The sequence below is a fragment of the Pungitius pungitius genome, chromosome 2 (assembly GCF_949316345.1).
Source record: "Pungitius pungitius chromosome 2, fPunPun2.1, whole genome shotgun sequence".
In the NCBI taxonomy this organism is placed as follows: Eukaryota; Metazoa; Chordata; class Actinopteri; order Perciformes; family Gasterosteidae; genus Pungitius; species Pungitius pungitius.
Window position 1 is genome coordinate 6,128,792 of NC_084901.1, and position 72,089 is coordinate 6,200,880.

Genomic DNA, 72,089 nt, shown 5'->3' on the forward strand with positions numbered 1-72,089 from the left:
CACCTTCGGAAAAGTGGGGGTTTTCTTTGGCTTCCCATCTATCAAAATTGAGCTTTCGTCAGATTGGAAACTAATGAGTGGCCTTAGGCGAGCCTCCAGCAGAGGCTCATCGCATCGACATTATTCACAAATGATAACCTTTTCAATCGCTTTTACATGAATCACCGTGACGCAGTCATTCAAAAACGATCGGGTCCGTATGAATGCAAATCTAAACCAGCTGCACTCTAATGTGTTTTCCTTGCAGGTGTTTTCTTAAAGAAGGCTGTCTGTATGAATAATCAGGACTACACGCCTCTAATGTTACCGTGCCCAAAAGAACTAACGTTTACGCTTTCTGCTGCTCCTCCTGCTTCTGCATTGCTGCTGAACGTTTCAAACACATGCTGCACGCTCTTGTTGTGTTTCCATACGTTTTGTATGTAGGCGGCGGTCACTTAAATGAATGTACTCTTAGTGAATACATCATATTTAAATGTTATGAAATGGGTTGGGTTGGTATTGAAGGTTAATTTGTTGTTGATGTTAGAGGTCTGTAGAAAAAGGACCAAAACATTTGGAAAATATGTTTGAATATCTGGAAGTTTTCAGATTAAAATCTACTTAATTTATTTTATTTTCTGTATGACAACGCAGGTTATTTTACAGAAATGACACAATTGTGTTTTTGTGGTGCAGGGGTCAAAAAAATACAAATTAATCTTATTAACTGTTTTTATGGTTTCCTGCATGGGTCCAGTTCAAATTAAGCTGAAGCAGATCAACTATTCAAACCATCTGTGGGTTGTGTGTTAAACCATTACTTCTCACTACACAAAATGTATACAAGTGGAAAAAGATGAACAGAAAAGACGCACAATTTCCTCACCAGTGTCATTGGAACTTTATCTAGCTGTGGTGGTTGGGAGACTAGCTGGAGGCTACGCGTTGGTAATCTGCATCTGTTTTCCACAAATCAGTATCTTGTAATGCTCTTATTCCCAAAAGAAGGTTTTCTCATTAATGAGATGAACCATGTGATGAAGACTTAGGCGGCAGAATGCACAGAGATAAAAAAGGATTTTGACTTGAATTATTGTATGAAGTCACCTCAATGGCTTCATTAATCAGGAAACCAATGAGATTAGCAGATTGCCGTGTACTCAGCTCCCACCTGTTTGTATATGAAAAGGTGACCAACATTACAGCTTTAAATATCAAACCAAAGTGTCTGTATTGGGGATTTAATGGATCCTAACAACCGGTAAAAAGTGTCTGGCTCATCACAACCGACCCACAGATGCTTGACTTGTGTTTTTATGCACATAAGCTAATAATTCATGAAACAATGTCATGCTGCAATATTCAAAGTGGTTGGATGCCTCGGTCTGCATAACAATTGTAATCATTGATTGTGGGCGAGTGAAAAGCTGCAGTACGCAAAAAACCAAGAGGAGATTCTCGCAGGAGAAAAGTTGAACATGATACAGTCGAACTGTGGCGTGACACTTTTGGACGGAGGAATTCCTTCATTGTTGCTTTGGTCGCTGTTCAACCTTCTGAGAAAACCGCCAGTATTGAAGATGGTGAATCACCACGACAGAAGCCTGATGGCCTGGATACATGTTCAGGCACAAAAACTCAAACTCAGACCTTCTCTCGGCTTTGTTACGGTTTTTGCTTCTCTGCCTCTGATAGGGGGGAGAGGCACTCGGGGGGGGGGGTATGCTAAGTGGTCGATTGGCCCGCAGGGTGGATGCTGGCCGGTCCCAATCAAGGTCACCCAGATGCTTTCTGATCCCAATCAGCTAGGATCACTCAGCAGCTTGTTGCACGGCGGGCGTCGCTGCCCTTAGGGAATGACGCGTCCGTGCCAGAGAATAACCCCGTGTAATACCACATTCACATTATTAAACGATGGTCCTTCAGTTCATCGGAATACGCCTTAATAGGAAAACCCATCAACCCACTCAGTCATTACTCCCCAGCAGAGAGCCCTTGCATGTGCAAAAAGCTTCTGAACCCTGAGGAGGAGAGAGTTTTTTTTTTTTTTGGTGACATGAATTATTTGAAAAATTCCTCTTTTTCATGAGCCAATCAACCGCATACGTAGGAGAACTGGGGCGGAGGGGGCTTCATTATCATCGTTATCTTCATCATCGTTATCGTCATCATCGTTATCGTCATGATCTGTATCGGGCATCAGTCTGTCAGCCTTTAAAGAAGCGGCACCGAGGTCAGGAAGTGCGCTGGGGGTATGACCACCCTTTCAGTCTGCTTCAGTATCTACTGTCTTGCACTAATGCTCACGGTTGGCAAGCGCCATATGCATATATAAATACATGCATACATGCAGGGACTGATGCACACACATACAGTATACTATATACATATACTGTATATATATATATATATATATATATATATATATTATATATATATATATATATATATATATATATATATATATATATATAATATATATACACAACATAAAGGCACGCTAACACACCCAAAGTTCCACACTCTACACTACAGTGTCAGTGACTAACTGGGTTAAGGGCGGGGCGGGGCTTTTTCTCTTTGTACCACTGACCCGTATCAAGTTACATTGTATTCCCTAGAGACAGAATATGATCCCCTGTGTCACCGGACAACGAAGGGTAAGCGGAAGTAGTGGGGGAGGAGAAGCGGCAACGAAATTGGAGGAGGTTGGAGAGATGGAGGGGGACGGAGAAAAAAAAAGCGGCATGCAAATGGGAGGGAAATGTAGGGTGACGGGCTACAGCCACATCACATGGGTGAATCCAGGACAGGATGAAGGGAAGACCGATGCGCACACAAATCGTTAATCTATATCTTAGTCAAGTGAAAACAACAAAATAGTTAATGTGTAGTTTTAGCCAACATCCTATACATGAAATCAATTGCTGAAATCACAATCATGGGAATAATTCTGATGGGGCTAGAAACAGCCAGAGAATTGTACAGGTCCGAATGATGAACTCTGTATAAAAGATGGTAGTAGTTTTCTCTATAGTGGAGAGAAAATAGCGATTTGGGCTAAAATGGGTCTTGGGTATTTTGCAATCATCACTGATGATATTGCACACTACCATCGCATAATGGTTCTTGTCTGTCTGGGGTGAAAGTAAATCACACTTGCAAACAAATAGAAATTGCTCTTTGACAATCAAAACCTAAAATTGAAATCGAGCCACGGTAGAAATCAATCAGAGGCCTGGAACTTGACATGAGCGGGCTTGCTAATGGCGACGCTGATGATGGCGGCGGATGGTTCCAAAGCTGCCACTCGGAGAGCATTATTTAATGTTTCCCCTCCCCCACCATCCCAGCTTCTCTCTCTACTTTCCTTGACTTCTGTGCCGCACCTTTGCTCTTTTAGTTCTTTCTCATGTTGCCCTCCGTCTGTATTTCTCCCTCCCTCACCCTGTCGTCGTCGCCATCTCAGCCAACTTTATCTCATCTTTCTTTCTCTCCCTCGCACCACCCACACTCACTGCTGTCTCTCTGTTAAGGCCCAGTGAGCACACACACACACACACACACACACACACACACACACACACACAAACACATACTTTGCAGCTGAAGCCCTTTTACAAGGAAATGTCAGGAGAACGCTGAGCTAATGCCAACCATTACATTCTACTAGCACTGAAAATCTGGCAAGGATGTGCGAGCAAATGTGTATGATTGTGTAAATGAGAGTTTTATCGAATTAGAACTCCTGGGAATGTATCCCTGTGTGTATATGAATATGTGTCATTTGTGATCGCTCATCCGTCACAGAGGTCAGGCTGAAGGATGGTATCTTGGATGAAAAGATGGACAGAAATGATGTTTTCCTGTTTAACCTCTCTCTCTATTCTTTTGTATTTTTCTAAAGCTTTCCGCCTCTCTTACTCTTATTTCCCATTTCTGACATTTTGAGCTTGGCACATATATCACACATATAAGTGTCAAGGAATAAAACATACATTTAAACCTGGAGTCATTGTACAATTTCATGGTTTTCCACACGGAGGCTGGAAAAACATTCATTTAAGTCCCTGTATGGCATTGTGCTGCCTCGTTAAAAAGGTGTGTTTCTTGTACCAATAAATAAATGGACTTCTCCTTTGCTGGACTCTTGCAGTCACAGCTGCAGAAACCAGTGGCCTCTGCAGACATGTGACCACGTCTGTGTTTGTCAGTGTCTGGTGATTTAGGATGCAGCACTAATGACCAAATTCGAATTCAGCTCATGCACAGAGGCAGGAGGGGCAAGTGCACACACACACACACACACACACACACACACACGTGAATACTGTATGCTGATCTGCGTCTGTACGCCCGTCCCCTTCCTGTGTTTGATGACGAGGTCACTGGGCCGAGCCTCTTAACGTCACAGTTCAATTTGGATTTGCATAATCCTGGCGCTAATTTCCGCGGGGTGCATCCATCCAGCGTATCTCGACAGGTGATGGGGGGGGGTTACACAGCCATCCCATGTTCCGCTGCTGCAACAGACCAAAATGAAACAACACGGGGGAGAAAAAGAGTGAGAGATGTACAGGACGAAGAATGGCTGTGGATTTATTCTTGGGGTCGCACACACAGTGTAGAAGGAGGAGTTGAGCTGAAAAGTCAATGATTGAAAATAAATGAAATGAGAAGGAATACAACGGCATTTGTAAAACAGAAAGAGCCTATGCTTCTGGATTGGTAAGCAATAAGACTGCAGTGTTCATGTCCGTTTACTCCGAATACTACAATCCAATCAGAAGAGACTTCGGAACTTTTAACAATGAGTTATTAAGACAAGCATACGTTTTAAAAGTCCAAAGTTGGTTGGGGCTTGTCCTCCATCCAGCCGTAGGATGACACTGGTGGTGGTGGTGGAAGAAAACACGTTGCTCCAATCTTGTGATATGCCAGATTTTCCTGCTGATTGGAGTTGTCAAGTGTGATGGAGGGTTGCTTTTGATGCGTGCTCAAATGACAACTGACGGCAACAGAGAGGAGAACAGCTTTTAATGTGCCCCTGGGGCAGGCACAGCCGTCTCCGGCCTTCTTGACCGAATTCATGCCTAAGCTTCATATTTAATTAGTCCGACCTTCAAAATATTTGTTTAACAAAAAAGGGGTTGAGGCAACATGCCACTCAATAACCGAGCTAAGTTTTTAAAATAAAACATGCAAAAATCGAGTAGAGATGCTGTTAGTCACTTTGGTGCATGCTTCCTTCTTGCTTTAAATCCCTACTCAAAGCACAGACATAGGAGCCATATTCAACATCTTAGATTTTTTATCACATCGGCAGACAAGAGTGTAACACGCTGGACAGCCTCGACTGGAAGTCATTTGTCTCCATAAACAGAAAAAACAGACTCAAACCTTCCTCCGAGGCCAAACCGAGGCAAGATGGCCGCCGCTGTCTAAGTTTGACCCAGTGACACATTTCCCGTCCCACCTGCCTGTGGGACCCGAAGGAGACGAGATTCTCCCTGAACACCGGAGGAGAAGGAGTGTGTGTGTGTGTGTGTGTGTGCGTGTGTGCGTGTGTGGGAGGCGGCATCTATGTGTCGACTTAATGTTTACTCAGTCAGACTCAGCTTGTTTCTGAATTATTCAGGCTTGCTCATGCACACCACACACACACACACACACACAAACACACACACACACACACACACTTTTCCATCCCAGTGGTACCGGCGGTGTGCTGTCAACCCCTGCTGTTCATTTGTACGAGACACGCAGGGAGAAAATCCAAATCTCTCTTGTCTTCATTTTGATCTCTCGTTGTCGTCCCCCTCTCTCTCTTTGACCCTTTTCCCTCTTCGCACTGTCTCTCCTCATTTGTCTGCTGTTTTCTTTAAATCTTTCATCCCCTCTTTCTCTGTCTGCTTGTCTTCTTACTCTTCCGCCCTTTCCGTCTCTCTCTCTCATGCATAAGTAAATGAGAAGCGTAGTAGCACATTTTTCGACTCCCAAAGTTTGACCAAGGAGCTTTTTAGAGCTGCACGATGAAGGAGTCTGGAAAGTGAGAAACAAAGAACACAGCCCTGGACACACCAGCTAGCGGTACAATGAAATAAACACATGCAGCTTGGCTGCAAAACAATTGGTTCTGGAACTCTGGTGATGAATGTATTTTTAATAAAGGATTTTGAATGCATTGAAGCACAAAACAACGTAAACACATTCGCTTTAAAATCCTTTTGAGGCTTGTTTTGATGACTCAAATTAAGGTGTAACTATGGTGTCTTTTGAATCATTCATATAATCAGAAAATAATTCAATGTAAATATGGATTTACTGAACAAGCCTTATTTCAACAAGCTTATAATAAAAAAAAATGGACTAAATTGATTCATCAGAGATGTTGAATCCAGATGAAAAGAGAAGAAGGAAACGTTGAAAAGAAATAAGTGCAAGATGCGGAAGAGGGGTCATAGGACATGTAAAAAGGGAGACACAAACAACGAAAAAGGCGAGAACAACGACGCGTCACTTTCAGCGATCGCCGTCTCAGAGTATCATTAGCCTCCAATCCCCCGAAATCTGATCGATCAAAGTACCCCTCCATCAAACCTTGGTGCTATTCAGCATCAAAGCTCAAGTGGCATTCTACGTGCATGTGTGTGTTCTCCCTCCCTTTCCTCCCTTCCTTCCTCAACCCCCCCCCCCTCCCCCTGCTCCCAATTCATCCTCTCTAATGAGTAGCATGATACAGCGGAATGCAAAATATCTTATTAGTGGAAACGGCAGGTATTTGTATGTCTCAGGGACTATTTTCTTTCCCTCTTTGAAGCTCGTACACGTCACGTCGGGCGAAGCAACGGACTTTCCTTTCCCTCTTCTCCTCATCTCCACACCTTTTTTTTCTTTTCTTTCTTCATCTTTTGCTCCCTTGGTCTCCTTCCCTCCACATTTCTCCATTCATCTCCTTCACTCCACTCCCCCCCGAAGCCCCACCACACTTTATTCTGCCCCGCAACAGAAGAACCCGGGGCTGAACAATCCTCCTGAAATTATTCAGACTCCTGATAGAGCGTGCTGAACATTACGCAGAGCCACCCTCACTTACTGTACTGTGAGAGTATATAGAAATTCCATCCATGCATGTTCTTGCATGCGCATTTTGCATTTGAGCTATGAGGTCATAATCAATGTGATTAACGGTGTATAGTGTGTGTCTGATGCGTGATGAAAAGCCTTGCGTCTTCTCTCGGCCACTGGGATGCAATTGATTAAGTGGCCATTAAACACTAATCTACCATTATGGCCTCTGTATGGCCCCTGTTCACGCAGGTCTGAATGTGCCAGTGCGCCCAGCAGTGTGTATGTGCCAGTGTGTGTATCCCCACGAGGCGGGTTGATGTATTTCTGTCCAATTAGCCAGTGACCCAATTCTCTGTGGCTGTCTCCGAGTCACTACGTGGTTGTAATGGGTTCACTCCATCATCGTATCAAATCTCCCCGTCTGCGTTACAGTGGAACACCACTCGATTGAACTCGCACGTTGCTTTTTCTCCAACCAAGACGAGTTCGATCGATATATGTGGACATGACCCTCGTCCCCACACACACACACACACACACACACACACATAGAAGTGGGAGTTCTTCCAGTCACACCGATATGTTTTGTGGATGCATAGAACTTATATATCTAATGTCCAGATGCTTTTCATCACTTAATCATTCATTTTTCTCTCTCAAATCCACACGGAGCAGATTTTACATGTGAATATTCTCCTATTTGTTTCCTTGTTGCTCTATTGGTTGGTCAATTTGGGAATGCAGGGACAAAGAGAAATATATTTATTACATTGTTACCGTTGGACAAAATTAAGCTCTTGCCCTTTTCTCTGTATTTTGTGCTAAATTAAGCCAAACAAAACAACTGCTGGTGGGAGCCTTATTTTAGATACCTTGGAGACATGAAAATGTCTCATCTGTTTGTTGGTCAAGTTTATTTTTTATTTTTTCCAGAGTGGGCAAGGAAAAGCAATTTGTGAATTATTTTTATTGAGTGATTTAAGCAGTTTAAGTGGATTTAGTGCTGAAACAATCTTACTGGACTTTTAGGTTCCACACTGCATAATACATTTTTTTTACAATTGTGGTTAGAACAAAGATAGTGTTTCTATTTAAGTATACATTTCACTTGAAATAGATTTAAAAAAAAAAATACTTCCTTCAAAACACATGCATCCCACAAGATTTATGAGTCCTTACTGCATCCTTATCTGCCTGCAAGGAGCAAGCGACTCAGCCAAAAGGAAGCTGCAGTCAGCATCATGTAAAGTGTAATTCTCACACTACTTTACACTGTAACACAATATTCCCGACACACACATTTAAAAAGGAATGAACACATTTTTTTCTTTTCTTGATTTTCTTTCATCAGTGGTCTGTACTCGCAGGAGACAGGGAAGATCTCAACGATTAGGACAGCTGTCCACAAGCCGAGTAGAAATAAATCAATCACCCTAATCACGCCACTCTGAATTCCCCTTCAGTCCTCGCCGCTCTGTCCCTCTCACACAGGACGGGCGGATCTCCGGGAAAACGGCCCTCGTTCGTTTAGAGCGATACAAGATGCCAATCGGTCCCGGCTGACTTTGGGTGCGAGCCCACGTGTTGCAAGAGTCCCAAGAATAGGCGCTGATGTCTTCCAGGTTCTATGGTCTCTGTGGCTGCACACACTGAGGCACTTAATGCACACTCGTCATCACATGCACGCACACACACACACACACACACACAGATGGAAAAGGAGAGCCGGGCGCCCAGTGTTCTGATGCTGCCTTTTGCCTTCATTGCCCCCTTTTTGGCTTCTGTGTGTGCATATGCGTGAGTGTGTTATACGTTCACCTGTGTCAGCCGTTCTCCTGTTGCCATGGTGAACTCCCATTGGCCTACAGCGAGTGCATGGCTGTGTGTGGGTGTACAACTTGTGTTGTGTGTGTGTGTGTGTCATTAGCTGCAGGTAGAGCACTGTTACGAGCGCTTCGGCGACCATTTGCCCGTGTGTTTTTTTACATGAAGAGGGTCAGGCCGTGTTTTATTGTGCGAGTGTCGGGTGTGGGAGGAGGGGCGGGATGACTCAGAGCTGGTGGCAGGGAGAGGTCCCTTGTCCTCTTTCAGTCTGGTGGCTGTCTGCTATCCAGAATCCTCTCTCTCTCTCTCTCTCCTTCTTCTTCTTCTTCTTTTCAACTCCCCTCAAATTGAATTCTCTTTGGGCTCTCGGCACAAACGACGGAATTGATCACCGCTAAAGCCAGACGCTGTTGATACAGGCAACAAAAGAAGCAGGTGCTTCAGCGACGTCTCGCTAATCCGTCACGCGATCGATAGACAATTATGTCGGACAAACCTGTCATTTGTTTTCAATCGTTTTGCAGAACGCCGCCGCTCTGAAAGAGCGAGTCGTTGTCGGAGGCCAACAAAGAGCTGGTGAGGCCGCTGAAAAGGGGGCCGCTGGCTTCAAGGACTGACGGGCGACTCAGCCCCATGTCCTGGATCTTGGGAACACGTGTCCCGACACTTGTGCTGATCACGGGTCCCCCGCGCTGCAAATAGAATGGGACACGTCCACTCAGGGTGCTTCGCCGTCAAAGTTTGACTTGCTATACAGAACAGCCCTTAACCATTTCATGCAGACCTGATGGTGCTCTACTTCCTTTAGTACTATAACACTACTAAGCTTCGAGCAGTTATATTGTTCTGCACGGATTCAGCCTTTTTTCTGGGATGTGAATGAGTTCTTCCTCACACTAACTGCCTTCATTGCTGCTTCTTTTTTTCCCCTGCTCCTTTTTCTTAATACCTTATTTTAGGTCTCACCTCTTCTGCTTTTACTACTTATTCCTCTTTCACTACTCCTGCCCCTTGTATATTCAGCTCATCCGTTTCAACGATCCTTGTCAGTTTTTCCTTGTCTCCTCCCATGCTCTCGTCTGATTAGCTATCTTTTTCCAATTCCCCCCCCACTTTATCTACCTCACCGTCTTCTCCCTATCTCCTTTTATTAATGTCTCCCACCATTTTATCGGCTCCTTTTGTTATTCCGTCTTTGACTTTTTCCTATTTTTTGTTCTAACCTCCTCTTACTGGCTGTCTCCTCCTGTGTGAGTCACAGAGCCACAGTGTGTGTGTGTGTGTGTGCACGGGATCGCATGGGCGCTCTGTATGATAGTGATGATGCGTTCATAGATAGGCTCGCCATCCTATTTGTCTCTGTCACTGTGTGCACATTTTAAGCCTTTTGAAAGAGAGAAATTGTTGGTTTGTGCGGTTACAAATAACTCTGCTTCAAAGCATCAGCACTGCTCCACCTAGCAACCGTCTGCACACTGCACGCTCTCCCTTTTCTCTCCCCACTCCCCTCCCCATCCCCATCCCTATCCCATGCTGTGACTGGGAATGCTGGAGGTTCATTTTACATGCTCACATGCAGGTACACTTGCACAGGCACACGCACACACACACTTCCTCTCGGTTGCTGGTCTTTAAGCAGATCTGATGACGTCGGTCTCGGCTGTGCGAAAGCCTCTGAAATGTAATATTCAAAAGAGAGACCTTTTGGTTACTATGGTAATGGCAATGCTATGAATGTGACAGGTTCCTCATAAATGCAGCCAGATTGAGCACATCTCCATGTAATTATACCTAGGTTGAGAGCTCACTTCACAAATCCATGCGCAGCACACGCGCGCACACTTCTCCATGCTCTCTCTGTCTCTCTCTCTCTCTCTCTCTCTCTCGCTGCACACGTCTTTGCAGCACACATACACATACGCACGCGCACAGACACACCGCTTCCTCGGCTGTATTCACATGAGTTAATATTATAAGTGTAATGAAGACATCTCTGAAAATGGAGAGCTATGACCATTCGTTTTATTAGGTTGTATTAGTTTAGACTTCCTCTCGCTCTCTTTCAAACACACACACACAAACACATGTGTACACACATCTATCAGAATATGTCGTTTTTTTCCACGTAACCTTTGCATTAACAGTGGATGGCAGGCATTCAAGTGATGTTTTTAACTCAAATGATGAGGCAGTTGTGCACTCAGCGTTACATGGTCACTGAGTGGATGAATGAACATCTGTCAGCCGGTGGTGTCCTTCTGAAAGCACAAAGTGACAGTGTGGCAGGAACTAGATGACCGTTTCAAATCATTGAGGTCCCCCCTGATTTCATCGAGGTGGTTCTTTTCCTTTTGCGGGACATATTGAAGATGAGAGTCGGCTCTTGTGTTGCGTCCCCCAGGTGGTATCTGTTAGAAAGAGGCCACATACCAGACAGTGAGAACTGCCTCAGACGTTCCCTCCTGGACACTTCAAGCACACGACCCATATTCGGGAACGCTAGTGTTCCAGGTCGAAGGTTTTAGGACATGAAAACTCTTTGTTGATTTTTTTGTGGAATAACTCTTTCCTGCCTTTTCTCCTTTCCTGTCTGGATTTGTTTAAGACGAGTCACGAAATCAACGGCCTTTTATGTTTTAAGAAATCTTTGTGTACCTTGAGGAGCTTCTCTGTAGAACAAAACCAGTTCTCCCTGGGGCTGATTGCTGGGATGTCATCCTCCTTGACAAGACACCCCTGCAATTAACTTCAGAACGAGATCAACTTGAGGCAGCATTCCTTTCGTTAAGTACCTGAAATATGTGGCGCTGAAATTTAGGAAATGAAGCCTGGATATGATCAATCCAGCAGCAAAGTGATGGAATTGATCTTTTGATTATAAAAAAACAACTCATTTTATCCCAACAACCTTAACCCCTTAATAGTTTGTGGCTCTTGAACATCTGAAAACATCCCCCAAAAAATCAAGAAATTGCTTTTTGTACCTTAATTTTTATCTGACCTGATAGAATTTAAGGCCAAATAGAACTAATCCCAAAACGTACCATTGATCATCATGGACACCTAAACGTCAAAGGGGCGTTCACCTTCAGGTTTTGTGAGGTACCATCTGGGGAGACCATATGGACTTCCACCTCCATTAGTCCGACGAGAGAGGAATACACAAGTGGTATAGTCTACCAAGCACGCTGGGCTACATCTGGGTGCAAAGGAACATCTGCAGTGTCTTTCTTTTCATTAAAGTAACCCTCTTTAGTGTATTTACAAAAAATCAACGTTTTCAACAAATAATATTTTATTGTTTTGATGAGAATCCGCTCATTTTGAATGCTCATGTTCCTAAACACCACTCAATATTTCGTTCATACATTTTTTCTAAGTTAAAGTTTGAATTGCCAACCTTTGTGGAATAATGGAGAAACTCCAGATGAACTTATGGCCAAGGTTAAGACGTATATGAAATATGTACAGCCATTGTCGGTGCACCATGCATGATGATTATGTAACTGAAGGTCACTTCCTCTATTCACCCACGCCTTCGGTTTCATAGATTAAAATCACATACTGACCCTGAGTCCAGCAGTTATAACGATATATTTAGACGATTTTTCATCCCCCGTATGAAGCAAGGAGCTTCAAGACAACCTGCCCCCCCCCCCCCCCCCCCCCCCAGCAAAGCCTCTGTGTGTGTATATGTCGCTTCAGGCATTTCTTTGGATGGTGGAATAGACTCTGGCCACTTGTAGTCCTACTGGCAGTGGAAATCCAGACGAGCGGTGTGGCCACTGAGAACGAGAACAAAAGAGAGAACACGACACAAGCTGGTGGCTAGAAACACAGAGACGAGGAGCGAGAGAGAGAGAGAGAGAGAGAGAGACAGAGAGAGAGAGAGAGAGAGAGAGAGAGAGACAGAGAGAGAGAGAGAGAGAGAGAGAGTGAGAGAGTGAGGAGGCGTGACAGAGCAAGGCTCTAGTCTGTCAGACGCCGCCCACGTTGACCTTGGCCACGCCTCAATTTCATCCACTGACACTGACCGGATGCACACACACACACACACACACGCCTTGCACGCACATGCACAGGGCAACGGATGCCGCGACTGAAGACCACCCCACCGTGCAAACCTTGACCCCAAGAACGTGCGATTGTATCATTTTCCGCCCTCCTCCGTCTGTGTTGTGCGCTTGCACAGTCTAAATGTCCGAGTCCCTTTGAGCGTGCACATGCTTGTGCACGTGGGAGGGAGAGCTCGGGCCGGACGGACCGCCGCGTGGATGTGTGGTGACACAGAGCCGACTGGTCCTTTCGGATCACTCCCACACGCAATCACACCACCGGGGGAACACACTCACACAGCAGCTATTGTTCCAGCTTGCCCATGTGACGACTCTTTATTCCGCCACCTTGCTGCAAGAAACAGCTGCAGCCCTTTACGAAATTCGCATTTGACGGCCCTCTGAAGTAGCTCGCCTTAAAGGTTTGATTGGCCCGTCATTGCAATGCGTTCCTGGAGGACACACCGACCATTAGGGCAGGAAATATGTGATGTTTCTCTATTAAATGAACACATTCGGGTTGTGATTCTCCTTCAGGTTTTATTCTACATCTGCTTTTGAGTTTTGAGGACACAGCAGAGGCCAAAGAGTTTCCTTTTATAGTTCTGATCTTTCGCTTTTGGTTCATTGATCTATAAGTAAAAATGTAAAATTCGTTAACCCATATCAGTTCATATTCTCACAGTGGAATTAGGATTTCTTTCATCTTTTGTTCTGGAAACAAGAAACCAGACGTCGTTGTAGGACAGGAATAGAAAAACAGCCTGGAACATTCTATTAGAATGCTTAACATCTTGCAACACATGAATCATGACAGCCAGAGTGACCCTGCCTTTTCACACAAACGCACACACACACACACACACACACACACACGACCACACCCTTTCTTTCTTTCATCCAGCTGATCATTTCCACTTGGAGTAGCCACACACAAACACAGTGCTGAACACAAACAGCAGGGAGATGACAGTGAATAATGACTCTCCCTCTTTCTCCCGCTCACCGATGCGCGCACACACACACACACACACACACACACACACACACACACACACACTCTCTCCTTTATGTCCAGTACGATGACCCCCTCCATCCCATTTTCTTTCCTCAGTTAGTCTTTCTGCACAAACACTTCACACAGAGTTGCACAATGAGCGCGCTGTAATGGAGGGAAGCCCATGACCGCATTGTACCGCAGCGCTTTGTCTTTGGCCATCATCGCACATCTTTCCCCTCTCTCCATCTCTTCTGCGTGGCTCTACCCTTTTTGCTGTACTTCTAGGACTAAGTAGTGTGTTACAGTGACCCTCGGAGTCGTACTTCAGGAGAACACACTGAGATTTTACAAAAGAAATGTCAGAGGCAATGTGCGCGTTCATTTTGGTGGGCAATGAGGGAATTATGGAGCTGTTTGCCCTGGCGACCCGACCCCGGATAAGCGGTTGAAGATGGATGAATGGATGGATGGATGCATTAGAAAATAGCAGAGGTGGGAACAAGTCACTGTTATGCAAGTCACAAGCAAGTCTCAAGTCATTGCCCTCGAGTCCCGAGTCAAGTCGAGTCAAAGACGAAGCAAGTCCCAAGTCAAGTCACAAGTCAAAGCCAACAAGTCTCAAGTCGAGTCACAAGTCGTACCATTTTAGTTTCGAGTCATTTCGAGTCATTTTATTATAGTGGGGACGGGGAACCCTGGGTGATGGTGCGCTGCCTCACAGACTACGAAGGGAAGGGTAATGGTGGATCAACTGTGACTGTGTTATAGTACTGTAACGCTCACCCCAGTGCTGCAGCGTAAATAAGGAGGCGATGACTGGCTTGCAACTCCGCTGCATTTATTTATATAAAACAACTCAACTTCTGTCACTGTTGGCCGTCACCACGCCGAACGAACACTTCCGCATACACGGCCCCCCAAAACTCGGGTTGTCTCGCGTAACTACAGCTGGTAACGGAGCATAACGTGAACACATGCAACATCTGCATAACTGATTAACTAATAACTTTAACTCAGCTCATTACACTACTTTAAAACGGACGTTGACATAATGTTGGCGAGGATTTCCATCGGAGTCTGAATCCGGGTTCAAAAATCCCGATTTTTGTAACCATGAACGAGCTGTCTCGTTGATACGGTCAAATGGACTGCAGTGATTGGATGTTGTGCAGTCAGCGCTCTCTGCATACAGGTGGCGCACATTTTTTTGACAGATGCAGATAAACAGAGCGGCGCGGTGGTGAGAAAATGTTTTCCCCCAGTTTTCATGGGAAGTAGCAAGTCTTCTCGAGTCAAAAGGCTCGAGTCCAAGTCAAGTCACGAGTCATCGGTGTTCAAGTCCAAGTCGAGTTGCAAGTCTTTGTACGTTTTGTCGAGTCAAGTCTCAAGTCATCAAATTCATGACTCGAGTCTGACTCGAGTCCAAGTCACATGACTCGAGTCCACACTTCTGGAAAATAGTACACCAAAATATCAGAATTGTTCTAAATTGTATAATTTGTTTTTTGGTCGGTCCCGGGTTCACTCCTTCTCCTTCGTCATCCACCTCTTATTCTAGATATCTACGTTCCCATCAGCACTGAAACCTTTCTTTTCCTCTCATTCTTCTCTCTGTTATCTACCACTCTGAATCAATGTTCACATCCAATCACATGACCACACATGCTCTCTGTCTCCTCCACATCATCAATACGCCTGTCTCCCTTTAGCAATTAATAACGCATTTTTTTTTTTTTTTACATTAAAAGCCTTTTAGTCCATAGAAAAAGCAAATATTGTGGATCTCTAGAGTTTCCGTGGCTGGCTCCATGTTAAGGTTTGTGCACTGTGCTGAATGCGCTCATGCATGTGAGACCAGCAGAAGAGAAAATGTCTTTCTCAATGCAGCTTGCGTGCGTGCGTGCGTGCTTGTTTTGGTTTGTTTGGTTTGTGGGGAGAAGCATCTGCGTCTCTGATCTGCTCGCTGCTTCTAAAAAAAAAACTGGCGCAGATGCTCAGTGGGTTCACTGCGAGTGTGTCTTACTTACAGTTCTGCCAATATTCCTGAGCACATGCTGACCTTCTCTTTTCCTTTCCCCCCCCCAATCATTCTTATTTATGCACACGAGTGTATGCAGATTGCACTTTTCCCTTGCTGCAGCGGTGTAGTAGGAATTTATTAGGTAGCTCAATTATACGATAGCGATGTACTCAATTTAAGTTGGTTGTGACTGTGCACATGTGTCTGCCTGTGGGTTTTACACGGTTCAGTAAATCCCTCCGGTCTGACTGCTCTGCTTTCCCCATGACAACAGTGACTCATTTTTCCTATGGCTTACAGAAACACACGCACACAGACATACAAGGCCACCCTGCTTGTGTAAATAGTATTCATATGTGCATGGCCTCATATACAATTTGAATGGATCAGGATCTGAGATCGACTTGAATTTGACAAGGGTGTGTGTGTGTGTTTCAGGATATGTGAATACGTTCCAATCCCATTCAAGTCAAGTTGGGTCAGAGAATCTGAAAATAATGCCTTAAGGCTTCACAGAGTCCCCCAGAAAATATGGAGTTGCATATGACCAACATGTATAATATATAAAGGTTTTGGCGCAGCATTAATGCCATCGAGATGCATAATGTAGAGCAACATGCTACAGCATGTGATGCAACAGTGGACGCGTTATTCTGTTATTCTGTTATACTGTTGGCGATTTAAAAAATGTATACATTTAAATAATTTTGAATCAATCACAGTAAATACAAATTTGGAAGCGACCCTGTAATGTTGGCAGACCTCTTCAGCTACAATAACAGCTGGCACGGATTATACAGAACTAGAGCGATCCTGGCGAACGCGGACCCCCGAGGGAAGACAGACACTGAGGTCACACAGAGGGCAAAAAAAAAGAGAAAAAGTGGGTCATGTGAGTGTGTGCGAGTGCCTGGATGAATAACTAATACTTTTGATGTGAGACTCGTAGTGAACGCTTGTGACCTCTGTCTAAAAAGATACCCAGGTTGACATACATCCAGGTGGGGTTGATGGGAAGTTATTACGGTACCCTCTTTATGTCCGCTGCCCGTGTGTTTGATGTCATCCCAGTGTACGCGAGCAGACAGGAAGTGACTCATTTGGGTGTAGCTTTTGCAAAGCGCAAAGCACTGTTTGGGATGTTTTTTTTCAGGCCTCACATTCACTTTTGTATCCACAGACCTGCACAAAACACCACACACACACACACACACACACACACACACACACACACACACACACACACACACACACACACACACACACACACAACCAGAGAGCCAAGCAATTTCTAAGGCAATGCTGTCTATTCATCATTAAAAATGGATTGTTGTTTGACTTGCTGAGTGTGTGTGTGTGTGTGTGTTGCTATGAAGTGAGTTTTATTTCTCCTGCCACTGAGGAAATAAAAAAGTCCCTCACTCCCTGATCCATTTTGTGTGAGTTCTTTTCAGGTAGGAACAGGAGATTAGACAAATGTGTGAGTGTGAGTGCACATGCGTGTCTCGGCGTGTGCATGACGTGGCTCTGAAGTGTCTTGGTAGTAGGTTGGAACGTGTGCCGTGGAGGTGTGTGTGCGTGCGGATTACTACTAATCTGTTTTTCCACAGCAACTACGAGGTTTGGGACGGATGGGAGAGAAGAAAAGAGCCTTGACTCTAACCATCAGCTTTCCAGATGTGGTAAAAAATGAACTAGAGTGCATAGTGAATGTAATATCATAAAGTGTTGCAATGCATTCATGTTTACATGGATGAAGAGCCTCAACATACTGTGTTCACCACATATTAAATGACTAATGACACCTTTGCAATGTCAACCAACTCTAAACACATGTGCATGCATCAATAAGGTGTGTATAATACGTTGAAAAGTTTCAAATACATTCACAGATGCTACGTTGCCATCGTTGCTACGTTGGTCCAAGGGTGTTGGTCGGGTCCAGGTACAAACAATCTGCAGGTTAAAACAAATATCCACATTTAGATTTAGTTTTTTGTTTGTACCTAAAGTGAGGAAAATAAAAGTTGAAGTGAATTTGGTTGTTGCCGCGGTGGCTTGTACAATTTGCACAAGCCACCGCACATCCTGACATCCTGTGCATTGTTGTCGTTAGCATGAAGTAGATGTGTGCTGAGCACTATGTCAAGGTGTAAAATAAGAAGGTTTAGTTTATATTGTACTCACACATTGGACTTCTGCTCGCCCCCCCCCCCGGGGTTTGATTTGTTCTGGTGCCAAACCTGCAGAGTTGGCACGTTCCACTTGCCAGGCTCTGACTAAAACATCATTTCAGAAGGAATGCTTTCTCTCTTTGAGTGGCTTTTAATGTTTCTTATTATCCAAATCATTTCAGCGCCAATGCGTGAAAAAAAAAGGAATCATAATTTGTAATTAGCATCAAAATTACAATCAGACTTTTTTCATTGTTGTTATTCTGTGCTACAATGATTCTTTTGGGCTACATGACAGAATTATTGTGTTTTTCACAGGAACAAAGAATTCAATGTTATGTTATGATGGCTTATGTTTCATCTATAAATACATTTCAGGACCGCGTTTTAAATTGCTTTTGGTTATTCTTTAAGTACTACTTAGTATCCAGTACTAGCATTACTTGACACACTCATATTCTGTTGTATATTTGGTTGTCTGTGTATATTTTTACTGTCTATGAAAGCAAATATATTCTAAAAAGAGACCAGAAGCAAGAAAAAGAAAGAGAAAAAGAAAATGGTAGCAAAAGAAATCCCAGTTGAGGCCAAACAGGCACTGCAGCTTTGTCATGCGTCTCTCAGCCAAATCTAAAAAAATCTTGTACGGATGTCCAAATCAGGAAGACAAACTGCAGCACACCCGCTGCACCGGGAGCACGTGGGCGTGAGGTATCAACACGATGAAACCAGGAAGACCGAACGAGAATAGGAAGGTTTCTCATCTTCGTGTCAAAACAGCTTTGAACTCGAATAAAAATAACAATACATCATCGTGAACCGAGAGAAACATCAATCAAGCAGATAGTATCACGTGGCTTGAGAGATGTATTTTCATTCATAAAAAAAGAAAAAACAAGTAAAATCTGACCTTATACATAGATATTTCAAAAAAATAAAAGTGTTACAAAACTCCTGCATGCAGTACGCTTTGGAAGAGACAGGAAAGATGGATGACATGTTTTTACGTAATGAAAGGGTCAACTTCCGAGTGTCTCACAGCTGGTGAACTCAGACATAAACACACCACATCCTGGGTGTGCAATAAATGTCGGCACTGGACTTAAATAGTGCACAGCCGATTCCTCCAATTTGAACATAATACCCAAAGAGGCTGAGCCGTGATGATGCACGGCACTAAAAACTGCAAAGGCTGCAGTTCAGTGTCATTTTCAGTCCTCTCAGGTAGATTCTGGCCCAGAAGAGCTTAAGAAAGACAACAAAAAAAAACAACCTCTGCACCGCTTACCCAAATCTCTCCTTCTACACTTGTAACTGCCACGAATGGAGCGAATGGCCATCAGTTTTAAGGATCACCACGAACTGTCACGGTTTGGTTCTGCTTCTTATTTTGTAGTTTTCATGTCTCTTGTGTCCCTGGGTTAGCTTCACTTCCTGCCTTGTCCTGTGATTGCCTGATTGTTTCCACCTGTGTTCAATCACCTGCACCCCCCCTAGTGTATTTAAGCCCTGTGTGCCTGTTGTCCCCCTGTCGCGTCGCTGTTGAGTGTACCCGTCGTCGGTGCATGTCCGTCCTCGCTTTGGATTTATTAAAGAACACCTTTTTTTTTTGGAAAACTCTGCGTCTGAGTCCTCCCTGCCTCGACCCGCACCAGCCGTCCTGACACGAACACGTGGAGCCTTCCGTGTGTTCAGCCTTCATGCCTTTCTACGGCCTACACAACCTTCTGCCACACACTTTAGGAATATTCGGCCGGTGAGTTTTTGTACTGTGACCCCCCCGAGCACGCAAAATGTCAGGCAGTGACAACCGATTTAGGTTCGGACGCAGGCGGGCAGACGGCCAGCCAGGAAGGAAAGGCAGACGCGCTTTGTCCAAGGCACTGACATTTTGGGGAAGAGAATGTGAAATATTGGCTGACATTTGTGCTCGGGGAGTTTGTGTGTGAGTGTGCGTGCGTGCGTGTCCTCGCGTGCATGTGAGGACAGTTGTGTAAAGACGCGAGCCTGGGGGAAGAAAGAGCGAGGAGGGAGAAGATACGCCAGAACATTTTCCGCACACAAACACCCTGCTGTCTGAAAGATGTGGCCCTCGTCCCACTTTACGCAAAATGTTCTGGACAATTTTTAAGGGGCTTATTTGCCGTTGTCGTGGTCCGCTGACTGTTTGGAAACCCAGGCAGTATTAAGCGGGACTGACAGTGCAGCGTCACAGTAATGCAGCATGAATCAGTGCAGTTTTAGCACTAAATAATACAATTTGTATTTTGTGGAAGCAACCGATTTGTCTTGTAACTCCGTAATGTTGTCTCTGCTGGTAAACCTCGGTCACAGGCCGTGGCCTTATTGTCCAGAGTGACTTTCTTTGAAAATGTCCAGAAACTTCTCTGGGGGAAAAAGGAAAAAGTTGCAGAACACATCATGGCAGTTCAATCAGGAAAGACTCATTTAATAGTAAAACAATAATTTATTACACAAGCATGAAATTTGAATTGTGCAAGCTCTTTGGCGATTGGACTCCATCATGACTTACTATCCCCGAAGGCAGGGCGTGTGAGGGCCAATGGGCCCAATCCCCCTGTAGTCCAGACACTGGTGGAGGTGGTGAAAGGAATAGCAGCAACCTGATGACGAACCAGGAACAACGCTGATGCCGACTGGAGGTGACTGGGGTGGAGGAGGGTCGCTGCAGCTACACGCTGAAATGACAGCTGACAGCCAACAGAGAGGACAACACTTTTGACAGCAACAACGTGATTGTCTTTGGGAAAACCTGTGTGTAGAATCTGATTGGTTACTAAAATGTGCACGCCCCCAATCAGCTGATAGAGTAATTACAAAGGAGGCGAACAGAGTCAGACTGGTTGTCTTCCTGACTCAACTTGCGCTTAAGCTGTATTTTGGAGATAAGTTGTCTGCAACAAGACAAAGAATACATCTGTTGGTGGAACATTTTTACTCAGACAGTCATCAACCGATAGCTGCATTGATTTTAAACCGGGATCGTTGTATCTATTTGTGAATAAATAAAGCAATCCAGCGACTTCTTATGAAACGTCGAATAAAAACACAATGCCATTAGCATTATTTGTGCACCATCACTTCTGTAATGACTCCAGCCAATGCCTCTAAAGATTATTGTGCCTGGAAATTGTGAGAAGACAGAGAACATCTACAGTATATCGCCTCAGGATGAATAACCCTGAGTGTGACAAATGTGAGCAAGAAAAAGAGAATCAACTTAAAAGAGAGAGAAGATGATTACAATCAGAAATCACATGAGGACAAAGGAGGTAAGAACGCGGCTCGGTCAGTTGGAACAGCACAAAATGTGGAGGTGTTTTTATGCAATTATAAGTTTTATTGGATGAAAAAGCACTTATCCAAATTGAGGTTGAGCACTGCCTCATGCTCTATGATGCATGACACTGCATAAAGCACATTACAATACGGCACATCGCCGCAGAGACGCTGCAAGGCATTGTGGGATGTGTTGCAAATCTGGCATCTGGTTTTCACCTAGCAACATTTTTGTAAAAAGGTGGAAGATGATAAATAATATATAACATCATTTATGTGCACCAATCCAATGTAAAACCAGCTTATGGATTCATATAAAACAGTTACTCCCCGGGAGGCTTTGCTGGACGGGGTCATTGGGGCGGGACAGTCAAGGTCAATCCAACGACAACGTCTTCCTCTCCGTATGACAACAGCTGCTACACAACGGAGCAGAAACAACACCTTTCATCCATTCATTTGTACCGTTTTTATGGGCCGTGTTGGGGGATTTATTTTCTTCCTACCTTCTTGGCACGTTAGGCTTTCTTCATAAGGCATCTTGAGCCAAGAAAAAAAAAAAAAAAAAAAACTCAAGTACGTGGTTGTGTGTGTGAGGGAGGGTGGGGAAAGGCTGATGTGGAAGAAGGAGGGAGGGGAAGTCTTAAGGGGAGGAGAGAGAAAGCAAGCAAGGAAGGAAGGTGATGCCAAGGTACCCTGCTGTTATCTTTTCTAGAGGGCAAAGATACAGTTCCTCTCTGTATGATATTTCTTTTCCACACACACACACACAGGCTTTGAACACTGGTTCCCTGGATGCCACCGTAACCTGGGATATCGACTGTAAATCCACACAAGCAGCTTTCCACATTGCAACATTACCCGGTCCTGTTTCAGACAAAGAGGACTATCCTTGCTAATGCCTTTAAAGTGGATCCCCATGCAGCGGCCCGCTCCCACAAGGAGCCGATGTGCAGCATTAACAATTGTTTGTGTTTCTGCTCCAACTTACATGTCTATTCTTTTTAGATCTTGTTTTGTTCCTCACCAAACTCCAGAGGGACATGTCTGTTTTGCTGCTAAAATGCTGCTGAAATGCATCCATTGTTGCTGTAGAATCACAGATTATAACAGCTTTAGAACCAGTATATTTAACAGTATATATGTGGAATCGAACTGCATGAATTGACAACGTAAAGTGGTTAAAAAACCTGAATTTCTATCCGCGTTTCCATCATGCTTCCCTCGCCGTGTCCTGCCGCTGGAGCTGAGCATTTAGTCCGTCTTCCCCGGAGGACTCTGTCTGCCGCAGCCTGCATCCGAGTGGAAAAATCAGTGCAGTCACACCTAGAGAACCAAGGGGGTCCACTCCCATCTTTCCATTCGGAGGTGTCCTGGTGACACAGCGGGTGACGCCACAGAACGCATTTGCACACGGCCCGAGGATTAGATTCTGGCTTTGTGTCGTTCAGTTTCCTTCTCTCTCTCCCTCCCAAAGCACGTTGCTGCTACGTTTAGAAGGCCACTTCCGATGACGTCCGGAGAGATCATACATTATGGTTCATAGTTGGGAAAAAGAAGCAAAAGATTGTGCCTCTCTGATTGAATTTTAATTGATCCTCAGAACCATTTTTAAATTCATCCGTCAGTCACCCTGCTTAGCCTGAAAAAGGAGCTGTAATTACTTGTCAAAATTGCACATTTTGAAAAGCTTCACCAGCACGTCAGATTTAGAATTTTTGAATTACGAACCTGCGTCATTAGGCCTTGAGGTGTTTATTTTCATTGGATTCTGTCTGCGTTTAATGGGTTTTTCAACTTCAATTCTTCGACTGTCGACCTGTCTGATTAGCTGTCCGTCTCCTTTTCTTCCCTTTCTGTCTTTCTGTCTCTGTATTCCTAATGTGTGCGTATGCTCCTCTCCTCAGCTCCTTTTGATGGACTTCTTCCAGCAGATTTGCCTCCCTCTCTCCCCCCTCTCCTCCCTTTCTTGTCCTGTCTTTCCAGCAGCAGTAGGCCATCTGCCTGAACAAGTCAGCCTCCCTCTTAGTCTTGATTTGTCCCGCTTTTGTCACTGTGAATTTTGTTTCTCCTCCATCAACCCCCCCCCCTCCCACCGTGTGTGTGTGTGTGTGTGTGTGTGAGAGAAAGAGAGACGACAATGCGTTCAGCCCGTCTGAAGCCAATCAATGGCAGCTTATCGGGGAGCGCTGTGCAGCGTGGCTGACTGCAGCTGAATCCAGAGGCAGATATGGGGGACTGTGACGGGGTCTGTCTGCGCTCCACGCCACAGGGGGGCACAGAGAGGGGAGCCCAAAGGAGCGTGCACGTGTGGACGAGTGCGTTCATGCAAATTGTGTTGCAGGATGTCAGAGAGAGGCATGGAGTCTTTCTGTCAATCAGTTTGTTTTTTTGAGTGGGACTGCAATAGGTGGTGTGTGTGTGTGTGTGTGTGTGTGTGTGTGTGTGTGTGTGTGTGTGTGTGTGTGTGTGTGTGTGTGTGTGTGTGTGTGTGTGTGTGTGTGTGTGTGTGTGTGTGTGTGTGTGTGTGTGTGTGTGTGTGTGTGTGTGTGTGTGTGTGTGGGGGAATTCACCATACAAATAATAAGCCAGTATTCTTATTTTCAAATGAAACGTTTCACTTTCTCGAAACTTTGAGAACATTTAGGAGAAGACCAAGCCGCCGTTTTTTTTAGCAAACTAAACGCTTACTCCAAAGGCAACCTTGAACCCAAAATGCAGTAAGCCAATGAATGACACGCTCCTTAATCTTTGAACCAACACGAGTGTATAAGTCAGGGACACACAATGTCATCGGTCTTGCGAGACCTGCCGTGCCTTCGGGTCGCTAAACCTTGACACTCAACAGGTGTGTGTAAACTGTTTCACTGGCTAATTGTAAATCCGCCCCATACTTGGTTCTTCTGGTTAGGTTATAGCCAAGGCACACAGACGCAAACCCATTACAATCCTCATTTGTACCCTCTCCCCTAAACTAAAGGGGGCTCCTTCTCCTGCGCCTTTTTGCCATCGCTACGGTAGTCACCAAGGCAACAGTTTACCAAAGTGAAAGTGACTTTTTGGTGTTGTTTTGGTGTTTGTTGCTCCCAGTTGCCACAGCGTCCTGCTTTTCATTTCCAGAGCAGATTGAGGGCAATTTGCATTGGACCAGATTAGAAACGTTATCAACGAAAGAGGTTCGGCCCCCTTATTACATTTTATTAGAATCCAAAATAATCGCTTCGGAAAATCGTGCTCTTGAATAAAATGTGTGCTTTTTGAGCCCGAATCGGCATACAGACAACCAGACGAGACTAATTTGGGTTTCAATTAGAGCCGTCGCACCAGACGGCTCCTCCTCTCTCTTTTTCCAATTAAAACCTCCAACCAGGTAATTATCGGAGGCGACGGGCGGGTAAAGAGGTGGAGGGGGGAAAAAGAGGCAATGGAGGGGTGATGGATGGAGGGGTGATGGATGGATTGCAGGTTGTGTGAGAGACGGATGAAGTAAAAGATTTTTAAAGGATACTGGTGACGGAGACGCAAGATGAGACACTGGATTAAATGAAAAATGAGAGGGAGGCGAAAACATAGGACCAATATACCGACAAACAGGCTGCTGATGACGAGAGGGAGGGACGGAGTGGGAGATCGAGGGGAAAAGGCGTCACAGAGGGAAGGGTGCAATTTGCTTGGATCACCAAGGGAGGGTGATGGGGGTAGAAGAGGACACACGGGAGAAAGATCACCAGACTCTAATGATCAGTCTGCAGGGCTCCACTGTATGTGTGTGAGTGCATGGATGAGGGTGTGTGTGTGTGTGTGTGTGTATGGGGGGGGAGGTTGCCATGGTAATAAGTGCAGCCCGTTAGAGAGGGTCAATCAAGGAGTCAGCAGCAGGTGTCCGTCTGTGGTCGTCCTACAAACAAGTAACAATCAATCCGTCTGTAATGTGCTCACGACTGTTACAGTTACCAGCTTGTCTTGATTTTTAATTAAGATAAATCAATAGAGGTAGAAGAAGAAGAAGGAGAAGAAAAAAGACCCACACTCTGCACTCTGAGCCCGTCTCAGTGCAGCCAGAGAGGAGCGTTGGTGTGTTTGTGTTCATGAAAGACAGCATTGCACAGTCTCCCCCTTAATCCCCTCTGTCTCTGCAGGCAGGGACAACTGAGCCGGAACAGGAGTGTGTGTGTGTGTGTGTAATTGTGTGTGTTTGTACAGCCAAGCTTCCGTTCATCAGCTCGACAGCCAGTGAAATTCAACTAATGTGGAATTGATTCACATTCAGCGTTGTCTTGGAACCTTCACTTACATTGTATAGCTCCTAATGAACATACAACTAATTGGGTCCAAAATGTGAACCGTTCCGTTGTCGGTAAAGTAAGTGTTTCGTCTGTATTGCAACACAATTGGCAAATAATTAGCCGTTGCCGCACACTGGTTAGTGCAGATATCCTGTCATTTTGAACATACACCAAATTGTGTGTTCTCGCAGCCACATTGAGGGCCACTTTTTAGGTGCATGGTGTACAAGCAGGTCAGCTTTCCACAGCCCTCAAATAAGTGCTGCAGAGATGACGTGCTTTTGCTGCCCAAACCGCAGGTATAAATAATAATTGTTCCACTCAATGGATTTTGTATTGTTGCACTCATGTTTACAATGAACATTGAGGGAATACATCAAGTGAGATAATATATCATTATGTTAAATATATTCCGCGAGTGCTCCCGCCTGGTTGGGTGTGCTGAGGATTTTTTAGGCCCTTTAAACCTTTATCAAGACACAAAAAGCATGTTTCTTCTTTTTTTTTTTTCATTGCAGGCTACAATTTTGCTTACGAGAGCACAGATAATCCATGCAGAGTTAGGTGAAAGCACTTCAACACAAAACAAAGGCTCATTGACATCAATGTAACAATGTGATTTGCTTTGTATTTATGGTGTGGTTTCATACATTATCCCTCCTTTTATGTCCCTGTATTTCCCCTTGCTTTGAGGTATTGACATGGCTGGAAGCCTAAATGTCAAGCATTTGCTGGAGAGTTTTCCGTAGATCATATTTGAATAATTTATTTTTGTTTCCGTGTGGACGCGGTCTACGCGGCTCGCTTTGATTTGAAAGCAAGCTGGCGGAATAAAGTCCCATTGATATACACGTAGTGGGTGGACCAGCTATGCTCTGAACTGCCCTAATCAGACATGATCAGACCAGCATTGTTATTTGACTCAACGCAACAGCTGAAACAAATGGGAAATAGCTGCTCCTGTCATAGCAAGATGTAGGCACTATTAAAGGAAATGTTTCATCATCCAAGGCATCCTTTTCTTGATGAATTTTTTTTTTGTCTTCATACAACCATATTGGATTCTCAGCTGCAGAGAGTCATTAAAACACAGCTATTAGCTAATGTCCGACTGCTCATTAACAGCCACGAGTGCAATTAAAGATGCGGCAAACCGTGCGAGCCCTTAAAGTCCCTCACACGGTCACTCATTGCTTTCACAGCAGTCCTCACAGTCCTCAAGTGTATTGAATTCAAATCATTTCATGGCACAATGCACCAAAGATGTAATCAACCCGTTCACAGGCATTCCTCGGAGGAACTCCACTGTACAGAAGAACTATTTGCTCAAGGAAATGAGTTACAGATGTTTTACTGGGCTTCACATACATGTACACACATCTCTTTTCAAATAAATCCCGGAGACAAACTGTAAACAGACGGAACGAAGGAATGAAATGCAGCGACACACACAGAAAAGAGTGAATACAGAAGGGTGAGAGGAACCAAATATTACAACATGTAAAGAGCTAAAGTTAGTATATTATAGGTAAATGAACTGGTAGAAAAACAATTTAAATTCAGCTGGAAAAATGTGAACACCTGGTTTAATACAAGAGACTACATTGTATCACAATCAGTAGTACAATACATCTCAAATCTGCAATAAGAGAATCATCTTAATTTATTGTACTCTTGCAAAACACTTTACTGTGTGCTTATGTATCTCAGTCCTTTTGTCTTTGGGTCTTACTGTCAGTACAAATAAAACATTGGGGAGATTTTCCGAGGACTTCTCCTCGGATGACCTCGAGGTGAAAGCTGAAAAATAACTTTCCAATAGTTGTAGTCAAAACTATTTCAATTCAGTTTCGTCTAAAATAACAATGACACTATTCAAAATGTGACAGAATGGTAGAATGTCATAAAGGGATGATGGATTAACTCCATGTGTGAACAAAGAGGTATTTTTTCAGTTTGCACGGAACAAAATGAATTTCATGCCTGGCATTTATTCCGTCTCTCTGGATGAATGGACTGGGATGCCTTCAACAATAAATACAGTAGTTTGTCACAAACTGGCTTTATACTGAGGCCAAAAGGCTGGAATAACCGGGGGGAGTAAAGTAATTACCTTCCAGGGAGGAGTACGAGTAGTCTAACAGTATTCGTAATTGTAACACCTGGATTCTTGATTGTGTGTGTGTGTGTGTGTGTGTGTGTGTGTGCATGTTTGCCGCCTGTGTGTTTACGCATTGTTTTATTCTTTGCAAAATGAGTGGTGCTGCAGTCGGGATGATGTCTGCTGCACAGATCTTAACCAGATTGGGGACTGAAGGGATGGAGAACCCTGCAGCATCCCTCCCTCCCACCTCTAAACACATATAAAGGAAGGCTTCTTTGAAAAAAAGGATTCTAGCTTCTGCTTTGCTTTGTCATTTATCACAAAGCATGGATAATGCATTGATGGATCTCCCAAAATGATTTAAATCAATTGTGAGGCCAAACAAATGTCTCGTATTACCGGAAGACAGCATCATTTGTACTTCGAAGAGGAGACAACGTGCTAAACACTGACCTTTTTGAACCACTCTTTTAGATTTAGCTGTTCAAGCTGTTCGGGGTGACTTAGTTTTTTTTTTAGTAATTGCGCGCTATTTGCTGACATTGTACTTTAGTTTAATGCGTGGTGCTCCGACACAGTGAGAGGGCGATGCCTCTTTAATCGGGACGAGCACATGGCAAAGAGAGGCAATCATTTCTCGCTCTGTTGATTACAGTAATCGATGTTACGTTTAAGACGAAGTGGTTACCGGCTCACAAGTAATTTGATGATCAAAGATTGGCAGGTGGAGCTGTGCTGTGGGAAGCACCGGTGTGAATCACAACATGACAGGTGGTTCGGCTCTACTAAACCGCACCACTCAAAAAGCATGAAGAGGACTACTTACCATGTACGTGTGTTCCAACTTTAAAGTGGACTTTCCTCTGTGGGACAGGGATATTGTGGCTTTGCACTCACTTTAAGAGAATTTAATTTGCACTATTTTTCTGACTCTACAGAATACTGACAAAGGTCAAGTCAAAGGTCATTAAAAGTCATAGAAACAACAATCTTCTCTTGATCCTCTTCAAAATCAACAACATATATCTTGAAATTCAGAAGAACAATTTAATGTTACAACAATGGGGGTTATGTTGCTGATTTCAAATCAAAATTTGAGACATAGTGATGCTAATTTAGAAGGCAGGGAAAATATTCTTTCTTTAAGTGAATGCATTGCTATCGAGACCAGGAGACACGAACCAAATTTGAGTTTTGGCAGCCAGAACCAAACTCACTTACTTCAGAGACTTTCCAGAAGTTCTACCTTATGTCTGGAGAGACTTAGCGCACAGCCTTTGGAATAAAAGCAGGGGATGTAAGGCAGAGTTTGTCCTGTTTGATCTCTTAATCTCAAATACGACAGCTAATTGGAGCTAAACCAGACAAAGCTCGCCTGGTGCCTGTTACCCTCAGAGCTAACAAAGCTTAATCTGCTGAAGATGTGAAGATTTCAAAGGTAGTTAGTTTTAGTTCTGTTTGTACACAACAGCCCTTTACTCAAAATGTCAAAATATGGAGCGTGTCACTGAGTCTTTAAAATCACATGTAGTATCTACTTTATATATTTTACTTACAGTGAGCATAATCGAAAGCTTATTTCCTTTTTTTTTCATTTTCTATAACCGAGATTATTTTCAGAAGTGTACAAAATAAGAACATTGTGCTGTGGCAAGAGGAAATAAAAAAAATGTGTCTAAAAAGTTCATTTTAATTTGTGCTTTTGTGAATTAGTGGTGATCACAGTAAGAGTCACAATCAGTTCATAGAGGTGTTTCTGTAATCAGCAAATATTTCACATTTTAAAACTCCACGATAACAACCAATAAAAAGTTGGCTTAGTAGAAGTTCAAATATCATAGTGTACATACAGTGAGCAACGCTGTCATATAGTCTTCTGATGGGATGCCTTTTTTAATCACTTGCTGCCCTCCATCATTTGCAGCATGAATTTAAATGAGGTATTTTGCTTGCTAGAGGAGAGCAACACGTTAGAACATTGTTAATGGATACTAGGCAGATGTTCTTTTAATTATTAATGCATACGATTGCGCTGTAAACATAGTGTGGTTTTTAAATAATATCAACTAAAAAAATGAAACCTTTTATTATGAAGTTCATAACAAACACATATTCTGTGGGATGGAACGTGCAGCTAGTTAGCTTAGCCTGCTTCTCCCTATGCTATTTGGATCCCGTCGCTTGTAACTTTGACATTGAACGTCAGAGTGAAAAGGGCCAGTCGACATGAACACCAACGCGCTCTACATCTCATCCCCCCCCCCCCTCCCTACCCCACAACTCTTCTCCGTCACCGTCCACCGCACCCTCTCTCCAACAAGCCGTCCCAGATGTGCTGACACGGGGGTTCACCTTTCGCCCACTGGAGGAGCACACGGAAGGGAAGAGACCTTTGAAGTGAAACGGATCCCCAATCGGCCTTAAACAAAGTCGCAGCTGAAAGCTCTAAGCTGGAAAGAGACAGCGGGTAAAGACAGAGCACCTTTTATTGCACTAAAGGCTTATGCTTGGTGCGTGTGTGTGATGAGCTTAAGACATTAAAATGTGTGTGTGTGTGTGCGCCTTTTGGATGAAGGTTATTGCTTCACTGCACACACACACACACACACACACACATCCACGTAGGGACACACACACGGGAACGGTGATGTGGAGATGCTTTATTGAGCATGTCTTCAGCTCAGCCAAGCGTTCGGCTCTCCCACTGACCTAGAAATGAATGACAAGGCAAACAAACGCCGCAGCACCTCAGTCTTTTCTCCAAGGGTCATGAAGTCTGTCATCAAGGAAAGACTGCGGATATGTGGCATGAGAAGATATTGAGCCGTACAAATAGGAGGCGACCGTGCCTCGAGTCGAGCCACTTTAATTGGGACGGGATGCAGTAGTTGAAGCGTTGAATAGTATCCACAGCAACAGGAAGAGTAATTGGGTGCCAAAAACAGAAAGTAGCTGGTTGTGATTATGACCCATCTGTACTCTTTAGTATTAATGACCGCAGCACAGGCGCATGCATCTCCTTTTTAGGTTCATATGCATGACGCACCAGGTCTGTTCCGTATCAAAAGGAGGCAGACTAAATGCACTTGTTCTATTTCTCTTTGTCCTGAATAATGAATCGTGTTTCAAATTAAAAACCCTCTCCTGCTTCTCAAAAGGGCATCGATCTGATAAAAAAAAACCACCAAAACACAGGTAGATATGGGATTTCTAATTTTGCTCAAGTTCGGCACACGATGGAAAGGACGAGAAGATTAGCCGAACAGGGAGGACAATCAGAAGACACACAGTGCAGAGTGACAGCGCGCTGCTCTCGCTCTCACCCGCGTTAACTTACATCCAACTGACATGTCGGCTCACGGAGACTGGAAATGAGCAGGAGATGAGGTTTCGACCCAATGAGTCACATCTCGTCCGGCTCTGTGTTATACATAATAGGCACAGTGTGTGTGTGTGTGTGTGTGTGTGTGTGTGTGTGTGTTCTGAACGCTATTGTGCATGTGAAATGTGGTATTGTGAAAGTTTCAATACGTTAATATCTTTGTTTTGCATGCATATATTTACCATCGATGTTATTTTGGAAATAAACATTTACGTTTTTATTTAGTGTCGGATGTGCAATGATGGTTAAAAAAAAAAAAAGGTTATTATGCAGTGTAAAAAAATGGAAGATTTAGAGTGTAATAGATCAAACATGGCTACACCACGTGTACAGAAACTAATCAACAGTACAAAGAAGATGCACACACACAACAATGCGTTTTAAATAGAATAGGTGTCAAAACAAGTCGGTGGTAGAGTGTGGTGAGAGAAGGACACGGACAGAGTCACCGATCGACTTGGACATCCCTCCTCGAGCCACGCTGCCGGCATGATTTAGGAACGCGCTTCCTTCACAGGTGTCTCTGCTCCTTCTTCAGGTGAAGGTGAGGAGCTCAGATATCCTGAAGGAACATGGAACAGAAGCACCGCTCAATGCTGCTTTAAAAAAAAAAAAAAAAAAGGAGCCTTTGAGGCGGTTCGGGTACTGGCTCCCCTGCAGAAGTACTCCATACAGCCCCGGAGGCGGTGGCACAACACGCTCCAGGAGTCAAAAGCTTCTTAAAGGCCTTTAGGAGGAGGAGGTGACTGGGGCAAAGACCAGGGATGTACGGGTTGCCTCGCGTCGCTTCGCCCTGATGGACAGGCGAGCGCTACAATAACGTGACGCGATCGCTCCCAGGCACTATTGCAATGTGCTGCTGTTTCTGCGGGTTTGATACGTGCATGGGCCATTGGTCCCATTGGAGCTGAAAGGCATCCTTTACTTCCACCATATGCTAACGATTGTTTTATTCTTCAAACTATGTAAAATGTTATGTAAAATTGTAATTCTACCCACTTTTCAGAAAGCGAGATTATTTATCCTGTCTTTCCCACAACACTGAACAATAGCTGCGTTGTGTTGCTGATTTATGTATTTATTCAATACTAACGGAGGCATTTGAATGTTGTTGTTTTTTTGACCATGCGGATCCAGCTGGTTGCCATTAAAATGTATGAGAAGGCAGACGAAAACTCAAAAGATGAGAAGTGAATGAATGGTGAGGCAGGAAAAAGAAAGGTATAGAAAAAGAGGGAGTTGGAGGGTGAGAGAGGAAGTGGATGGATATAATTGAACGGTTCCCAACAGACGATCCCAATATATCTGTGCAATATAACACCATTTTCCCAGTAAAAAAAAGTCTTGCTTCATAAACTCTGAAACGTATTGTTGGTTTAAAACTTAATCTCCTGAGGAGTTGTTGCATCCATCGCTGGTGCCGCCTCACTTTCTACAGGATTGCATGTTTCTGTATGATTGCATGTGTGTGTGTGTGTGTGTGTGGTATCAAAAAGGTAGTTATTTCTTTCCAATGGCTAACCTTTGCATTTATTAGTTTGACAAGCAGACTGTGAGAATGGGAAACAACACGGCATTTAAAGTTAGTTTGACCTTGTTTTATTATTTATCAAGTGTTTAAATGCTAAATTCCCAAACTGGGAATTTCTTTGTTGCTGACAGTTCCTTTCTGTGCCATTTGCCAAAATATCCCCACGAAACGTTGTTGGCGTGTGCATTTTTAGAGCCATCGGTTACACAAACATGGAGAAACATTAGCATTGGTCTGAAGGCATTTTCAGGTACGCAACATAAATCTTCACCCACTTAGTTGTCGACAGATTGATTAGTGCAGCTTCAATGCGGCAATGATGTAACCTTGATTTGCAACACAACGCCATCATTGCTCTCATACAGGAAGAACTAATGCAAAGCTCCTGAATGGCCGGCCTGTTACACAACGGCCAAGATACACGACGGATAGCGGAAAATGGGAGAAAGTTAGAAAGGTACCTGCCCAACTTAGCTTGCTCGTTACTTAGCAACCATTCATAAAGCACTGCCAGAAAAACCTTAGCCCCCGCCAGATTGCTTGGCCGGGACTTCTCGCTTTAACGAATGCCCAGTTACACACAAAAACAAAAAAAAACGAAAGGTGGGAGTGTGTCTGAACAACAGCGAGAAGAAGAGCAATCTTAAAATAGTCTTAAAGTACTTTTCCCTCTATGGAGAGAACGAACAAATACCAAGTTTACACAAACTATACAGGACGGCTCAGTGGAATTGAATAGCGCTAAGAGACTTCTATAAATACATGTTGTCACCAACAGTGAGAGGCATTTTGTTCTACCGGTCTGTTATTACTCAGCACCAGTCTAATCGTTTTTAAAGCACTCAAAAGCAGAGAATACTGTAATGTGGATATCAAATGGGAAATTGGAGGACTGACTTGTGTATCGCCGACAATCGTTTCAACAATCGCGTAAACCCACCTGCTCTGTGATCCCCATTCCCCTTTAGAGCAGCTGATGCCGACGGTAAATTCCAACGTCATACTGACTCATCTCTCATGACTCATTTTATTCCATATTTCGAATCCAAGCGGAGAATATTCACTCGCGCCCGCCACCCAAACCAAGGAAAAGAAACCATTATCTGAAAATCGAAATCACAAGGACATGGTTTGGACACCCCGACAGTTTGCAACCACACTGCTGCAAAGGATTGTTGCTGCCGGAGTCAATGGTTGGTCCTTCAGAGCCCAAACACATAGTTACAATGTCAGAGATTTACAGCTTTTCAGTTTGATTAGGAAAGTTTGTGCAGGGAGGAAACCTTTTGAAGACAATGGCATGATGACACACACACACACACACACTGTGTACATTTTGAAAGTATATTGCTGATTGAGGCCGACTAGCAGGGGGCCAACTGGAAATGAAATGAGCGGCACATCGCCTGTCAGCTTCTGACGAGACCCCCTGTAACGAACACACACACACACACACACACACACGTTCAAACTCAGAGGCACACAAAAACACATGCAGTGCTCCTCTTGTGACAGGAGGGAGGAGAGCAGACAAAAGCTAGATCTGTGATGCGTTTCAAAGTGAACATTTCCTCTCATAATTGGGCTTCTCGTTTTCTGTCTGAGAGATACATCGCAGATTCAGAGTGCAAAAAGAGCACCACACATGAGAAATGTTGAGAATGTCTCTCTCTCTCTCTCTCTCTATATATATATATATATATATATATATATATATATATATATTCCTCCACTCCAGCCCCAGGCCCCTGTGCACTTATATAACCTTTTCACTTCCATCCACACACCTGACTCCACTTTCCTCATCTGCCCGCCTCCTCACCTGCACCTCTCAATCACCCAGCTGCTTCCCCCGTCTACGCCGATGAGATCCGGCTCTACAAATACCAACCCGGTTCCTTTGTTCGTGGTCGGGTTCTTAACCCTTTGCGTTTTGGGTGCTTGTTATCTGGTCGCTGTACCGTCTTCCGCAGCTGGCGCGGTTTGATGGCTGTCATCTTATCCGTGCTCCACTGAAACATCTATTTCATCTGCTTCCTCCTACTGTCTGTGGTGCATTCGGTTGCTTCCCCCGTGCTACAGATGATGAACCAAGTTCACCTCGAGGAGAACACCTTTGGAGTTGGTTCTGTGACGAATTCTTTCGAATGTCAACAACATTTTTTTCTTTTTCACGTACAAATTACAACATCTCCTTTGGTTCGTTTCTTAATTATCCGCATCTCTTCAACCCCTCACTCCTCGGCCTTGACATGAGACCTCCTCTTCCTCCTCACAGCAGTGGGCGTGCACGGCGTCTCCTGCGGGGGGGGGGCGGGGGTCGTTCTGGATGGGAGGTTGCCCGAAGCTCTCTGGCATCTGCTCAGTGCTCCAACGTGACAGATAATCACACAGGAGGCATAAACCGCGCCGGTCTCCGCGTCTGTACCCCTAACGGAGCCAAGGATGATGGTCGCTATCGTCATCGTTGCGTAACTCTTTGGATGCAACAAATGAAGAAAAGGGCGAGAGAGAGAGAGAGAGAGAGAGAGAGAGGCTGTGTAGGATGTGTGGGGAGAACAGAGCAGGGTGATACATTGCTGATGAATATTTCAGAGAGTTCTCTGTTGGGTGAAGAGGAAGGAAAATGAGAGAGGTTTTTTTTTTCTGTAGTGGGAGGTTCTTAAAGAAAGCAGGACACTAAGACACACACTAACAGACTTATTCCCAAGGAGGAACTGGTTTAGAGTTTCATGTTTCAAAAGGAACATTTCCCTTTCATTTAGTTGAGATTTAAAAATAACTTTATTTGTATAGCGGCAGGTGTTCAAAGTGGTTATATTCTCGTCATATTCTCTGGGGGTCACGGTGTGAAAGATGAGGCTGCAGACTAATATCTACACTAATGCACAATCTAACTCTTTCTTCACTTACACCAATAGAGTAGAGATGTTTCTGCAGAATATTTACATTATGTGTACCGCAGGACAGAATCTCGGATCAGACTAGAAAATAGAAGTTAACATTTGTTAGCCGCTACGTAATCAATTTAGCTAATTATTTAAATCCATGGCAACAAGAATTTATTACAGAGGCAGGATTTTGTCTTTGCTTTGAATATGCTGTCGGAGATGAAGGGATTATAACATTAAAGAGGCTATACCCTCACAACAGAAATAACTTCAACACACAAAATGAATCAACATAACAGTAATAGTACATTTAGGATTTTAATAGACAGTTTTCAAGATAAAGTTCTTTGATAAACAAAGGGAGAGTTTTTTGGCTATATAAAAAGCTATTTAGAAACCAGTGACTAGACGTAGAGACAATAGTGACTGTGTGCTTAACATTTTTAGGTATCAAATACAGACACAATTTGCTCAGAGTGAAGAGGAAACTCACAACATTCAGAACAAACGTCCCACTGACTGATTTACAAGAACCACTTCATCAACAGTTTGAACCACGTTACTACACACTGAGCCATTTAGAATGAGCTACTCGCGGGAAACAAATGCAGGGAAAGAGAATGCGTTTACGGAGGTCAGTTTACAGTTTACAAAAAAAAAACACAAGTAGGATATCAAAACATAAGATCACTGAACTAAACACGCCCAATGGCGTTTTTAATGGTTAAAAACGGACCTGGCGCAAGGGCATAAACACTGAGATCCCTGGACAGCCCACAGTAACCTGATAGTGTTTGTAATAAAAAGAGTTGTCAAACCGGCTGTGGGGCGTTATGCTGCTGTGGTGCTTCGTTTCTGCCCATTTCTCGTTTTTAACTCGAAGAACCGAAGGGCAGCGCCCCTGAATCTTTCTAATCTGTAGTTGATTAGAGCTAAAGGGTGGCTGCTTCCAGCTGTGGCGCGGAGCACCCTTTACCCACAGTTCTTCACTCCCTGTCATATTTTGAGTACGACTGGCCCTTGGTGCTGCCAAACCTGATAAATATTTTTTCTTTTTTGTAAAAAGTCCTCTTCCCGATGGTTGCCGAGGGGAAAACTGACCTCCACGCTGAGAGAGAGAGAGAGAGAGAGAGAGAGAGAGACATCCAGAGATAGTGTGCTACTACCACAAGAGCACAAGAGACAGACAGAGATTAGGTTTTTTTGGCAGTGCAGAATCGCATGCAAAAGATGCGTCGCAATTTACAGTTTACCATGAACTTCACACCTGGGTCATTACAAAGAGCGCTACCTTTTGATGTTAGTCACAAATATTTAAAGGAATATGATTTTCTCTGATGTTAAAAGAGCCGAAATAAGGCTTTTAAGCCTAACTTCTGATTAAATGGTTGTACAGTTCCGTTATTAGTTGTGATAGTGGGTTGAACCTTGTTTTGACCCAGGTCTGATCGGTAGGATTAAGAAAAGAGAGTTACAGTACAATACACTTGTAAATCTATACACTGGGAATAACATTTCATTGGTTCTCCTTAAAAACTCAAGTAATGAAACTGCAAAAGGTTTTAGAGGTAAAAACAAAACAAAAAACACAACACTGCAAAACTGACCAGCCGTCAAGCCCCGCCCCATGAGGTCACTGTTGTCACCTGTGAAACGACACCTGCAGGTGATGGTGAAAGAATTACCACCTAAAGCCTTCCCTTCACACTTAAGCCGCCACAGATGGCTCGCTGGCGACTGGCAGTTTTGCCCCGATGAAATAACAGTTAATTGGGATTCACGGGGATTTCGTCAGCTGTAACTGTAACTAGCGATCTGACTAAAGGCCCATGTGAAGTGTGAGTTGATTGAAAGCACTGTCTCCGGCTGACTTTGTTTAATTGCAAAAAGGGTTCTCAAACGTGCTCCTTTTCTGCTGAAAGACAGGCCCAATTGACGGGGCTGCCTCGCTGTGATGGATAACTAAGGAGAACTATTTGGGGGGGGGGGGGGGTTTAGCAAACAGTTAATCCTTGTCTTGCCTTTGAGATAATTGACACACTTGAGGTAGCACTTATTTTACAGTTATTACAGGAGTTGAGAGTTAATAACTTAAAAATGATAAAGCTACTTTGTATTTACTATAAACATCAAAGTTATCATTGGTTTTAAAAAACACAATTCCCTTTATAATTACAGTCCAGCAGTTGTGCAGTTGTTACAATGCTGCATTGGCACTTTGTTGTGATAATGATCAAGTTATGCCATAAATACCGTTAGGATTGATGATCACTGTCCTAGTTAATAAGCAGCATTTCATAAATAACTACCAGTAACTACAATGTTTATTATAAGTAATTATCGTTTCATTTTTCAGGACCTTAATTACTGTACTCTAAAATCAAGTGTTACCATTTTTATTAATGAAGGCAGTATTTACACTTGACTCAGGCAATCTCTCCAAACTGTATGGCAGCTATGTGAAACCTAGACATTGATTTTTATTCTTTTACACCACCTTTGTTCACGTATTCAACACACAACTGCTATCTGTCTTCTTGACTGAAAAAAATCGGCGTGCAGCTCAATTACTTGAGAATCTAAGTGGAACAGATGGATTTGTTGTGTACAGCGCATTCATCATAAGAGCACCGAAGAAATTGTACAGTGTGTATATATATATACAGCCTAAAGTGTAAGGCGTGACATGACACAACAGTATAGTGCAGATTTATTTTCAGTCCAGTCAAGGCCTGAGTCCATCACTTTCAAACAGATTCCAAGGTGTTTTGCTCCATTGCTTTCCACTGTGTTCAGATTCTCTTCATCCCATCTAATCTACAGTGTTTCATTTGATTGCATTCCACTCCTTTCACCTCTCATTTGACATGAAACGAGTCCGTTCCAACCTTTGAATTCTGCCCATGTCCGTGTTTTTAATCGCTGAGACCAGCCCAGTTACGTTAGAGTCCTGGATACTTTACAACATACAGTGTGTGTACATTTGGATTCTCCCATCCTGTAATCTGTTCGTTACTGCGCCGTAGTTCAAATGTTGTCAGTCTTGTTCCCCTGTGTGCAGCATTACATGAACTGTACAATTGCAGCGGCTGTATTTCTATACGTTGTTGTAGCACACAAGTACAGCTGGATGCTGTATTTTTTTTTTTATCCCCGTTAAGTTATTTTGCAAGGTTGCACTCTTTGATTAATTAAGCCAAGTTTCCCATCATTTCAACGGTGACACATTTCGAAAGGTGATCGGCATTGATTATATTTCCCCTACGATACTGGTACAGTTTACCACTCTATTAGGGGCTTATTCTGTACAATCACGTCCATACAGTACATTTATTGTACGGGAAATAAATAGCATTACCTTCACCTGCCAACTGTCGCACGAGGCCTGCGGAAAATGGTTATTACGTAATCTAAAGAATTAACGTGGTTTAACTTCTTGAGAGGAACGAGACGTGAGACGGTCCCGTGGTGTTCAGGCATATAAGGTCTACAGCAGGGAGGTTTGTAAGTTTTAAAGGTGTCAGGCAGGATTGCTAAAAACATGTACTGAGCCTGTTTTAGGAGCACATCGGGGGGGAGGTGGGGGGGGGGGGCACGAGTGAAAGAAGAGCTTGCTCTTTGTTGGATACCCTGGCTTACACGGGTACTTCAAGTGAACAGAATCACTGTAAGGAATGAACCCTAACCCTAACGTGGCCGGGCCAGGTAAGGCAAACCGGGGGGGGGGTGGAAGGAGCCTCTCCCTCAGCAGTTGGAGCCGGCGGGTGTGTAGTTGCTCAGCTCCCGGCGGATGGTGCTGAACGGCGACAGCTCCAGCTCGGTGGTGCACTCGTGCTCGTTGTCGTCGCTGGCGGTGGCCGAGGACGCCGCGTGGTTGCAGCAGCAGCAGCAGCAGCAGTCCAGGAAGGCCCGGCCCAGCGGGCGGCACAGCAGCAGCAGCAGCGCCGGCGTCACCGCCGCCCGGCAGAACAGCAGCAGCTGCGAGAGGAGGTGGAGGACGGACATGGTGTGCTCGGGGACGCCCGCCGCCATGTAGGCCGAGACGATGTTGCAGATGTTCTCGGGCACCACGCACGCGCCGTAGACGATGGCCAGCGCCACCACGGTGCAGTTCATCTGGCTCTCCAGGCGGATCTGCTTCTTGTTGCTGCGCACGCTGGACTGCTCGGCGCGCCGGATCTTGCGCGCCGTCACCAGGGAGCACCCGATGGTGAAGAGGGTGGGGAGGCAGAAGTAGCAGCCGAAGCACCACCACAGCCGAGCGCCCTCGTAGGTCAGGCCCAGCACGTAGAGCATGTCGGGGAGCGAGGTGGATATGCGGATGATGCAGCGTTCGACGGGAGGCTCGTCCGGGGCCCCCGCGTCCTCCACCACCAGCTGCCGGATGAGGAGCTCCGGCAGGGCCAGCAGGAGGGCGCCGATCCAGATGACGGCCAGCTTGGCGGTGGTGGAGGTGCAGTTTTCGATCATCTCGTAGTACATCTGCACGTTGGTGGCCGCGCGGAAGCGGTCGATGCACAGAGCGCACAGAGTGAAGGTGGTGACGCCGAGAGAGGCCACCTGGGGGGGGGGGGGGGGACGAACCAAGATGAACATTATTATTATTATCACAGGAAAGATCAGAATCAGGCTCCTCTTATTAGTCTCAGTGGCTTATAGAGACTCTGCTTCAACCATTGTGCCTAAAGAATGCCGTTAGTATGCATGAAACAGCAAAGGATTGGGAAAATGAAGTGATCCAGATAGCTAATCTTCTAAATATAGTTATATATAGTGTTATTATTTGCATCTTCTATTCTTTTATCAATTTATTTAGATTTTCTTATTAATGCCTGGTTTCATTTAACATTCCCATGTTTATCTTAACTACTTTGCGCAACGTTATTTAACGTTAATTAAATGTGCTCTCAAAAATAAACGTGATTATAATAACTTCGACTGATGAGCTCGTCGAGCTTGTCAGGTCCCCGCTTTTTAATTAATTCAAGAAACTGCCAAAGTGATCTCTAGTGTGAAGAAATGTCTGACACTATCTTGCAGAAAAGGGAGGGCTGGCGCTGTAGCAAACAAGTAGATTCCTCCGCATTGAAACACAAACAACAAAAGCCCTTTTGGCGACTTGTCATCCAACACCGCGGCATAAAAACCGGCACACACACGGCGCACAGGAGCGGCGCCGGCCTCTTTCGGGGTGTGCCTCACAACGGTGTAGTTACAAGCACAGCGGCCTCCTGTAGGCGGCTATTAAGGCGGTGGTGTGTGTGTGCTTGTGTGTGTGTGTGTGTGTGGGGGGGGGGGGGGTTGGATCACTCGCCCGGTATTTTCACACCTCCCGTTCAACGAGTGCCCACTGATTGATGCCGTCCCCGAACCTTACACTTACGCTAATGTTTCCCCTCCAAACCTTGATGTTATTAAACTAATTGCCTCCACATTGTTCCATGTAACATTCTCTGCAGATTGTGAGTGAGCTCACACAATTCCTCAGCCCCCAGAAAGCATCCATTGGATTACCAGTCATTTTGTGCATAACATTTCTCTGCAGCTGGAGTGTGTGTGTGTGTGCGCAACCCCCCCCCCCCCCTTTATTTTTGTAACGATTTTGCAGCCACTTACCCCTCCCATCCTCTGTCCTGCTTCCTTTTGCTTACCTTTTCTCCCTCGGACTCTCACTTATCTCTCCTTTTTTTTTTTTTTACTCTACTGCAGCTCCCCACCCTTTGCCCCACCCCCCTCCACCCATCCTTCCTTTCCTCCATTCATATCTAACTTAATTGCAACAGCCAGCTTCCCAGATGGCCCCATTGAGCCATGGCTTTAGTGCTCCAAACACATACTTTGTGGACAGATATAGATGTACACACAGCAGGATGTTCTGTGTATCTAGGCCTCTCACACACACACACACACACACACACACACACACACACACACACACACAGCACAACAGTCAGACAGACTGACCCTCTGACACACATGGCTGCCTAAGCAGACTAACGAAGGAAACGGCGAGGGGTAAGTGGGCTAGAAAAACCAGTAACATGGTCCAGCACTATGCCCAGTAGCTGTTGTTATTGTGACTGTGCGTTTTTACGTGCCATTACGCAACAATCTTGTAACTGTCATTGTAGTTAATGGTTTGGAAATCCTGTCAAAGCAAGAACAATTCTTAATCATTAGCTTCATAAGCGATACAAGATTTAAGCCAAGTATATTTATAGTGGTTTATTTACACACTAATTGGATTTGGCCTCCAGGTGATTTGGGCAGGAGTCAATATTTTCAGTGCACTCTGCACATAATGCCATCTTCAACTCAGTTACCCATGGCTGAAAACAATTGTTCTGATTAAATCATACGTTCATGTTAACATTTTATGCATTGCAGTAAACACACTTCATCGGATCCCTCTTTGACATGTTGTTAGCAGTGAATTGTTTTACGCCATGAAGCTCTAACCCATCTTTAAACTGCTGGTACCTTGTCCAAAAGAAAAAGATAAAAATCTGATCCAATTGGGTTTAATGTCAGTCTGGAGCCGTTATTGCGCTCGAGTTTAAACAGGATTTGGACAGCGTCACCTCATCTCCACCATGAATAAAACACAAACACGCTGATATGACAAACTCAGCAAAAATTGATTATCCTGACTCATCCGTTGATACCTTTCACTGAAATGGCCCTCTATGTATTTTTTCATTCCACGCTACAGCTAACACACTACAAAACTGCCTGTTTTTTTGTGATTTAACGTTGAACAATGAAGTGTTTTTGACAGAAACAATCTTGAATCTCCTCTGCATTGCATGCCTCGGAACATAAGTGTCAGTTAATCGCTAATTATGCGTCACATTGAGCTCTACTCGTGACCCACTTCTCCCGCTATGAACCTGCACACCTGTGTTCTAATATGGTGGCTTCAAGGGAACACACACACACACACACACACCCATGCAGAACGCACAGAGAGGTGCTTGCACATGGTGAATATTTCATGGATGCAACAATGTGCTGGAACACTTTTAAAGGCCGTCAGGGGAGGACCCGGAAACCCAGCTTTGATCAAGGTGTTGTGGCAGAGAGCGAGGGCAGCAGGAACAAGCAGAACTTTGTAGTAGAAGTGGAGATGAGAGCGAGAGAGAGTCCAGCAGTCAGGCCCGCTAGGGGCATGACGTTGTGTTTGTGGAAAAGGGTGATGCAAATTAGAGAAAGGGGCAGACGATGGGATAAGGACAGACCATGGCGAGGGAACACATCAGCTTAGTTAGTGACAAGTCGTATTTGACAGAGAGAATCTTATTTTTAAAGATTTGTACAATGCCGTTTTAGGAAATACGAGAGTTTTAAAAGATGGAGAAGATACCACTCATGTTTGTAAAACTAAATAAAAGGCATCTTAGCTTAGCAGTGGCTTATCATCAGGTCACATTTTATATTTCCTCATTGAGGTGTTATGTAGCCAGGCTAGTTGCATTTCCCAGTTTCCAGTCTACTTTATATGCTAAGCTAAGCTAACCGGTAGCTTTATAGAGATCAGAGTGGTATAGATCCCCTCATAATACTCATAATACAATAAGACAGCAAACATTTAGCATAATGTGGGAGTATTCCTTTGCTAGACTATTTCGTCAATTATCTGTAAATTGCAATGTCATTACCACGATTTCTTTTGATAACTTCAAAATAGAAAAACCATAATGGTTTGCGAAGCACCTTTTTTTCTAGTTGTCATATATTTTCTTTCTCAACCTTGGAATTAAAGGGGAGGGTGAAGATAAAAAAAACGCTTCCTCCGTAACATGTCTGGCCGTCTATCTGCACAGCGGGTGAGAGACATTTCTCCTGCTGCTGTTTTTAATAACGGCCCATTAACTTCCAGAATAAAGGTCCAGTGAGCTGGTGGCACAAAGACCTGCGTGTTATTAATTGGCTTTTAACAAGCACTGGTGCGGCCCGTGTAGCCATACTGTGATTATTCAACCCCAGTCAGGGGTAACAGGTGTCGTCAGGTGATGAATGGCTAATGTGGAGACACACAAAAACAACCAGCACTCATCCAGTCGTATAACAACGCGCCACGGAGACCACGGTTCGTCCTATTTCCAGGCCCGAATGTGGGGGGGGGGGGCTCCGGCGGACCATAACTCCAACCAGAGAGACCCCGCCGCTGACAGCCTCCATACGTCTAACAGCTGGGCCGCGCGTCGGGAAGAGACAGGGACCTGATATACGAGGGTTACTCAGATATCATTGCGGGTGTGTGTGTGGCGTAGCGTACCAGCGAGGTTGGGGGATACGTACGAGTGAGTGTCAGTCTGGGATTATGGAAGACACACACACACACTGTTTAAGCTTTCCCCCGTGGGCTGAAAAAGACTTTTCAGGGATGATGTTAGAACAGAAACTTTTGAAATCCCATCCCTCTCCTTGTTACAGTGTGCGTTGCATTGTACTGTTCTCTATTCCATTGTGTTTCAGCCTGGCAAACACAAATTCCCCTTGCGTGTCCTAAGCTTTTCACAAAGAAATGTTGATATACGTCAGCAGAGGGAGTTGTACCCACTGACTACTTGAAGTTGAAGCCGTTAGCTTAGCTAGAGTCTTGTCGTCACAGGGAGGTTGCCAGGCAACCTTTCCAGTTGGGGCCGATTGTGTGATGTGATTCGAAAGCTCCTCAAGGGACCTTGTGCTAAATGTGTCTAGTGTTCCTCAAGTAAAGGTGGAACTTTCAGTCGATTGAGGAACTGAGATCAGCAGAAAATAAGCAAGGAGAGCACTCATAATTCATCATCTTTCTTGCTTCAGATTAATTAATAGCAACTATCCATTCGTGTTCAAATGTGTTCTGTGGCTGACTGCCTTTCACAGAGTGTGAGGGAGTTTATTCTGTACCAGACTCTTCTCGTTCGTTCAATGATCCTGACCCGTGGCTGATTTCCCCCAGACGCCATTTAGAAATTCATCCAGCTCTGTATCGCTGATCCCTGCCCTAAAATGTTATATCTCTTCCTTCAAGTGTATTCTATGAAGGTTGGCTAACGGCCTGTTGCGTGTCGATCTGAATCTGATACCAAGTCCACACCTAATTTAAAATGATAATCAACCAATGAATATTTCACATTTACTTAATTACCAATTTGGTTAATTGCATCCAACAGCCAGTCTAATCTTTGCTCCGTGCTGGTGTGCGGTCTCGTCTCATCGCTCCAAACCGACCAGCTACTCGACAAAAAGCTGACTGAATGCACCCACCATCATGCATTATGTATATGAGACACTAATTATATACCCTGACACATTTACATAGCTTCCAATTAACTATCATTTGCGTGTCTAATAGACGCGCCCAGGAACGCAGGGGGCCCGACACCGCACGTGTTTTGTGTGTGGATTCAGCGTTTTTTTTACCACAAACCTGTGTGTGTGTGTGTGCCAAAATACGTCCATGCCATATGTAAGTGTGTGTGGGTCTTCCCCCTGAGGGCTTACTTCTAATCACAAATAGCTGATGCAGAGCGCGAGAGAGAGAGAGAGAGAAAGACAGAGAGAGAGATACGGGGGCAGTGTTGAGTAGAGAGAAGGCCATCCCACCCATCTGGAGGGTCGACACACAAGACTGACTTTGTGCATGTGTGTGTGTGTGTGTTTGTTTGTGCACAGGCTACTTTTCTTGGTAGAAGATGGAGGCTGAAATCTGAGTGAGAGTGAGAGTAGTTTTATCTGCACCAGAAAGAAAAGGGCGTTTAGACGTTGGTTCTCGTGGCGACATGGTCATGTAGCCCTGGTTGTTACACAACCACGCAGGAAGAATAAATTTGTTTTTCTGATTACAAGCCCCAATGTGTGTGTGTCTGTGTGCGAGTTGGAACAGCGATTGTGTCAAGTTGATGTATGTCCTGCCACTACCACCCATTTCAATGCGTCTATACCAATCGGCCCTGTGTGGCTCCATGCGGCCCTCTCTCTCTCTCTCTCTCTCTCTTTTCTTTTTCACACTCTATGTGTGTCTCTCTCTCTCTTTCTCTTTCCTCAGACACTGCCAGTCTCCGCTTCAACGGTCTGTTTCTTTCTCTCTGGTCAGAGTCAGTCAACGGTTAAAAATGAATAGCACAGTGATCCAGATGTATGAGGTTAAAGCATGACAAAAAAAAAAGGATTCACGACAGTTGAGGTAATGCATTACGGAGAATAAACGATAAATTATTTTTCAGGGACAAATATCGTGAACAAATAAAATGTTGTGTGCATTCTATCAATGAGCAAAGCCATGGTTCTTCACACTTCATGGCATTGCTGTAATGTGGTTGGTACCATAAGTGGAATCACCAATAAACCACTAAGGAGACATTGGGTCTGTAGAGTGGATTTATGTCCCATAATGGATTTTTGCAATTAGCCGTTAATCAGATGTTGAAAAAAAAAAAAGGTGTGCTGTGAACAGAGACATCTCTGTCTGCTAATGGGTTTAGTCATTAATAATAGAGACATGCACGATAGCCATGCAAGTAGGGTGTTACAAATCGGACAGAAATCTGCCACATTGCATTATGTATTTAAGAAGTACATCGACATGCTCTATGTTCTGTATACATGGATGTTTCCAGGTACCAGATTTGAGTGTTCATGTATTCTCTTTTCTTTTGAACACATGTGTTTTATGCCGACTCAACTTGTAGACATCTACTGATCTAAAGATCAATGTTTCATGTAATGCATCATTTGTATTACGATTAAAGCGCACCAATATGCTTTTTCGGATAGTGATTCATAAGTGTGTCTTTATTTAGGGTAATGAGACTAAAAATCCTGGGGTTACAGCAGCACAGCTCGGAACGGACCTTGAGAAATGACTCGTTGTCCCTCTGGCTTATAAAATGCTTGTTTGTTACTTTAGCCTCCTTTCAAGTCCTATTCTATAATCAACTGTCAGGTGCAACAAAGAAAAACAATTATTGCCCATTAGCTTTTTGCCTGATTCTGCTGCTCGGTGCATCCCTTCTTAGAGAGGTCGTCTGCAGATCTGAGCGCGTCGGAGACCGGCTGTGACCCACATCTTTATTTTGTGGAGCATTCGTACCATTCTCCTTTCTGCTTTTCTCACATCACGCACCTATAATTGCTTAATCCTTTACGGTTTGGATGATTCCATGCTCTATTAAACACTGAATAAAACAAGGGTTACCGAAGGCAGCACAAGGGGACGGTGATGCATTATCTATGTCATCTGCTGATTATGCATGCATGGACACGTGAAGTTGGGTCCCATGTTTGTGTGAAGAGTGTGCCGTGTACATCCAAGCCTGTGTGTCTTTATTTCAGGCCAAATAATGATATTCCCCATGGCTGAATTTGGGTTAAGTGCAGAATAAAGTCACTCGACGGGGTGACATTGTCTGTGCAAGTGTGTGTGTGTGTGTGTGTTCCTCTGAATGTTCCACAGGGAGAGAGTAAACCCCCGGCTGCATTACTCACGGCCTGTTTTGACGCATGCCTGCACACACACACACACACATGTCAAAGGCAGGCAGGCCCCAGTGCACACGTCCTGATAGATATTCACTGAACACACGTGCACATGTTGTTATAAATGCACAGAGAAAAGTGAATACCAACCCTCCCCGAACACGCTGCATTAAGAATGGCCAATGCAGTGGTAGTAAGTTATTAAATACTATCCCGTAGCCCTTAAGCAGCTCATGTGCAAAAACACATTAAAACACACCGTATGCACTCAGCTAATTATATAAAGTATCCACTACACTAAGTGTTAAGTGGTAGCTGCCCGTTTGTGAAATATCAAATCCCAAAATTTCCAAAAGAATCAGGTACGGACATGTTTGAATGAAGGCTGATTTGAAGGTGATAACACAGCCCCCTTGCTCCCATTATCACTTCATGATGTGACAGCCCTCCCTATATGTGCTCCCCCGGAGGGCGTCACCTGTCCCGGCTCACTGCCTGGCAATGGAAGCCGTCTCTCTCTCTCTCTCTCTCTCTCTCCTCTCTGACATCCAGCCTTCTCAGTTTGATTACATTTGCTGTCCTCTCTGTGCTGCACCGCGCACAGCTCACAACTCACTTACCCGTGCGCCTGAGATGCCACCCATACCGCAGGTTCACTGCTTCCAATGGGGTTGGATGTTTAATTCATAAGGTATTTGGGTTAACCGCCCCCCCCCGAAAAAAGAAAATCCTAAAACCCTTTGAAAAATCTCTTTCTCCCTCCAGCAGCCTGGTTGGGACAATTAGGTTAAGATCCCCATGAGCTGGAACCCACCCCGGTGTTATACAAAGGACATTTACCTGGCTGCTGAATCTGACACTGGTATGATGACGGTGAGGGAAAGGTATCGACATGGCGCGAGAAAAACAATCTAGCAACCATTGATTGCTCATGAGCCGTACCAACAACATGAAATAAAAAGGAGGAAGCGGGAGACCGAGTGTGTTTGTGTGTGTGTGTGTGTGTGTGTGAGGGCGGTGATATGGTTTTATCAGCCGTATACACAGTGAAAGCAACAGGAGGCGAGTGTTTTTTGTGCAGCTTGGAGCGGAGATAGTGCGTTGTCTACACAGCTCGGCGGTGCAGGTGAGGCTCTGTATTCCCAGCAGGTTGCACAACAAGTGACAAGCAGAGTCTCCTTGTTATTGGCTGAGGTCCTACAGCCACACCTGTTTTCTTTCTGCCCATTCAATGCCTAAAACCACCTGAAACTCAACCTTTTATGTCCATTTAATGAACAAGTGTGTGTGTTAATCATCTGCGATCCCTGCGATAACAAGGGGACGGATTGAAGAAAAAGAAAACAACCTAAAAAGGAATTTACCTCCACGTAGGGCACCACTTTGCAGGTGAACTCCCCCAGCAGCCAGGACTTTGTCAGTTCATGAAAGACCACCATGGGCAGGCAGAAGAAGATGAGCACGAAATCCCACACAGCCAGATTGGCCAGCAGGGAGTTGGAGATGCTCTTCATGTAATAGTTCTGGCACACGATGCACAAGATGGCAATGTTTCCGGCTATGCCCACCAGGAAGATAACCCCGGAGACGCAGGTGATGGCGTAGGCGCCGTAGGTCTCGCTCGTCACCGGGTAAAAGGGGTTCTTGATCTCGTCCCCGAAATCCTGCGAGCTGGGAGGGGTGATCGGCGTGGCGTCCCAGGGGTTCTCCTCCCGGTAGGTCACGGACTCGGCCCTGCTGGTGAAGAGGTCAAAGGGCAGGTCGGTGGAGGTGAGGGCCAGCGGCTTGGGAATGGGTTCCCACGGCGACGCGTGAGGCTGAGCCAAAACCCCGGAGCTTTTGTTCGGCCGGTTTCTCCCCCTCCTGGGGGCTTTCTTCTGCTCGTCTTTTGTGCCTCTCTTGTGTCTGTCGCCCTCCTCGGGTGCCCCCCCCGCGCCTCCCCGGCCCATTGAGGAGGGCTTAGGCGCATTGTAGTGTCCACCTGCTGGCGTCCCCGTACTACCAAGCGCGCCATTCAACTTCATCCTCTTATTGTGGTGGCGCGTCGCGTCGGGATCCTCCACGGGTGTCCCTGTCCGACTGGGGTCGCGCTTGCCGTGTCCGATTCGCGTCGCTTCTCCAGCAACCACGCGCTTCCACGGATGCGTGGAGTTCAGGGGCCCTCGCACGAACGCCCGTGGCGCCCGCGGCTCCGACGAGGACGCACCTGTGGCGTACCCCGGCGAGAGCGCGCGGTCCCAGGCTGGGTTTCGGCGGCTCTCCCGTGGCGACCCGTGGAAAGTCCTCGCAGAGTGCGCGCCGCGGTCGCCGTCCTCTTTGGTTCGTACTTCCCCATTGTTTCGGAGAGATACTAATAAGTGCGCTTGGGCTAATAACAAAAATAACGCCCCGGGCGGCAGAATCTGCATGGTCCAGGAACGAGTGGAGCGCAGGTTTTTATCCTCAACAGCGCATCTTGGTACTCTCGTTGGCAGCGCGGGGGCGGGAGCGGGGGTGGGGGTGGGGGGGTCCTCCTGCGTTCAGTCAACACCCATGTTGGAAACACTGCTCCAAAGGAAACAGCTCCATTCATCCGCTGAGCTCCGCGAACTTCTAAGTTATATCCCAATGCCTCGGCTCGCAATTACGCAATACTCCACACACACACACACACACAAAAGGAAAAACAAGAAAAACAAATCGCCGCCTCGCTCCCAGCGGTCACTCCCGTTTCCAAAGTCTTCTTGACATCACCGAGCAGGACAGCGAATCAGAGCCCCGACCCAGAGAGGAAGGAGAAGCGAGGAGAGGCGGAGAGGATACTGCTGCATGTCCGCGCACGCAATCCGCACCTCATCCAGTTTCCAGCTGTGGGTAACAGCGCCAAGAGAAACCGTCTCCTTCTCCTCTCTCTCTCTCTCTCTCTCTCTCTCTCTCTCTCTCTCTCTCTCTCTCTCTCCTTCTCTCTGAGCCAGTGCGTTAGTTCAGTGGGTTGGGTCGGCTGGCAGCAGCAGCAGCGTCAATGCGGTGCAGTACCGAGTAAAGCCCCCCCGCACTTTAGGTTGTGATGCACGGGAGAAGAGAGAGAGAGAGCGAGGTGAGGTGAAAATCGCTTCGTCCCTCCCTCCCTTCCATGCTCCCAGTGCCTCACCTCCTCTGCTTCCTCGTAGGGACCGTGCGCTGGAAGAAAAAAAATGGACTCCCCTGGCGGCTAACCCCGATCTGTCACTCCCCATCCATCACGGAGCATCCAGCACCCCCCCCCCCCACCCCGAGCAGAATACGTCTACAGCCCCCCCCCCCCCCCCCTCCCCTCCGGCAAACAAGTCAGCCACGCCCGACAGACGTGCCAATAAACATATTCCCCAGTTCTTCATCCCTGCACCACCTTTAGACACGTGCCACTTAATATTCCCCTTTCCACCCTGCAGTCTAAAAGCAAAAGAGAATACAATCCTCAGTGAGTGGTTTGAATCCTTGGGGTCATATTTTAAGCCCCTCGGACCAATAGCCCGAGGCTTTATTACCCGCGGGTTTGAATGACTGAGCGGGAACATTTGCACGTGGGTTGAGGGGATTATTACTGGAAAGTGAATTGCTGTGACTGAAACTTATGACTGACTGATATATGAGGTGAACACGTACAGCGGGGCTTAATTCTGCTTGCATGGGACGTTTGTGCAGTGTACTCAGCACATCAATACACGGAGGATATTAACATATAAAGTAATGGCTATAAGCAATTCAAATAATATGTTCAAAGTAAAGGACATTAGGAAGTGGGTCAAATATTAAATGGTTTAAAAGTCATTTTATAGACCCCTTCATCAGATCTAGTGTTGGCAACAGTGATTAAATACACACACAAACTAACACAACCTATAACGGCGTGTACGTCCGGTCGCTCCGTCAATAATTCAAGAGACTCCCAGGACTAAATGAAATGAGCACATTATGTCTCAAGTGCTCTCAGCACGTCGCCGCCTCAAACCGCAGACGCTCTGAACAAACCGCGTGTGCGATACACACACACAACTGTTCACCAACGCACACATCTGTAGGCAAACGTGCTTTTTACAAATGGAACCACATGCACGTGTGTGCAAATACACGGTTGAATAAACATACAGATACTTGCATATTTGCATCTGCATGTGACCTTCCACTTCAAATAGGTGATTGGAGCCAATTTGAAACCGGGCGGGTGGGCGTGCACACACACACACACACACACACACACACACACACACACACACACACACACACTTCACACGCCAAGTTCATCTGACCTGGATTCAATTTTAGCGAATAAGTTGTGTGTGTAAAGTTTTGATGAGGCCTGCGGCAAAAGTGAGCAAAATAACAGAATGTGTGGGTGGAGAGTAAATGTTATTCTCTTTTCGCCTGTTAACTTTTCTTTTGCTCGGTTACTTTTTAATCATGGATACAGTTGATTCCCCCCCCCCTCCCTCCTCCTCCTCCCCTCTTTTGATATCAAAATGAGTCCTTCACATGTGAGCAACTCCTCCGACATCCATCGGGCCTCCCAGGTTAAATCCCTCTAATGGCACTGTCTCTGACCTTGACGCAACCATCGCAACTCGCACGCTTACGATTGCCATCAGCTGCAAGGCACGGTGGGAAACACCCCACATGTAATTATCATGTCGATTGTGTGCGCGGTCCGTGGAGACTGTGGGTGTGGGTGGAGATAAAGAGGAGAGGCTCTCTACTCGTGCATGGAAACACGCCACTGATTCCGACACAGAGGGACATCAAGGGCACACACCATGCGTGTACACTCAGTCCGAGCTCCAATAAGGGGGTAAGTGCACACACCAGGACGAGCCAGCGCGCGCGCGCACACACACACACACACACTCACAGTCTGGAGTTTAGTAGGGCATGCAGGCGGCAAGAAGAAGAGCGCCATGAAGATTTCATGGATTTCCCGGTATTCAGGCCTGTGTGGAATATACATTACACACACACACACACACGACAAAACACACAGGTGAGTCCAAAAACACAAGTCTACTGCTGCATGAAGGCTTCAATGAATTATAGAAGCAGTCAGTTGGACTAAAAAGGATTTCAGTAAAGCTCCGATTGGGGAAACAGTTTTCAAATGATTTACATTTCATCCTCCCCGGGGGTTCTCCTCGGTAAAAGTTATTCATCCAAATAAATCAATAAGAAGGCGGAAATGTTATTAATCGGCTAACCTGTAGATGCAACTTGTGTGAATCCGTGTGGGCGTGAAATCACCCCTCTCAGGAGGGGCGGGAGAGTCTCAATGACGAAATCTTAATTTCAAAGGCCTTTAAAACTGTTGTTTTCCTGCTTCCAGATGAGACTTATAGATTCATGTTTGTGTGGTTGCACTCATCCCCGTCCAATATCCATTGACTGTGAGGCGTTTATCCCACTGCTCACCATCTCATACAATGGGCCGTTGTTCTGAGAGATCCCCCCCCCCCCCCCCCATACCCCCTACCCCAAACCCATTGTCATCCTTAAAGCTTAACCCTTCATGAGGAATTACCTTCCAGTAATGTCGGTGCATATATAGGTCTGTCTGTTGCCACGTGGTGAACACACGGCAGCATTATACAGGCCTACGGCGCCGCCTGCTGCTTCTTAGAGGGGTAGCAACAACACCGAAAGGTTCACTCATGTGTCAGGAGAACTAGAGGCTGCTTCGTCTTCCAATGAAATGAAAACCTTTCCCTTCATGTAATATTCTTCCTCTCACTCCTCTCACTAGCCATTGAAGCGTCTTCCCTTTCTCGCATCTCTTTGCGACACCCTTTGGTTTTTTTCCCTCCAAAATGCACCCTCGTGTCTTTTCCATCTGTTCGGGGGCTCTAACTTCATCCTCTTTCAGCCGATTCGATTAGTCTCGGGCTGCCCGTGAACCTCATCCACGCTGAGATGGAGAGCGTAATTATTCCACCATTAAAGGGGGAAAGGTAATCTCATTTCAGCTTTCAAAAGGAGATTTTACAGAAAAACCGGGAGCAGAAGCAGATGTGCCTTTGAGTGGGATACGATAACAGTTCATTATCAAATCACCTTGCCACTGAACTTGGAAGAAGCCGAGCAAGGAGTCCCTTGGAGACGCTTCGCATCGAGTTCACAAACACATGTTTACAGCGACATCCTTGAGGAGGTGTACTTGTTATACCGGGTGGATATGATAAATGATTAATTAATACGGAATTGGTTGGCTTTATTTATTAATTTATTTGTTCCGTTCACGTCTGCATGTTTTGTGTCATAATTGGATGCAAAGCAAATGTAACAAGTTGGGGAAACACTTTTCAAATGAATGTCAAGTCTGACAAAAGACCCCAAACTGGTTAGCTTTTTTTCACCATTTTCAGTCACTGGTCATCGGAGGAGTGACAGAAATGCACACATTACTTTGTGAATCAGCAGGGAAGTTGCCTCTTGGATTTTAATCACGGTTCATTTCAGTGAGAATAAGGGAAGGAAGTTATTGAACGTTTGTTGAAGTTCTGATGCCACGACCCTACGTAGAGACGGAAGATGCCCTTTGGAAACGAGACGAGTGCACCTTTAGATGCACCACGTGAGGACTGCTGATGGAGCAAATGCATTTGAGGAGTGGTGTAACATGCGGTGTGTTGTGAGAGTCTTTTGTTTGAAGGTTGATTCAAAAATGGGCAAAAGGACAAACTTCTGAATAGGGACGTTGGGCTTTTAAAAGAAAAACACTTCTGACAACTATTCAGAGCTACGGAGGATTATCTTGATCACGTGACGCCGACGGATGGCATCGTAAGCTGAGCGGCAATCAATGATAAGTGGTCCAAGTGTTGAAGTGTGAATTTAGGAGGCAAGCCGCTGCATCTGCTCTTTTGTTTCTGTGAGTCGACCGAATTATGGTGGAAACAACAACTTTTAATTAGATGATGAGTTCATCTCGGCAGAGATGTTCTCTTCATCATTTTCATCTCTTCTACCTACATTGGAAGCTGTACACTCCCACAGTCATGTATTTGGGCCTTCAATAAATGGCTGAAACAGTGTGTAAAGTTTTGGGGGGGGATTAATTGGTAGAAATAGTATATACTATTTATAAAGTTATAAAGAATTGCAGTGTACCTTTGAAAGTTTTGGTGCAGTTTACACACACACACACACACACGCACACACACACATGACATTTTTTTATAAACTTCACTCAATCAAGATATTAATAACTATATATTACTCATTATAACTATATGATCTTTTGCATCTCAACATTTCCAAACTGCCTGTGGGTGGACCCCCAGTAAATAAGTTTCTAATGATACATGTCAGTTTTTTTTTTTTTTTACAGCTGATGAAACTGCAGTCATCTGCCGTCATTCTGTTCAGGAATTCCAATATTTTTTGAGACATTGAAGGTTTTCAAAGGTGACATCTCATTCACCTCTGGTCGCCAAGGGACCACGGCACCCACCTGATGCTCTTCCTTTTGTCTTCTCATCCTCCCTGCTCCGGTCTGCCTGACGCTGTGAGAGCACAGCGCGGTTTCTGTTAGGATTCAGTAGAGCGCAGATGGTTGAGATTTCCCACGTTGCCTTTTTCAAACCCAGTAGGCCTACCTTTTGGAGCTCAGGCAGGAAGGAGGTAAAGAAAGTAAACGGAAGCCCCGAATACATACCCGTTTTTGTCTTCAGCACATTGTCTCGTGTCTCATGTTTGTCCCAGGAAATGTGTTTGTGTCTTCCTACGGTTGAGTGAAGTTGAGTGTGTACATGTGTGTGTGTGTGTGTGTGTGTGTTTGTGTGTGTTTGTGTCAGTGGGGAAATGCTGAAATACAGGATTATTTCAAACTGTATGTAGTTTCTCATGTTGGCCAGCAGGTGTCACTGTGTCATAGAAAGTGAGCGCTAAAGACAAGCGAGGGATTAAAACATTCAACACAGGGCTTATTTTCAACAGCTTGATTGTTTGTTTCCTACATAATCATTGCTAAACACAGCTGATCGGGATGTGCACACTGACTTATTGTTTTAATGACATTGCACACTGCTCCATTTACTGCCCCCCCTGGACAAGGAAAGCACGACTGCAGAGGGATTCAATTAGGCGTTATGGTTGAAGTGATGCCACGTTGGCATTGCGCTGCTATTGTGATCATTTGGAATATTCCCAAACGTGTGTGCTCTGAGTGTCTTTGTGCATGGATGTGCATATTTATCATGTCTTATTTGCATGCACATCCTTATAGTTATGCGTGTGTTGATGTATCCGTGTACGTTTGCATCCCTAAACAAAAAAGCACCAATAGATGTTAGATGTCTGCCATCAAACACAGAGAAAGAGAGAAACATTAATGGAGGCCTGTGGCTCAGTGAGTCCTTATAGTTTCAGCCCCCAAAAGGTTGCTCTTCATCATGAGTGGATGCACAAACATGGCCTTAAACCATGCGCTAGAATGTTACCTTACAGCTAATGGCACATGTGTGTGTCTGATTGTTAACCATTGTTAACAGAATTGTATATTGCATGTATATATGTATTTACTCAGGCTGTTCCATGGTGTTGGACACATCTCTGTGTGTGTTTGCAGAAGCCGCTGACTCCGCAGTTTAATAGAACCCGGCCCCCAGACGCCCGTCAGCGCCCGTTCCGGCCCCCAGACGCCCGTCAGCGCCCGTTCCTGGGCCGAGACGCCCGTTCCTGCACCGAGACGCCTGTCAGCGCCCGTTCCTGCGCCGAGACGCCCGTCAGCGCCCGTTCCGGCCCCCAGACGCCCGTCAGCGCCCGTTCCGGCCCCCAGACGCCAGTCAGCGCCCGTTCCTGCGCCGAGACGCCCGTCAGCGCCCGTTCCTTCGCCGAGACGCCCGTCAGCGCCCGTTCCTGCGCCGAGACGCCCGTCAGCGCCCGTTCCGGCCCCGAGAACCACGCCCCCGCCCGTTCCTGCCCAGAGAACCACGCCCCCGCCCGTTCCTGCCCCGAGAACCACGCCCCCGGTCCCGGCCCCCCGGCGCCTGACCATGACCCCTCCCTCCCACCCTCTTGGGACCGCCTGGAAGTCGGTCATTGAAGGGGGGGTGGGGTCAGGGGTTGGCCCGGAGCCCCACGCCATGCAGCCGGAGCCGCACAGCTCGGCGCCCGCCGCAACAACGACGGCGGAGCCGCACAGCTCGGCGCCGCACAGCTCGGCGCCCCCCCCAACGACGACGCCGGAGCCGCACAGCTCGGCGCCCCCCACCACGACGCCGCAGCCGCACAGCTCGGCGCCCCCCGCCACGACGCCGCAGCCGCACAGCTCGGCGCCCCCTGCCACGACGCCGGAGCCGCACAGCTCGGCACCCCCCGCCACGACGCCGGAGCTGCACAGCTCGGCGCCCCCCGCCACGACGCCGCAGCCGCACAGCTCGGCGCCCCCTGCCACGACGCCGGAGCCGCACAGCTCGGCGCCCCCCGCCACGACGCCGGAGCTGCACAGCTCGGCGCCCCCCGCCACGACGCCGGAGCCGCACCGCCCGGCACCCCCCCAGACCCTGACGCCCGGTCGCCGACCCGGCACGCCCCCCGAGACCCTGACGCCCGGTCGCCGACCCGGCACGCCCCCCGAGACCCTGACGCCCGGTCGCCGACCCGGCACGCCCCCCGAGACCCTGACGCCCGGTTGCCGACCCGGCAGTCCTCCCGAGACCCTGAGGCCCGGTCGCCGACCCGGCACGCCCCCCGAGACCCTGACGCCCGGTCGCCGACCCGGCAGGCCTCCCGAGACCCTGAGGCCCGGTCGCCGACCCGGCACGCCCCCCGAGACCCTGACGCCCGGTCGCCGACCCGGCAGGCCCCCCGAGACCCTGAGGCCCGGTCGCCGACCCGGCAGGCCCCCCGAGACCCTGAGGCCCGGTCGCCGACCCGGCAGACCCCCCGAGACCCTGAGGCCCGGCCGCCGTCGCGGTCGGCCCCCCGAGACCCTGAGGTCCGGCGGTCATCCCGGCCGGAGGGACCCGACCCCGTGCCGCCGACCCTTGGAGTCCCCTGGGCGGCCGGGGGTTGTCGGGTTCCCCGCCCTCCCTCCCTTGTCTGTTTTTCTGGGTTCCACCGTCCTTTAGGACCGTCTGGAATTCGGTCCTTGAGGGGGGGGTTCTGTCACGGTTTGGGTCTGCTTGTCTTATTTTGTAGCTTTCTTGTGTCTCGTGTCTCTGGGTAACTTCACTTCCTGTCCTGTGATTGCCTGATTGCTTCCACCTGTGTGCAATCACCTGCACCTCCCTTGTGTATTTAAGCCCTGTGTGCCAGTTGTCCTTTGTCGCGTCATTGTCCATGTTACTCGTCGGTGGTGCACGTTGTCCTGGTTTGGTTGCAAATAAAGAGCACGTTAAGAAGAATCCTGCATCTGAGTCCTGCCTTCCGCCTGCACCAGCACCCGATCCGTGACATCAGGATCAATAAAAATAATGAATAGCATCTAGCAGTCAACCGTGGAGTTATAAATAACTCCTGTTTTTCATTTGACATTGTCTGCATACAGTTTTATAGAATAAGTCAGCCTTATCAGCCTTATCAGCCTTGTCTTTTCCACACATGTGCCGGAAAATCTGAAAATCTTGGTGTTTTTGAGTTATTGTTTTTAAAATAAATTGTAACTGTAAAAATATTAAATGAAAAGTCCTAGAATCAACATATTTCAGTAACTTTGGTGAAAACCGTGTCAAAAAAGTGCTTACATTTACTAATATGTTCAAGGTGAAGCTAAATTAATCTAAACTTGTGTAATGTGGGATCAAACTTAGCGATATGTATATATCTGAATTAGAATACTACAACCAATTCACATGTTTTAAACTTGGCTTTTAATTGTCCTTGCCTTTGATTTTCAGGATCACCCTGATGGTTTGTTCTTAGTGATCCTTGAGATAGTTTTAGTTTTTTTCCTACGAATGAATGTAGTTTAAGGCCCCGATATATGAGCTAAAACCTGTTACAACCTCTGCATGGTGAAGTCATTTTCTTTTCTCGTGGAGTGGTTGATCATTTTCCTCTTTTCACGTCTGTGAGGCTTGCTCTCGCTGCAGGAGAGATGGCATTCTGAAGAAGACAGTAGCCAAGATGACAAGCGACACGGGTTGGAATGGGAACTTAAACGGCTGTGAGTAGAGGAAAATATAACCAAAATCAGTCATTTTGATACCGTCTTTTTTTTTACAAGTTTGTGTAAACTAAAATCTGAGCTGAAAAAAAAATGACTGACAACTGAAAACTGCATGGCTTTGGTGAACTTTGGTGAACTGACCTTGAGATTCGACACGTGGGAGTTGCGAGTGATGCGAAACGCATGCGTCCATTGTCAATTTTGTGGCATTACCATGTATTTGCATACAGATTTCCTCAATAGCCTGAATGAGAAAAATACAATTACAGTTTTTACAAGACTTGAAGGAGAAAGAGCAGGGTTTCAAAGGTCTCCAAAATCCTCATTGCATTAGTTTGACACAAGTGGGAAGAATCCCTTCTGGGGCTTGTAAACTGTCTAATGAATTTGATTATTGGAAAGTATACAAGTTTGCAGCTCCAAACGCTTCGTGGAAAAATCTACTGATATAATCTGCCCCGGTGTTCATTTCTACAGCGGCGCGTAGACGTACTTTGTTCTTGTAATGTCCGTGGGTGACGGGAACCAGTGTGTGTGTGTTTGCCTGTGTGTGTGTGTGTGTGTGTGTGACTCAGAGCGGCATAAAGCAGAGTAGTTGTGCTTCATCTGTGTCTCCGCCTTGATCATATTGTTGAATTATTATATTAGTGCAGAGCAATGAGCGCTCCAGCACAGATATTAACGTCTGGATGAAAAAGCACTATGGCTGAAAGTTAAGGGAGGATACGACACAGAGGAATACGGAGGAGTAACCCGACGAGCGAGGCCGGATCCGTATTGGCAGCACAATGACAAACCCACGCTTGACCTCTTCACTGGGCAGCGGCGTCTGACGATTCCGTTCACATTGAGATGAAATACCCCAAAGTGCTCATCATCTCTCCAACACCAGGAAGAAAACCAAACAAAACAGCAACATAATGACACTCCAACTGCCTCCATTATTCCAGCTGAGGCATCTGCTTCTGTAATAAAACCAACAAACAAACATGCATAATTCAACCTGCCAGCCGGTTCTGCATCGAGTCGAAATGAGCAAAAGAAAACAAGAGTCCAATAATTATGGCTGCGGAAAAGTGATTAAGTACCACACTTACACCTAAACGGCCTTATTTAAACTCATTTGTTTGGAGCCATTCAGGAGGTGAAAACACACCGAGTGTGTGTGTGTGTGTGTGCAATTCGTACAGTGCACCGCACTGCCACAGAGCCAGTGTCGTGCACAGATGAGAAAGCACTAAAATCATTTTTCATGACAAAACCAGATATTAGTTTGCAATAAACAGAGTCTAGCTAAAGTTAGAGAACTAAAAGCGGGACGGAGTAATGACGCTGTTGCAACAGGGATTAAATCTGGGCACAGAACACACACACACACACACACACAAACACAGAAATCTGGGAGTGAAGTTCTGGTTCCCCCCTGGTTTGCTTGTGCGTTGTGCGGCCTGCTGCGCATGAATTAACATAAACACAAAACTCTTTGCATGGAGGCACATCTCAAGAGAGATATCCCAGCAGACCCTGACACACACCCACGTTCAGTCACTGTCGCTTCTCAGCCTTAATTGTTTAGTACAACTGTACAACTCATCAAGAAAAAGTAAAGAAAGGAGAAGACAAAGAGCAAAAACCCAGCGACGGTACACAATGACGAGTAGATAGTGAGAAAAAAAACTAAACAGAAACAACCACAGACGACAGGTGAAAGGATGTAAAGAGACAGCAACAAAAGGCAGGAGGACACCAAGCTGCAAGAGAAGCCGGAAGGATTGAAAGTGACCTTCTCTTCGTCTCCCACTGCGAGGCTATAAAAAAAAAGCCTCTTAAAGACGTGGTAGATGACGACTGTGTGGACACAAAATACTCGGCTGAAAGATGGCAGAAGGTGGATACAAACAAATAAAAGGACAGCAAGAAGGAACGCTGTAAAAAGTCTCAAAGATGGGGCTTTAAAGAGGAAAATGAAAGCAGGGAGGGGGGGGGGCCGATTGCAGAGATGAGAGGGTATGACTCAGCTGGTTGTTAGCTGCTTTTTAAGTGAAAGTAACACTTCCTCCGCTTTGACTTGGGGCCAACACCCTCAAACGGCGCGTTTTAAGTGGCACACGAGGTCCCCGCGCAGTCGACTCAGACAGACGCCACTGGTGGAATTTATGACATGTCGAATCAAGCTACACGTGAGAAACAGCGTCGTGGCGGCGAGGCCATTACCGCGACAAGCAAGTAACGGGTCGCCAGCCCGATCACGGGCCTCCATCGCCACTCGGGCCGCCTCCGCGGCGGCAAGAAGCCGCCAAGTCTTTAATAACGACTGCACGGCCTTTTTATTGTCGTGTACATGTTGCACTTTCTTTGGCTTGTCCGCTGACTTTCAACCACGTGTTACTGCTCTGTTACGTCCAGTCAATCGCCACTCTGTCAGCGCAGCAGGCAGTCAATCAGTCCGTCGGCCTATCCAAACAAAGAAGAAAAAAACTGTCAGCAAACCACTCAGCCGCTGAGTCACAACACAAGTTCGTCACAACAGAACTCTTCGGAGTGACACATTAAGGAAGATATTTTTGTTTTGAATGATTGAATGGGTTGAATGGGTGGGGGGTGGGCGGGCTGCTGTAAAGACATAAATCATCGTCTCCCTTTGACGTCAAACGGACAAACAACGACGGGGCGCGATGCATTGGGCAAGTGACGCAAAATGCGCGGCGACAGAACATTGCACAAAACCTTTCAAGCAAGAACACGCACGGCCGACCCCCGCCCTCCCCCCCCCCCCCCCGACATCAAAGCACTGGAGGCGGTGGGAGGAACGAAAGCCACACGGAGATAAAGGCGCCATTTCAGTCAAGATAGGCGAGAATTTGGAGCGCCCCTTACAGATCTGGTGTTACGTTGAGGTGACAGGTGGACAACGACATGTAGCCTGCAACGCGCGCGCGTGCATTCAATGCGCTGCTTGCATTGAATGCGCTGTTTGCAGAAAGCAACCCATTCAAAATGAACAAGCAGATGAAAGTGAAAGTGACGAGAATTCAAAAGATATAATGACATCCAAATTCCCAGGGTGGAAGCCCAATTATTTACTAAAAGCTCATTGCCGGCTGTTACCTCACGCAAACACGGCTCTGAGCTGTCAACGTCTCTGCGGATGAGCGTGTGCTCTGACGGCAGTTTTCAAAGTTGGAGGAATGGAGACGATGCCTACTGAGACTCGCAGAGGAAACCATTTATTTATATTTTACCAAATCCACATGGATCCCAGCACCGCCGTGGTCGCTTTATCTTGTAACATTCGTAGCATTTTTGTGTGTCAATACCCCAAAGTGAAAAAACAATACAAGTGACAACAGTGTGTAATAACTGCAGCTGGCCCTTACATAAACTTTCCAGTCTTTCCAGCTCCAGTAATTAGGGTAATTTTTTCCGTGGACTGTATAGAATAAGTGGATGTAGAACTTTGGTGGCCTTGCAACAATGTGAAGCCACCACCAGAAGGTAGCCCTCCTTAAAGCATACCCTGCTTTCTTTTATTTCTGTGACTATAATCTAGAAAATGGACTCAAAACTTGTGAGTTTGACCATAACTCATGTTTATACTGTTGTTGCTTAATAAATCAAGTAAGAAGAAGGTTCATTTTCTCATAGACTTCTCCAAAGCCAGCATCACTTTGGCCTGCGGTGGAGTACCTCCTTAATGGTGATTGAAAAGAAAGCAAGATGAAGGCACTTTCGCATCACTTTCACTTTTCAGACCCATGGGTTGCTGATTGGTTTAACACCCGCCTGTCCGGTGGCATTAACCCGGAGAGCAACAGCCGCGGCCTGATGAGCCACCTCCTTCCACAAGGTTTCCCCTTTTCCATCTCAGCTCCATCAAGTTTCCCAGCTTTTTTCTTTTTTTCTACCAGTTTAAGTCACTGATGAGAAAAGTCCAAATGCAATTTCACAGGAGAAACTTTTGCAGAGGTATGGTGGTAGTACTGTTGAATGCTTCTCCTACACAGGGCTTCCTGCTTATTCTGGCCCCGGTTAGACCTGTGCTCACATTCCCAACCTTAATTAGCCGCTCAGAGGGTCTCATGTACGTACATTTGTTTGTACATACCTCGCCAAGCTTTACGTGCACATTGCAAAGCAAATACACCCCAAGTGGGCGCAAATGGCCCAGAGAGCCTAAATTGGTTGAATTAAGTGACACTTGCCTAGGTTGACATTTTGCGTGGCGCTTTCAATAAAGCAATACGGTACGAGAGGCTGCACTTTATCGTCCAATAATGTAACCGTTCGAGGGGGTAATGGAGGGCCAGCAACCCTCGAGCATTGGGTCCCGCACCATCTCATTCATTCACATCGCTCATGACGTCCACCATAATTGTCCGGTCACGAAAGCTCACATGGCCTCAAAACGATTATTTGGAGGATTTCCGGGGGGGTTTCCGGCCAACGCCACTGAGCTAAAAGCTAAAATGTCAACTAACGGTCGTGCAAAATCTAACCTGTTACTTTGAGTGTGCATTGATATAGAACGCTCGGGTCAACCGTACAGTATCGCTGAAAAATGCCCCCCCCCCCCCCCCGACCGTGACTCACTCTCGACCGATCAGAACGCTGGATTTCATCTACCCGTGTTATAAATATAGTTAGAGGTTAGACAGCGAGACTGTGATGGATTAATGACAATAGGCTTAACTAATAGAAATCTCTTCTTTCTATTCATCCATAAAGATTTGGTTGTTCAGAGGTGTTGTTGTATGTATTTATGTATGTATGTATGTATGTATACGTGGACAGTTAAAACTTAAAGAGATCTAGTAAAACCAAACAGCACAGCATACTTCCACTTTGCCCTGCAGAGTCCTATGTCCACTTTTTTTGTCTTCTTGTCTTGTCTATACCTCCAGCCGTTTTGGGGTATCATCGGTGGGCTTTCTCGAACTTCATTATTTCCTTCTCTCTTTTGCAATCTATCTCCTTTCACTCTGGCTGAGGGGTTCTGTTGCACTGGGGCCCAAAAAAAAGTCGGCATCCGAGACGGCCTCCTTCCAGATCTTGACATCGATTGGACCATCTTAAACGGGAGTGGACCAGTGCTAAACTCTATGCCGGCTACCTCCTACCTCTGGCTCCCTTGCTTAGAGCACGCGCGTCTTCAGGCTTAACTTTCATTTTCACCTCTACGGCGCACCTGTAAGGATTCACCTGGCAAATAATAATAAGATCTCCTCTGAGCCACATTTTGCCATGATAACACACACACACACACACACACACGCACACACGCTGACGGGATGAAAACAATACTAGCGTCGCTTTCTTGGCTTTTAATGAATGAATTGTTACAAAATGAGCGGCAAAAAAGGAAGAAAAACCGCATTGAGGAAAAGCTCTGCTGCTGTTCAAATATTTAGTAAGACAAGACACTGGGCACTTACTCACTCTGTTAACCCCCTCCTCCCACCAGCGAACACACAGTCGGTGTGAATGAATGTGCTTAAGTCGTAGGTAACCTTCACTCCACTGGGAAACATCTGTTACTGCATTGCAGAGGATGTTGCAAGGCAGAAGGAAAAGGAACAAGTCTTGTCTCTGCCCTGAAGGAAGTTGTTTTGTTGAAATAAATAGTGAGGTAAGGAGGTGGAGAGCTTTGACGGACAGAGAATCGCAGGGTCAGGTTCCGAGGCTGGGAAATAGAAAGGGCACCACGCTAAAACGGGGGGGGGGGGGACAGGTGAAGAAACGGTGTGAGATAGACAAGAAGAATTGAAAGGTGAGGTTTGGTTTCATACAGAGTAGGGGTCAGCTTGCAGGAGGGGGGCAGAGAGCAGTAACACATGGTTGAAAGTCAGCGGACCAGCCAAAGAAAGAGCAACATGTACACGACAATGAAAAGGCAGACCGAGGGGCGAGCGGATTCATGAAGTTTGCCTTCAAAGACTTTCAAAGGTTTGAGAAGTATTTGAAAGCAACAGAAGAAGTGTAACGAAGATCTGGTGGAGAGTATCGCTGGGCACAAGGTGAAAACATGCCTTCACCTGGGGCCCCCATTGACCTCAGTGCAGAGAGCATTCTGAAACTATGGTATAACTCTTCTTCTACCTTTTTCGTTCCCAGACCTTCACAGCATTATTGGCAATGGTTCGGATGTAATAAGAGAACTTCCTCCATCTCTAGTGATACCACACTGGCACATAAAGCCGGACTGTTGTTGTCGCGGTAAAGCAGCCTGGCCTTAGCCCGGTCGAGGACATACATCCTCCTTTGCCCAACCGGTTCAGCGATGGCCGACTCATTTATGCCGTCAGCATCATTTCCTGTTGACACGGATGAGGTAAACGTCATCTTTCTTTCTCACCGAAAGAAATCAGCAGATTATCGTTTGGGTTTCCAAATGCCAAATTTCTTTTTTTCAATTGCGGCAACAGCTATCACCTAGCAACACCGTAATTAGCTCGCTGGTATAGTAAACTGGACTATTTAAGTCCAGTAATGCTGATCACGTTGTTGGTGTCACGGCCTAACTGCTCTGTTTAATCATACCTCTCCAGTCGAAGGTACTCTGACAACGTTGGACGTGAGGTAATGCGCCACATGTGGCAGATTGAAGTTCACCATCTTAAACCTCAAAAACCCTATATCAGAAGAAGATCTACAATATGGGGCTAGGTTTTGTCGACAGAAAGCAATGCATGACTTGACTTGTGTCCTGCAAAAGATGGGCGAAGCGTGCCGGTGCCCAATCCCACGCATATACATGACTTTAAGTAACTAGGGAGAAACGGAGAAGTGCCAGAGTAAGGGTTTCTGTCCTTGTACCAAAATATGCTCCAAAGCTCTTATCTGACAAGCTAATGTCAGCAAAATGAATAAAAGTGCTTGAGGCACCACAATGAAAGAGAGAAAAGGGGAAAGACCAGAAAAAAAACAGGAGGGACCAAGGAGAGGACAGCGAGATGAATGAGAAGAATTCAAATTCAGGATGAAGACCTGAAACAGGGGAGGAATTCACACACAAGGTGACGGGGACAAGCCACGGAGGAAAGCTGAGAGTGGCTCGTCACATCTGGCGCTGGTTGTCAAATGGTTTCCTCAAAGGTCAGATTCGTGGTAGGGCGTTTATGGATAAGTGGGGTGTAGTGCTGCTAGTTCCGGTCTTTGCTGCCCTCAGGGACTTTAGAGCCATTTGTCATCCAACATTTAACCCTGCCGGCCTCAGAGGCCACAGAACAATGTCCCCGAAATGAGCATTTGACTTTTAACAGGCCATTACCATTCCTTAGAGAGGCTCAACAATAGATGCGAGGAGCTGCAAATACTGACTCAAATCACACTCCACCCATTCTCTCTCTCTCTCTATTTCTCTCTCTTTCTGGTTCTGACTCTTACCTGAAATGGGAGGAGTCACCTCCGCGATGTGACTCGGCTCCTGGTAATGGCTCATCAAGAAGTTTTCACAGCAATATAGTTGGCTGAATCAAAACACATTCCCATTGTGTGTGTGTGTGTGTGTGTGTGTGTGTGTGTGTGTGTGTTTGAGCGTGCGTGCGATTAAATACAAGTGATCATCTTGTCGAGTGCGGCGTCTCTTTCATCCAGCACACCTCTCCGTTGCGCTGATGTAAAGCTTCTCACAAAAATCCGTCACCACATTATGAATCATCATGATCTGGCTGTTACTTTTTCTCATTCTCTGCACCTCGATTATGTGCCCATGCACGCAAATAATTCCCTGAAGTAATCAGTTTAGGCGAACAGTTCCATTGTGTTGAGTTTAAAAAGGGTTAACAGCACGGGTCCTAATTGCTGTGGTAGACTTTAACTTGTGTGTGTGTGTGTGTGTGTGTCACTACTTAAATAATCAATGCCATTTGTGTCATTGGCTCCATGCGAAGACGTTGGATTTGCCGTGATTGGCTGTGTTAACCTCATTCGCAGCGCGGTGGTGTGCTTGCCAGTGGCGATCTGATTCAATGTGATTATGCAGCGTGTATTTAATGTCCCATTTCTCCTAAAAAAACAGCGGGTGTATCAGACTGGGCGAAATTTCCACGGCGCGAATTTTCTGCATTACATTTGCTGAATGCGGCAATTTCTCTTTCCCCACCGTGAGTCTCCAGCCGGGCGCACGCTTAAAGGCTATTAAAGGTCACTCTGCATTAGTCTTGGTGATCTGGACTCGAGGACAAATCCTAATCATGGGAATGAGTGACGGGCGGCATCTTGTTTACTGGTAATTGCTGCTTTTGGCCGGCGGCCTCCCCGTGGTGTCGCTGGATTGTGACTCTGCGTGGCAGCGGCGTGCCTCTCTCCGAAAGGAAAGTCCTACGTGCGTTTGCAACAGTCATTTCTTCTTTTATCACTTTTTAATGTAGCAGATAAATCAGCCAGCCTGTGAAGCCCTGTGTGCCTGTTGGTGTATTAGTGATCTCCCGTAAACACTGACAATACATTTGAATGTTCTGGTTTTCAGGTTATGTTTGGAGATTCAATCAAATGAGCGACGAGGAGTTCATTGGTGAGCTTTTGAGGCGCTTGTAAGCCTCTGCACGGCCAAAGGTTATCGGTTTGTCTTTGGCTTGTTGCTAATAGTCAAACTTGATCTTCTCATGTAATTATTGAAAAGAAAACAAGTATCTCCCAAAACTATTCATTGAAGCGTAACCCCCAGGTTTGTGTGTGATAGACCTTATAATGTGTTCATTCCTTCTATTTCCTAATCTTCCCTACTTTAGGATCAGTAGGATCTGCGTGTGTGTGTGTGTGTGTGCGCGACATAAATGAACACAGGGGGTTGCCCTATCACGCTGCAGTCATGTGACTACACGACATTTGGGACAAGAGAGACAATAAATGCCTGCGGGCCATGAATACACAAATACATAACCACATAAACACAGAAGCCTAGTTGTGTTTCATGAAACACTGCGGCTATGTTTCAAAAGAAAACCTTTCATATTCTTGATTCAGTATCCGAACATATTTCTTTTTACATGAACTATCCGGTCCTCAATAAGTAGGCCCGTACAAATCTAATTTAAATCCACTGAGCAGGAACCATCTCTTATTACTGTGACGATGATGAAACAGTGACACTTTTTTTGTTTGTTGAATACACGGCACCTTTAGAGGTTTAACTACTTGTTTCTCCCTACTCTCTCAGTAAAAAACGAGTAGGAGCTCCCACTAAGTGGCTGAGAATATCAGAGCTTCTGTCTCCGCCTTGATCCCCCTTTTTTAATAGGGGATGGAAGTAAATTCAATACTCTCCTCGATAAGAATAAATCCATTGAAACTGGTTGACAATTATTCGGCTGCATCCATCCCTCCAGTCCCAGTGTGACTGTGTGGGCACATTAAAACGTTCAAATCTTTTCAAAAGCTCCAGCGCGGTAACACACTCAAAATGATCATCAAAGTGTGCGTGTAGATTTGCACACCATTTCTGCAGGCCTTACTGTGGATTTCCCCGAACAATGTAATGTAGGTGCACGCCGTTTTGACCCCGTCTTCGCACGTGTTTGTACGATGCCCTTGAATGTGTGTTTGTGCCTTGGATTGTCACGTCGGGAGAAAAGAGAGTGAATATTATATTAGGAAAGAGAAAAACAAACAGAACCGATATACTGTAGGTCTATTTAAAAGATAACACACCTTTGCCGCGATGTGCTGGGAGAGCATAAAACAAAAGGCAATAACGGAGGAATGTATGATAGAAATACGAGGAGGCGAAGAGCGGCAAGTTGAATTGATTGATAACTCAAGGAGTGATGAACTTATTGGGGTTTGCGATAGTGAGGAGGAAAAAATAAAGAGGACGCTTGATTTGATTCAGGAAATAGAAAAACATTCTACTACGAAAGTTGACAGAACTTCTTGAAGTTTAACTGCAAAGGAGGGTGGATGGACAGGAAAAAGAGGGAACTTTCACTAATTGAATAGTAAGTATCATAAAGTAGTTTTTCTGTATCTTGAGACCTCAAAGACCTAAACTTTAATTAGGCTTGACTTACGGTGGATTATCCTTCTTTAAAATCTCATTGTAAGATGTGAATAGTTTTTTCTTTACCGATTTTGATCCTCACCCGCTGCCATACTAGTGAGATTTATTGCATTGACTTCACGCACACATTTTTGGAGCGCATTAGGTTGGAAAGGGCTCTATATTGTTAATGTGAAAAATGTGGGATTGCTTTCGTGTGTGGTCTGGTGGGTAGAATAAGCATTGATTTTCTTTTTTGTTTCAGACCAGCTGGGGTCGTCGGGTCCTTTTTTGTCGGATCAATAAACTCAGCACATTACCGTGCTCATAGTAGCAACCAGTGAAGGAATGAGTCATTCCCTTTGAAATGATCCTGGGTGGATAAGTGAGACTGTGTGTGTGTGTGTGTGTGTGTGTGTGTGTGTGTCTCGGAAACTCATCTACACACATTTACCTTTTCCTTTTCCAGAAACAAAAAAATGTGTCCTGACTTTATGATCAATCAATGCTATTAATCAAAACGTCAACACTGCGGGTCCAAGTATGCAGCATTTGCTGAGTGTTTGGCTTCGTTTAGGAGGAGACAAAAGATTGGAAACTGAAATTACGACCTGAACCAAAAATTGAATATGCTCATCCAACTGTGAGCCCAGGAGCCGTGGAGGAAAAAAGGGAACTTACTTGAGTAAAGGCAGCAATACGCTATTAAATGACTTCAATACAACCAACTCCAAGATCAAACCACAGGGCTGTTTTGTTGAGGGCGGTGTGTTTTCGTCCGAATTTGTTACAAACTGCAGGGTTGAGGCAAGTAAACCGATGAGGTACAGGCCTCATGTTCTCTTCTTCTTCATACATATTCCACTGTTTTTCCTTAGTCTTCCTTTTACTTCCTCATCACCCACACAGACATCGTCCCAGGCGGGCAGAGTGACCCTTACCCTTAAAAACACACCATAACGTGCAAAAATCGACAACTGAAGGCTCCATTCCCATCTACATCTTGGTCGCGTCTCTTGGTAGCGCTTTGAACGCAGCGTTCGTGGCCGTGTCCCTGCGTGTTACAAGTACCGTATGCTTCTGTATGCATCTGTATGCATCTGTATGCATCTGTATGCATGTTGCCCTCCGACAGTTGTTGTTGACGAGCACCCTCACAGACAGCCTGTTCTCTCCTCCTGATAAATCCTGTGCGCTGTCGGTGCCTCCGGGACCCGGCGATGAGTCCAAGAGATAAATGATGTTCGGGTGAGGATTAGAGGGAGGGACTGGGGGGGAAATAAACAGGAAATGAGAGGAACAGAAACAGAGTTGGGGTTTGGAGATACGAGTGGAGAGAAAGCGAGACTGGACGTCAAAAGGCTGAGGTGACAGTGAGATGGGGGGATTGAATGAAGGACTCGGCGAGACGGCGTAACGCGTTTAATTCTGCAGTAAACGTTTAACAAATACACAAGCCAAACTCTCCATCTGTCCCAATACGTCGTGTTCAAAAGCATTTACTGCTGTGCCCAGCCCCCTCTTTCTACGTAAAGGTTGCACTTAAGTGTACATTACCGGAAAGCTAAACGAGAAACTAAAGGTTGAATGAAATGTTCCTTTCTATACCCTCCAGACTCCGTATAGCTGGAGTTTTACTACACCAGTCTATACGGCCTATGTTAGGCTCATACTGGATAGTAAATTGAAACGCAAGGGATTGTGCTAATGCCTCGGAGGATACAAGATAAGAGCTGGTTTTGGCGCCACTCGATTGAGAGGGGTCGCCTACAACCCCTTTTTGTTTTTTTTTGTTTTTGCAAAGCTTTAAACTGCTGCTGCAGTCAGCTGCTGTTGACTGGTACCGTCGGCAGATGGTGCTATGGTTCTTCAGTTGCCACACACGTCACTGCCGTTTGAGAATCAGCAGACTTGAGCGATGAGCCTGGCGCACCGTCACGGGATCGAATTGGTGGACAACAGGATGCTTAGGTCTGAACGCAGTGTGATGGATCGGATTACTTGGCTAAGATGCGCTGCATTTGCATTTGGGTGTCATGTCATGATGAAAGCACTCTTTGTGGGAGCGGGGGAAGAGATGTGCAAGTGGTTTTGCGCTAAGCTGTAAAAATGTGGATTTCTCCTTTTTGCATTGTCTCTTTTTACTCTTCCTGTATTCGAGAAAGACAACTTTCTTATTGTGGCTGCATACCCCGACTCTCTGTCTCTCTCTCTGTCTTTCCATATTCTATGATATCCATTTTTGGCCTGTCTCCTTCCCTTCCACGCGCTGTCTCAAGATCCCTGTTTCTCTTTTTCCGCTCATTTCCTTCCCACCCATGGCGTAGTGTTTGGAGAATACTCCTCTCAGAACAGTTTCTCTCGCTTTCTCTAGAATCTATTCCAAAGCTCTCATCTTCTCTCTCAGAAACACATGTTTGCCCAATATGCAAACAGGGAAGTGTATGGTTGCAGTAAGACACAAACACACTCACGCAGACGCATTCATGTTTTCTACCATTGACTTACATTCATTGCATGAAGCTAAACTAAACCAAACTTCATATTAATCTTTGATAAAGTCTGCACCCTAAAATGTATTGATCATGAAGAAATGTCTTTGCTTTCCATCGATTTCAATACATCTTTTGGTCCTAACAATGTAACATAAACGCACACACACAAACACCCCCACACAGACACAAGTTTGTTATCCCTAATCATTTCTGCCTGGTTCCATTCAATTTCCAAAGAAGGAGGATTATATAATCAGCAGTATCTGATAATGGAGTCCCATGCTTTGCAAAAAAAATGCTCCCAATTTCCTAAAGCATCAAATATTTGGTTTAATATTCTTGAAAAATGATGTTATTAAAATACCAATTCGAGTTTAATACAAATACAAAAATTAATTGAAAAGTAATGGGGATGTCAAGGTATATTTAGACACATTAAATACTTTCCATGTTCAAGAGGAAATGCGCTGAATGTCTGTATTGCTGCTGACCTTTAATAAAAAAAAGAAATGCACTCCTGGTGGCAAACTATTGATAATGGATTATAAATGTGGCTCACTCATAAGGAAAGAAAATAAACCCGACTTGGATACTATGAATTCACTAACGTTATTTCCTTTCTATACATGCATTCTGTTGTCTGCAACTATAAAAAAGACATTCCGATGTAAAATAACACCTTTCCTCACACTGGTTTGGACGGACAGACTTACTGGCCTCTACTAAAAATATTCATTGAGGAAACCCCTCCCCAATTTTGGCAACACAAGAGAGAGAGAGACTCGGAGGAATCACTGATGGTGTCCCATAAAGGCAGTCTGGTTTAGTGCTGATATGCACACAAGCTTCAATTAAGAGGCAAAGGGTTAGGGTAAGTGGAGGAGCACTGTTGTCCAACTTAAATGACATGGGAGAGTGTAAGGAAGCGAACGGAGAAGTGGGTCAAGTAACCAGGGAACTCGCTTTCTCCTGATTTAGAGTCTGTGATTCTTACTTTCTTAACTAAAATGAAGACGTGGCCAGGACTAAACATTCGCAGCCCGTTGATTGACATGCATGACTTTTTGAAAAGGGAACCTCACATACACACACACACACACACACACACACAGACGTACACGTGCTACACAAGCGCGAAGCGGGACATGACTCCACGAGCCATCCCAAACACTCACTCATACACTACAATCATCATCATTCATCATTCATTCATTCATTCATCACATCGCCACAGGCAGAAGACACAGAGTCTTACATGAGGGCGAGTGCCGGAGCTCAGAGGACACGGAGATGTAAGAAGCAAACTCTCCGAGCACTACGTTTGTGTCCTTTACTGTTCCCAGATGGCAAGCGCTTGTTGTGTGTGCGGCGGTGTGTGTGTGTGTGGGGCATTTCTCTTGCGGGGCTCGTGGCGTTCCTCAT

General features: G+C 45.6%; 1 protein-coding gene across 1 annotated transcript; it reads right to left on the reverse strand.

Annotated features, from left to right (window-relative positions):
• Window positions 1-35,924: 35,924 nt before the first annotated feature.
• Window positions 35,925-49,963, reverse strand: gpr37b (G protein-coupled receptor 37b). The gene is made up of 2 exons (XM_037461593.2): window positions 48,448-49,963; window positions 35,925-40,180 (listed from the first exon to the last, which is right to left on the reverse strand). The coding sequence occupies exons 1-2, from the start codon at window positions 49,489-49,491 to the stop codon at window positions 39,365-39,367; spliced, it is 1,860 nt and encodes a 619-aa protein (XP_037317490.2). The 5' UTR covers window positions 49,492-49,963; the 3' UTR covers window positions 35,925-39,364.
• Between the last annotated feature and the right edge of the window lie 22,126 nt (window positions 49,964-72,089).

Bases quoted from the DNA above. Each gene is read 5' to 3' on its own strand.
- gpr37b (XM_037461593.2), bottom strand. From the start codon at position 49,491: ATGCAGATTCTGCCGCCCGGGGCGTTATTTTTGTTATTAGCCCAAGCG. The intron at 40,181-48,447 runs GTAAATTCCTTT...CCCCCCCCCCAG, and splicing joins AAGTGGTGCCCTACGTGGAG to GTGGCCTCTCTCGGCGTCAC.